This window comes from Melozone crissalis, unplaced genomic scaffold (genome assembly GCF_028551555.1).
Source record: "Melozone crissalis strain CALT ecotype California unplaced genomic scaffold, PUWL_Pcris_2 ptg000406l_1, whole genome shotgun sequence".
Lineage (NCBI taxonomy): Eukaryota > Metazoa > Chordata > Aves > Passeriformes > Passerellidae > Melozone > Melozone crissalis.
This window is the reverse complement of record NW_026536140.1, coordinates 1-52,450: the sequence shown is the minus strand read 5'-3', so window position 1 is coordinate 52,450 and position 52,450 is coordinate 1. Positions and strand designations below refer to the sequence as shown.

Genomic DNA, 52,450 nt, shown 5'->3' with positions numbered 1-52,450 from the left:
ACGGGGATATTTTGGGACACAAACGGGGATTTTTTGGGACACAAACGGAGATTTTTGGGACACAAATGGAGATTTTTGGGACACAAACGGGGATTTTTGGGACAGAGCTCCCGGCTCCCACCTTGCTCGGGGTCCATGTCGGGGCCCGGGGGGGCCCTGGCGTCGCCCCCGGCCGGGTTCGGGTTGGGGTTCGGGGCCGGGGTCCCCCCCTGGCAGCTCCTCCTGGGCGCGGCGGCGCCGCCGCGGCTCTTCTTGGACGGGGACGGCTTCACTGGGAAACGGGGAAAATTCCATGAAAAATTGGGAATATCCCGAAATTCCAGGGGGTTTGGGGCAGGGAGGAGGGGAGGAGGAGGAGGAAAAGGGGAAATCCTCGAGGAAAGCAATTTCCAGGGAGAATAAAGCGGGTTTCAGGCAGGATTTTAGGGAAAGAGGAGTGCGAGAAGGAAAAGGTTGGAAAAGGGGGGGAAAAAGCCCTAAAAAAAAAGAAAAGCGCTTTTTCAACTTTTCCAGGGAATTTTTATGTCAAGGAAAGAAAAAACAAGCTGGAAAAAATAGGAAAAAAGCAGGAAAACCCGGAAAAGGGGGAAAAAAACCATTAAAAAATTACTTTTCCAGCTTTTTTAGGGGACAGAGAAGGAGAAAAGCTGAAGAAAACCCAGGAAAAAGCTGGAAAAGTCTGGGAAAAAAGGGGGAAAAAAGGCGGGGAAAGGGGGGAAAAAAGGGGGCCAAAAGGGGGGAAAAAAGGGGAAAAAGGGGGAAAAAAGGGAAAAACGAGGAGTGGGGCTGAGATGTGGGAATTGCAGAGGGAAAAGCGGGAATTTCGCGGGCACTCACGTGGGATCCTGTGGAACACCGTGTGGCACATGAAGCGTTGGAAGCGCTCGGCGTAGAAGCTGGGCCGGTGCACGGACACCGTGTCCTGGAGCCCGGGAGAAACGGGAGTGAGCCCCAAAATCCCGGAATTCCGGGCGGGATGGGGAGCCCCGGGGGGCTCGGGGGGGGATTACAGGGATTTGGGAATAAATCCCAGGGATTCGGGTGGAAATTCCAGGATTTTGGGAATAAATCCCAAGAATTCGGGTGGAAATTCCAGAATTTCGGGTGAAAATCCCAGGATTTTGGGAGTAAATCCCAGGAATTCAGGTGGAAATCTCAGGAATTCGGGGGGGGAAATTTCAGGAATTCAAGGGGGTGGAAAATCTCAAATTTTTGGGAGCTCCCTTAAAAGCTGGGGATTTTCCATAGAAATTGGGAGTTTTCCTTAAAAATTGGGGGTTTTCCCTAAGAAAGGGTCATTTTTCCTTAAAAAGGCCGTTTTCCTTTCAAAAAGTTCTGCTTTTCCACAAAAATCCCCATTTTTCCCATTAAAAATCCCCTTTTTTCATAAAAATTCCAGTTTTTTCATAAAAATTCCTGTTTTTCCATAAAAATTCCCATTTTTCCACAGAAAATTCCCATTTCCCACTCACCCCGTCGTGCACCAGCGCCTTCCAGGAGTGCTCGAGCTTCTTCACGAACCTGCGGGGAGGGAATGGAGCAGGAATTCCCAGAAATTCCCAGAAATTCCCGGGGTTTGAAGCCCACGGTGGAAACTCTCGGTCTCGGGGGCATCCCAAGGCTGAGGAAACGTGGGTTTAATTACCGGGTAATTAATTAATAATGACTGACTGACCTATAGGACTGCAGGACGTCGATGATGCCGATGTAGAGCAGCAGCCGCTCCCCCCGGGAATTCCGGGCGGGAATTCCGCCCATCCTGGGAAAGGGGAATGAGAATGGGGAATGGGAATGGGGTCAGGAATGGGAACGGGGAATGGGAATGGGGAATGGGGAATGGGAATGGGGAATGGGGATCAAGGAACGGATCCCAGCAAACCCCAGAAATTCCCAGTCAATCCCAGCGACTCCCAATCAATCAATAACCAATCAATCTCACTGATCATCGGTCTCCATGGTGCCCCCTCGCCGTGCCTCGCCCTGGATGGACTCCATGGCCGTGGAGTAGAGCGCTCTGCGCCGCGGGGGTCCCGGTCCCCGTTAACCCCAATCAATAACCAATCAATAATCAATAACCAATCAATCTCACTGATCATCGGTCTCCATGGTGCCTCCCCGCCGCGCCTCGCCCTGGATGGACTCCATGGCCGTGGAGTAGAGCGCTCTCTGCGCCGTGGGGGTCCCGGTCCCCGTTAACCCCAATCAATAACCAATCAATAATCAATAACCAATCAATCTCACTGATCATCGGTCTCCATGGTGCCTCCCCGCCGCGCCTCGCCCTGGATGGACTCCATGGCCGTGGAGTAGAGCGCTCTCTGCGCCGCGGGGGTCCCGGTCCCCGTTAACCCCAATCAATAACCAATCAATAATCAATAACCAATCAATCTCACTGATCATCGGTCTCCATGGTGCCCCCTCGCCGTGCCTCGCCCTGGATGGACTCCATGGCCGTGGAGTAGAGCGCTCTCTGCGCCGCGGGGGTCCCGGTCCCCGTTAACCCCAATCAATAACCAATCAATAATCAATAACCAATCAATCTCACTGATCATCGGTCTCCATGGTGCCTCCCCGCCGCGCCTCGCCCTGGATGGACTCCATGGCCGTGGAGTAGAGCGCTCTCTGCGCCGCGGGGGTCCCGGTCCCCGTTAACCCCAATCAATAACCAATCAATAATCAATAACCAATCAATCTCACTGATCATCGGTCTCCATGGTGCCTCCCCGCCGCGCCTCGCCCTGGATGGACTCCATGGCCGTGGAGTAGAGCGCTCTCTGCGCCGCGGGGGTCCCGGTCCCCGTTAACCCCAATCAATAACCAATCAATAATCAATAACCAATCAATCTCACTGATCATCGGTCTCCATGGTGCCTCCCCGCCGCGCCTCGCCCTGGATGGACTCCATGGCCGTGGAGTAGAGCGCTCTCTGCGCCGCGGGGGTCCCGGTCCCCGTTAACCCCAATCAATAACCAATCAATAATCAATAACCAATCAATCTCACTGATCATCGGTCTCCATGGTGCCTCCCCGCCGCGCCTCGCCCTGGATGGACTCCATGGCCGTGGAGTAGAGCGCTCTCTGCGCCGCCGGCCGCCCGCGGGGGTCCCGGTCCCCGTCCCCGTCCCGGGGCGCTCCGGCGGCCGCGCGCTCGCGCTGCGCCTGGTCCAGGCTGTGGATGGCCACCAGCAGGCTGTAATCCATGATCTTGAAACTCTGCAGCACCTGCAAACGGGAAATGGGGAATTTGGGGATGGAACGGGGGCTTTTCCAATTGGGAATGGGCAAAAACAGGGCTGGATCACAGGTCGGGATCTTCCGGAAAAATGCTCCATTAGAAACCCACAGAAACAGGGAAAAGGGTGGAACAAGCACAAGTCTTCCATGAGAAAAATGCCAGAAATATGGAGAAAGGGTTGAACAACCCTGATTCCCCACAAAAACCAAGAGAAGAGGCAGAGGACCCTGGATTTTCCCCCAAAAATCAGGAAAAACCCCAGAACACCCCCAATTTTCCCCCAAAACCAGGAGAAAAGACAGAACACCATGAATTTACCCAAAAAACCGGGAAAAAGCACAGAACACTTCTGACTCCCCTGAAACCAAGAGAAAAGGCAGAGCACCTTCGATTTTCCCCAAAAACCAGGAAAAAAAGCAGAACACCCCCAATTTTCCTCCAAAAACCCAGTAAAAAAAGGCAGAACACCCCTGATTTTCCCCAGAAAAAATCAGGAAAAAAGGTAGACCACCCCCAATTTCCCAAAACAAAAAAAAAAAAAAAAACCCGGAAAAAATGCAGAACACCTGTGATTTTCTCAAAACCGAGAGAAAACGCAAAGCACCCTAGATATTCCTCAAACAAACCAGGAAAAAGACAGAACACCTCTGATTTCCCTAAAAAACCTGGAAAAATGCAGAACACCCCCGATTCTCCCCCAAAACCAGGAAAAAATGCAAAACCGCTCCTGATTTCCAAAAAAGAACCAGGAAAAAATGCAGAACACCCCCGATTCTCCCCAAAAACCAGGAGAAAGTGCAGAACACCCCTGATTTCCCAAAAAAAAACAGGAAAAAATGCAGAACACCCCCAATTCCCCCCCAAAAAACCCCATCCCGGCCCGATCCCGCCGCGTCTGACCAGGCAGTCCCTCTGCAGCGTCTTGCAGAGCGCGTTGTACATGTCGGCGTCCAGGAAGAGCCCGTCGGGCAGGTCCTGCATGAAGTCCAGGTCCTTGAAGGTGGGGAAGGCCTTGTCGCGCTCCTTGGGCGAGGCGCGGCGCTTGTAGGTGGAGCCCTTGAGGTCGTACTTGAGGTGCATGCGCACGGAGCGCGGCAGCAGGTTGTTCATCACCACGATGCGGATGTTCTTGCCGCCCGCCTGCACGCAGTACAGCCCGTAGAACTTGGGCAGCAGCGTGCGCGGGTTCTGGTTCAGGTTCTGGAGGTGGGGAGAGAAATGGGCAGTGAGCTGCAGAGGCACAGGGGTTTGGGGGGTTTTAGACTGGTTTTGGGGGGTTTTTTTGGGGGGTTTTTTGGGGGGTTTTTGGCAGTACCGCCCGCAGAACTCGGGCAGCAGCGTGCACGGGTTCTGCTTCAGGTTCTGCACAGGAGGGAAATGGGGAGGGGGCGGCAGAGGCACAGGGGTTTGGGGGACGTTATGGGGGGGTTTTGGGGTTAGGATGTGTCAAAATTGCAGACAAAACGTGGGAAGAGCATCCAGACCCCTCTGGTTTGGGGGTGTTCTATGGATTGTTGGGGTTTCCATGGATCTTTGGGCTTTTGGGGTTGGGGATGTGTCAAAATCGCAGCTAAAACGTGGCGAGAGCATCCAGATCGCTCAGGTTTGGAGGGCTTTGTACGAATTGCTGGGGTTTTCCGTGGATTTTGGGCGTTCAGGGTTTGGAAGGGGCTCAAGCCCGGGGGATGCGAGCCCAGCCCCGCTGTCTCCAATGATCCAGGCACTATGCTAGGATTTCCCAGGGCTGGAATTCCCAGGGATTCCCAGGGAACTCCCACCATGCAGTACCTGGGCAGGAATTCCCAGGGAATTCCCAGGGAACTCTCACCATGCAGTATCTGGGATGAATTCCCAGGGAATTCCCGGAATTCCCGGCTCTCTCACCATGTAGTATCCGGGCAGCAGCTTCTGCAGGAACTCGGCCTCCTTGTGCTGCACGGTTTTGATGATGAACTCGTCGTCGCTGCTGACGTAGAACAGCGAGCCGCTGGCGCCCGAGTTGGAGAGCTCGATCAGGGGCTCGCTGCACAGCGAGTACTGTGGGGAAAACAAGGCATTGGGATTGGAATGGGAATATTGGGGATTGGGCATTGGGATTGGAATGGGAATACTGGGGATTGGGCATTGGGATTGGAATGGGAATATTGGGGATTGGGCATTGGGATTGGAATGGGAATATAGGGGATTGGGGATTGGGATTGGAATGGGAATATTGGGCATTGGGATTGGAATGGGAATATTGGGGATTGGGGATTGGGATTGGAATGGGAATATTGGGGATTGGGGATTGGGATTGGAATGGGAATATTGGGGATTGGGCATTGGGATTGGAATGGGAATATTGGGCATTGGGATTGGAATGGGAATATTGGGGATTGGGGATTGGGATTGGAATGGGAATATTGGGGATTGGGATTGGAATGGGAATATTGGGGATTGGGGATTGGGATTGGAATGGGAATATTGGGGATTGGGCATTGGGATTGGAATGGGAATATTGGGGATTGGGCATTGGGATTGGAATGGGAATATTGGGGATTGGGCATTGGGATTGGAATGGGAATATTGGGGATTGGGCATTGGGATGGGAATATTGGGGATTGGGGATTGGGCATTGGAATGGGAATATTGGGGATTGGGCATTGGGATTGGAATGGGAATACTGGGGATTGGGCATTGAGATTGGAATGGGAATATTGGGGATTGGGCATTGGGATTGGAATGGGAATATTGGGGATTGGGGATTGGGCATTGGAATGGGAATATTGGGGATTGGGCATTGGGATTGGAATGGGAATATTGGGGATTGGGCATTGGGATTGGAATGGGAATATTGGGGATTGGGATTGGAATGGGAATATTGGGGATTGGGGATTGGGCATTGGAATGGGAATATTGGGGATTGGGCATTGGGATTGGAATGGGAATACTGGGGATTGGGCATTGAGATTGGAATGGGAATATTGGGGATTGGGCATTGGGATTGGAATGGGAATATTGGGGATTGGGCATTGGGATTGGAATGGGAACAGCGAGCCGCTGGCGCCCGAGTTGGAGAGCTCGATCAGGGGCTCGCTGCACAGCGAGTACTGTGGGGAAAACAAGGCATTGGGATTGGAATGGGAATATTGGGGATTGGGCATTGGGATTGGAATGGGAATATTGGGGATTGGGGATTGGGATTGGAATGGGAATATTGGGGATTGGGGATTGGGATTGGAATGGGAATATTGGGGATTGGGCATTGGGATTGGAATGGGAATATTGGGCATTGGGATTGGAATGGGAATATTGGGGATTGGGGATTGGGATTGGAATGGGAATATTGGGGATTGGGCATTGGGATTGGAATGGGAATATTGGGGATTGGGGATTGGGATTGGAATGGGAATACTGGGGATTGGGCATTGGGATTGGAATGGGAATATTGGGGATTGGGCATTGGGATTGGAATGGGAACAGCGAGCCGCTGGCGCCCGAGTTGGAGAGCTCGATCAGGGGCTCGCTGCACAGCGAGTACTGTGGGGGGACACAGTGGGATTGGGGAATCTGGGATTGAGGTTTTTCTGGGAATAGCAGAGGGATTGGGGTTTTCCTGCTCAAAACGAGCAGGGAAGGGCAGCCAGGAGTGGTTTGGGTGGCAGCACGAGGGGAAATGTGGGGAGGAAAAGGGGGAAAGGAATCCTAAAATATGAAGGGAGAAAAATGGCAAAAAAGGGGGGAAAGGGGGAAAAAACAGGGGCAACAGGAAGAGAAAAGAAGAAGGGAAGAGAAAAGAAGAAGGGAATAGAAAAGAAAAAAACTGAGAAGGAAAGGGAAGAGAAAGGGAAGGGAAATAGAAACGAAAGACAGAAAGGAGAAAGGAGAAAAGGAGAAAGGAGAAAGCAGAAAAAGAAAAGGAAAGGGGGGAAAAAAAAAGAAAGGAAAAAAAAGGGAATGGGAAGAAAAATAGAAAGTGGAAAAAAAAAGGAAAGGGGGGGGAAAAAGGGAACAGGAAGAAGAAAGGGAAGGGGAAAAAAGGAAACAGGGAAAAGGTAATTCCAGGGAATTCCAGGGAAGGAAAAGGGAAAAGAGAAAAGGGAAAGGGGAAAGGAATTCCAGGCAATTCCAGGGAAGACAAAAGGGAAGGAAAAGGCCCAGGGGTCCCGTTCCCAGCTGACCAGGTAGTCGTCGGGGCGGATGCCGAAGAGCTCCCGGAAGTAGCGGAAGGCCACGGGCGCGTAGGTCTTGAAGCGGAAATCATTGTAGTGGTGGGCAGGCGTCAGGTTGCTGCCCTCGCTGCGGGGGGGGGGGACACGGAACGTTCCGGAATGGGATTGACTGGGGGGTCCCACGGGGAACGGGGGGATCCCACGGGGAACGTTCCAGAATGGGATTGATTGGGGGGTCCCACCACAGGGATTGGGGGATCCCACGGGGAACGGGGTATCCCACACGGAACGGGGGGTCCCACGGGGAACGGGGGGTCCCCGAACCCCTCTGGGTGCCGACCTGGGGAAGAAGATGCTCTCCACGACGTAGAAGTCCTGCATGAGCACGTCGCGCTCGGGCTTGGTGCTCAGGCTGCCCACGGTGTGCGTGATGCCCAGCTGGATGGCGCCCTTCAGCGCCGACGACGTCGTCTGGGGAAACGGGGGGGAACGGGGAAAACGGGGTTACAGCGGGGATGGGAACGGGGGAACGGGGTTAGAGTGGGGACGGGAACGGGAATTACAGCTGGAATGGGAACGGGGGTTACAGCGGGAATGGGAACAGGGAGCGGGGGAATAGGGGAAATGGGGGTTCCAGAGGGGATGGGAATGGGGGAATGGGAACGGGAATGGGAATTACAGAGGTAACGGCAACAGGAATTACAGCAGGAATGGGAATTACAGTGGGAAAGGGAATTGCACCTGGGAATGGGAGTGGGAATTACAGTGACAACAGGAATGGGAATTACAGCTGGGAATGGGAACAGGAATTACAGCTGGGAACGGGGAAACAGGGTGGGTACAGAGGGAATGGGGTGGGAATTACAGCTGGAATGGGAATGGGAATTACAGTGGGAATGGGAATGGGGCTGGGAATTACAATGGGAATGGCAATGGGAATGGGAATTACAGTGGGAATGGGAATGGAGATGGGAATTACAGTGGGAATGGGGCTGGGAATGGCTGGAGCGCAGAGGGAATGGGAGGGATTTGGTGGAAAAGGCAATGGGAGTTCAATGGGAGTGAGAATTCAATGGGAGTGGGAACTCAGTGGGAATGGGAACAAAAATCCAATTGGAATGGGAGAGATTCAATGGGAACAGATGGAATTCAACAGAAATAGGAATTGCAAGAATTCAGTGGGAATGAGAGAAATTCAACGGGAATAGAAATTCAGCAGGAACAGGGATTGCATGACAATTAAAATGGGGAAAATAAACCCAAAAATTCCCTTTTTCCTTCATTTCCATGGAACCTCCTCCCATTCCCACAGCGATCCCGGGCAAAACTCCTCGGGAAAAGGGAAAAAAAGTGGGAATTCACCTTTTTGTAGGTGGTTTCCCCCGTGGAATCCACTCCTCTGTGGCCTTTCCGGATGGTCTGGGATCCTCCCGGCATCTTGGGAAAAGAGAAAAAACGGGAAAAGAGAGAAAAAATTGGAAAATTCGACTTTTTACAGCGTTTTTCCCACCCAAAACCACCTGAGAAACTTTGGCAGGAAAATCTGAAATTTGGGATTTTTCCAGCCTAGAACTCACCTCAGGAGTCAGGGACTTTTTGAAGGTGTTGGATCCTGCCAGAAAAAGGAAAATCCACACTCAGAAAGAATCAATCCCACAAAAGCAATGGAAGACCCCAGAAAAACAGGAAAAATCCCACAAAAACAGGGCAAAATCCTACAAAACACAAAAGCTGAATTATCCCACCCACACACGCTGCTCTCCTGGGGTTTCTGGCCCCAAATTCCAAAAAAGTCCCACGGATAAAGAGTCAGAAAATCAGGGATCAGGCCTCAAACCCTTTCAGGGAAAAGCAAGGACCAAGGAGCTCCTTCCCAACTGGAATTTTTATGGATAAAAACCCAAAATTTAAGGTGGAAAAGTCAATTTGGAGCTGAAAAAAGCGGGATAAAGAGCTGAATTCTCCCAGCAATCCTGCCAGCTTCAGGAAAAGCCAGGAAAATGAAAAATCCCGGTGCTAAAAGCCCCGAAATCGCTGGTTTTCTCCCCAAAAAAGTGTCAGAGATGGCAATTCCCGATTTTCCAGCCCTTTCCCCGGCTCCCGTTCCCGCTGGTCCAAACAAATCCCGGGGCTTTGCTGCTCTGGGATTTTTCTTGGATTTTGGGAGGCTTTGCTGCCCGATCCCGGGCTCATTTTGTGATTATTTTGTGATTTTTCTGGGGTTTTTCTGGGATTTTTCTGTGTTTTTTTGGGATTTTTCTGTGATTTTGGGATCCCGCGAGCCGGTCCCACCCCCGTGAGTCACCGCACGGGAACGGGAATCGGATTTCCCTGGCACCGACACGCTGCTCCCTCCCCGCCCCGTTCCCCACCTTCTTTATTTTTTATTTTTGGGAGTTTTGGGGCCTCTCGGGTCCCCCCCGTGCGCTCCCAGGTGTTTTGTAGAAAAAGGAAAACTCGGAACTCGGTTTTTCCAGGGAAAAGTTGGGGCTGGGCTCCCCCCATGGCACCTCAGACACCCCCGGGAAGCTCCAAGTGCCCCAAAACTCCCCCAGAAAGCCCAAAATCCCCTCCCCAAAAGAGTCCCACACCCCTCCAAAATACCCCATAAAGACCCCAAAACCCCCACTCAGCCCCAGAGTTCTACACCCCCCAAAAAAGACCCCAAAAATCCCCATCATCCCTAAAGTTCTATACCCCAAAAAAACCTTCCAAACCCCTGAGTCTCCCAGTCCTAAACTCATCCAAAACCCCCAAAGACCCCCCAAAAAACCCCTCAGAGCCCCCTCACGCCCCCAGACCCCGCATAACCCCCCAAATCCCCCTTATAATCACCAAATCCCCCTCACAGCCCCATAATTCCTCTCATAACCCCCCAGATCCCCCTCATAACCCCCATCATCTCTCTCATAACCCCCTAAATCCCCCTAATAACCCCCAAATAAGCCCCTAGATCCCCCCAAGATCGCCCCATTCCCCTCACGCCCCAGAGCCCCCTCACCCTCACGCTGCCCCCTCACGCCCCCAGACCCTTCATAACCCCTATAATCCTCCTCATATCCCCCAAATCCCCCTCATAACCCCTACAATCCTCCTCATAACCCCCCGAACCCCACTCATAATCCCCAAGATCCCCCTCATAACCCCTATAATCCTCCTCATAAGTCCCGAATCCCCCTCATAACCCCCAAATCCCCCTCATAACCCCCCAAATCCCCCCCGGATCCTCCCATTCCCCTCACGCCCCCATTCCCCCCTCAGCCCCTCACGCCCTCAGCCCCCCCCGGCCCTTCCCTCGCCCCCAGCCGCGCCCCCCGGGCCGTTCCCGGCCGGTACCGCCGAGGCCGCCGCTGCTGCCGCTGCTGCCGCCGGACTCGGGCCCCGCCGCCGCCGCCGCCATCTTGGAGCGCGCGCTGCGCCCCCCCACCCTCAGCCCGCCCCCCGCCCGCCACGCCCGGCCACGCCCCCGCCCACACGGCCACGCCCCTTTCGAGACAAACCACGCCCACTCCGCGTACTGACGCTGCCTATGCGGGCAAAGACACGCCCACCCGCGGTTCAGCCCCGCCTTTTTATGTGCGGCTCCACCCCCCTCGCGGCTAAGCCACGCCTCTTCACATTCCACTCCGCCCCCTCCATGCTGAGCGTCACCAATCGCGCGTGGCCACGCCCCATTCTGTGCCAGACCACGCCCTTCCCGCGCTCAGCCCCGCCCCTCCCGGCGCGCCCCACGCGGCCGTGGGCGATGGGGGCAGCGGGGGCCACGCGGGCGGGCCCGCACGGCGCATGCGCGGCCCCGACAGCGGTTCCGCCTTCCCCGGCTCGTATTGGGCCCAGCGGCGTCACGTGACGGGCGGAGGGTGGGGCGGAGTGACGTCACACTGAGCTCATTGAGCACAACATTAAATGACGTCACCCTCATGCACTCCGAATCAGTGACGTCATGGGAGCACATGCATCCTCATCCTGTGATGTCACAGAGCACACACACACACACACGCATGTCGATCCTGTGATGTCACACTGCTTACTTATGCATCGATGTGCCTACCCTATGACGTCACAGAGCCACAACCCTGCCCTGACATCCCGTGATGTCACAGAGTGCCCACACTCCATCACATGAAGTCACAGCTGTCACACCCACCCCATGACGTCACCCCACACACTGGCAACCTCTCCAAAAAAACCCCAGAAAATCCCCTAAAAATCCCCATTTTTGGCTATAAAATCCCAATTTTTTCCCCTAAATAACCCCATTTGTTTTTCCCAAAATCCCGGTTATTTCACCCAAACCAAAAATCCCCCCCAAAACACCGCCAAAAGTCCCCCGTGACTTCACTCACATAATGACGTCACCTCAATCGCAATGCCGTCACCCCAAACACAATGACGTAACCCCAAACACAATGCCGTTACCTCAAAGGCACTGACGTCATCCCGATCGCGATGACGTCGCCCGCAGTTCCCCCTCTCCCCGCGCGGTGTCGCTGTGTCCGTCCCCGCCCATCGATCGCTCGGCGCTCGCCGTGCCGGGCCGCGCGGCGGCGGCAGGCGGGCGGGCGGAGCGCCGAGATGAGCCTGGCGGAGGGCCGCGCCCCGCGGCGCACGGCCGGCAATCGCCTCTCGGGGCTGCTGCAGGCCGAGGAGGAGGACGAGTTCTACCAGACCACCTACGGCGGCTTCAACGAGGCGAGCCCGGCCCCGGGGGGCGCGGCGGGGGCGCGGCGGGAGCGGGCCCGGCGCTCCGAGCGGGGCGGCGGGAGGCGGGAAGCGTGAGGGGAGCGGGGGATGTCCGGGGAACGGGGATGTGCGAGCAATGGGGGATGTCCGGGGCATGGAGCGGTGTCCCGGGATGAGCGTTCGGGGACCCCCGGGTGCTGCATCCCTGTGGGGCTCCGGGACAACGGGATAAATCCCAGGACAACGGGTCCCAGGCGGATCCATCCCGTGTCCCACCGGAGTTTGGGCACAACGAGCACTGCGGGGATCCCTGCGTGGGATTCCGCAGTTCCCGTTCCCAACATTCCCAATATTCCCAACAACATTGCCCATCCCAGGACTCAGTGGGATCCCATGGCCCCCAATCCCAACATTCCCATATTCCCAACATTCCCATATTCCTGTTATCCCAGGAGTCCAGGGATAATGAGAACTCAGTGGATCCCATGGCTCCCACTCCCAACATTCCCATATTCCCAACATTCCCCATCCCAGGACTCAGTAGGATCCCATGGTTCCCAATCCCCGTATTTCCACGCTCCCATTATTCCGACAGTTCCCCATCCCAGGAGCCCAGGGACAACGAGTCCCATGGGGATCCCTGGGTGGGATTTCATGGCTCCCTATCCCATATGCCCAACATTCCCATATTGCCGTCATTCCCCGTGTTTCTGATATCCCAGGAGTCCGGCGATGACGAGTACCGCGGGGATCACTTGGGGATCACTCTGTGGGATCCCACGGTTCCCATTCCCAACATTCCCAATGTTTCTGTTACCCCAGGAGTCCGGCGATGACGAGTACCGCGGCGATCACTTGGGGATCACTCTGTGGGATCCCACAGTTCTCATTCCCAACATTCCCAACATTCCCAATGTTTCTGATATCCCAGGAGTCCGGCGATGACGAGTACCGCGGCGATCACTTGGGGATCACTCTGTGGGATCCCACAGTTCTCATTCCCAACATTCCCAACATTCCCCGTGTTTCTGATATCCCAGGAGTCCGGCGATGACGAGTACCGCGGCGATCACTTGGGGATCACTCTGTGGGATCCCACAGTTCCCATTCCCAACATTCCCAACATTCCCAATGTTTCTGATATCCCAGGAGTCCGGCGATGACGAGTACCGCGGGGATCACTTGGGGATCGCTCTGTGGGATCCCACGGTTCCCATTCCCAACATTCCCAACATTCCCCGTGTTTCTGATATCCCAGGAGTCCGGCGATGACGAGTACCGCGGGGATCACTTGGGGATCACTCTGTGGGATCCCACAGTTCCCATTCCCAACATTCCCAACATTCCCAATGTTTCTGATATCCCAGGAGTCCGGCGATGACGAGTACCGCGGGGATCACTTGGGGATCACTCTGTGGGATCCCACAGTTCTCATTCCCAACATTCCCAACATTCCCAATGTTTCTGTTACCCCAGGAGTCCGGCGATGACGAGTACCGCGGGGATCACTCCGACAGCGATGACGAGGTCGACTCTGACTTCGACATCGACGAGGGCGACGAGCCGGGCTCGGAGCAGGACGAGGCCGAGCCCCGACGGCGGCGCCGCGTGCTCACCAAGGCCTACCGGGTACCGAGCCCTTACCGGGGCTTCTCCAGGGAAATTCTCCTGATCCTGGGGCTGCTCCGGGTACCGAGCCCTTACCGGGGCTGCTCCAGAGAAATCCTCCCGATCCTGAGCCCTTACCAGGGGTACTGAGCTATTCTGGGGGTACCGAGCCCTTACCGGGGCTTTTCCGGGGAAATTCCCCAATCCCGAGCCCTTCCTGGGGGTACCGAGCTGTTCTGGGGGTACCGAGCCCTTCTCGAGGCTTTTCCGGGGAAATCCCTCCAATCCCGGTGCTCCGGGGCTCCTCCGGGGAAATCCCCCCCCGATCCCGGCGCTTTTCGGGGGAAATTCTCCCGATCCCGAGCTGTTCCCGGCCCTCATCCCGTCCCGTTTGTGCCCTCCCTCCGTCCGTCCATCCCTGCAGGAGCCGCTCAAGAGCCTGCGGGCCAAGAAGGCCGAGGGGCCGCGGGGAGGCGCCCAGCGGGGCCGGGAGGTGAAAGCCGCGCCCCTGGAGCTGCAGGAGGACGGGGGAGACAGTGAGTGAGGGCGGGATGGGTGGGGATGGGGTGGGAGCGGGGCCGTGGTGATCCCAGCTGGAAGTGGGATCCTCTGGGGGAGCTCCTGGTTCTCCAGGGGTTGGGATGGGGATCCCGGGGATCTCTGGGTGATCCAGGCCGGGAGCAGATCCCGTGGCTGATGCAGGCAGGAAGCACATGCGCCAGTCCACCACGGAGCATGACAGACGTTCCCTGGCAATGGGATCCCAAGGGAGAACTGCTGGTTCCCCAGGGGGTGGGAATGGGATCCCGGGGATCTCTGGGTGATCCAGGAGCTGGGGTGGGATCTCTGGGTGATCCATGGATCTGTGTTTGTTCTCCAGGCAGGAAGCACATGCGCCAGTCCACCACGGAGCATGACAGACGTTCCCTGGCAATGGGATCCCAAGGGAGAACTGCTGGTTCCCCAGGGGGTGGGAATGGGATCCCGGGGATCTCTGGGTGATCCATGGATCTGTGTTTGTTCTCCAGGCAGGAAGCACATGCGGCAGTCCACCACGGAGCACACCCGGCAGACGTTCCTGCGGCTCCAGGAGCGCCAGGTGCAGTCCAAGAGGAAGAAGGGAGGGACGAGCTACGAGCGGCCCCTGACGCAGGAGGAGCTGCTGGAGGAGGCCAAGATCACCGAGGAGATCAACCTGCGCTCCCTGGGTGAGGAACGGGGTACTGGGAATGGGATTGGGGTACTGGGAATGGGATTGGGGCTGGGACAGGGCCAAGATCACCGAGGAGATCAACCTGCGCTCCCTGGGTGAGGAACGGGGTACTGGGAATGGGATTGGGGTACTGGGAATGGGAATGGGATAGAGCCAAGATCACCGAGGAGATCAACCTGCGCTCCCTGGCTGAGGAACGGGGTACTGGGAATGGGATTGGGGTACTGGGAATGGGAATGGGGCTGGGACAGGGCCAAGATCACCGAGGAGATCAACCTGTGCTCCCTGGGTGAGGAATGGGATAATGGGATACTATGGGAATGGGAATGGGAGTGGGGTACTGGGACAGGGCCAAGATCACCGAGGAGATCAACCTGTGCTCCCTGGGTGAGGGAACAGGGTTGGGATTGGGAATGGGGCTGGGATACCGGGACAGGAACTCTGGGAATGGCACAGGGATCCCAGGGTCAGACCTGGCAGCGCTGCCATGTCCCTGTGCTGGGCTGAGCTGTTCCTGCCCCGATTCCTGATCCCATTCCTGATCCCATTCCCGCCCCCAGAGAACTACGAGCGGCTGGAGGCGGACAAGAAGAAGCAGGTGCAGAAGAAGAGGAAGATCGTGGGCCCCGTGATCCGCTACTGGTCGCTGACCATGCCCCTGCTGCCCGAGCCCGGCCGCGATGACCCCGTGGACGTCGAGGGGTGAGTGCCCCCGAACCCCAAATCCAGCCTGGGGCTGCCCCACACGGGCTGGGCAGCGCCCCAGAGCTCCCACCCAGATCCCAACGTCCCAGTTCTGGGGGGGGATTTGGGCACTGGATCCCAGCCTGGGGCTGCCACCCTGGAACCCCCTCATCCCATGGGAAAAGCAGGTTTTGAGCCCCAAATCCTATGGGAAAAACAGGTTTTGAGCTGCACCTTGATGAACTCAAATCCCCCGTTGGAGCTGCACCTCTTGAGGCCCCAAATCCCATGGGATTTTCAATTTCCTGTGATCCCAAGTCCTCCATTGAAGTCACAGTTTTTGAGATCCCAAATCCCATGGGATTCACAGTTTCTAAGCACCACCGTGGCGATCCCAAATTCCCCACTGAACCCTCACCTTTGAGCCCCCAAATCCCTTAGGAATCCCCCCTTTTGGGTCCCCTCCGAGGGCCACCCAAGTCCCCCACTGGACCCTCACCCTTTGAGCCCCCAGACCCCTCAGGACCCCCCTTTTGGCCGCCCCAAATCCCCCATTGGAGCTGCACTTTCCGAGCCCCCGGGCCCCTCAGGACCCCCCTTTTGGGATCCCCAGCCCCGTCCCCACCGCGTCCCCTCGGTTCCAGGCTGGACCCCGAGGCGCAGCCGCCGTCGCCGGCCAAGTGCTCGCGCACGTTCATCTCCTTCAGCGACGACGCCACCTTCGAGCGCTGCTTCCCCCGGGCGCGGGCGCCGCGGCTGCCGGTGCGGGAGCTGTGCCCGGTGACGCACAAGCCCGCGCTCTACCGCGACCCCATCACCGACATCCCCTACGCCAACGCCCGCGCCTTCCGCATCATCCGCGAGGCCTACCGCAAGTACGTGACGGCGCACGGGCTGCCCAGCGCCGCCGCCGCCGCCGTGGGCACGGCCGGAGGGGCCGCGGATGGCACCGGGGCACGGCCCGGGCGGCAGAAAATCGTCATCAAACAGAGCGTGCCCAGTGCTTGACAGCACAGATTGGGATTTGGGGTTTGGGGTTTGGGGTTTGGGAGAGTCCTTTCCAGAACAGCAGAAAATCGTCGTCAAACAGAGCCAGTGCCTGATCTGTCCTGATACCGTAGATTTGGGATTTTGGGGTATTGGGGTGTTGGGGTGTTCTTTCTATAACGGCAGAAAATCATCGTCAAACAGAGCGCCCCCAGTGCTCGACACCACGGATATGGGGTTTGGGGTATGGGGGTTTGGGAATGTTCCTAAAACAGCAGAAAATCGTCATCAAACAGAGCGTGCCCAGTGCCTGAGAGATGGGGTTTGAGGTTTGAATGTTCTTCCTAAAACGGCAGAAAATCGTCACCAAACAGAGCGTGCCCAGTGCCTGACACCACGGATATGGGGTTTGGGGTATGGGGGTTTGGGAATGTTCCTAAAACAGCAGAAAATCGTCACCAAACAGAGCGTGCCCAGTGCCTGACACCACGGATATGGGGTTTGGGGTTTGGGGTGTTCTTAAAATGGCAGAAAATCGTCACCAAACAGAGCGTGCCCAGTGCCCGAGATCCCGGATTTGGGATTTGGGGTGTTGGGATACTGGGACTGACAGCTGTCATGGCTTTGTTGAGGGGCTCCTTTCCAAGTGTCGGCGGTGCCTGAAATCCCAGGATTTGGGATTTGGGGATTTGGGGTCACCCATCTGAGTGATTTTTTTGGGGGGTCGTTGTTCACCAGGGGTGTCGGATGAGGGAATAAAGTTGGTTTGGGGGTTGGTCTGTGTGGGGTGGTGGGAGCCCCTTTTTCCAGGAGTTCCTACAATAAATAAAGAGGTTTGCAGAACCCTTTTCCAGAAATCCTACAAAAAAATACGGGGCGGGAGCCGTTTTTCCAAGAAATCCTGCAACAAACGAGGTTCGTGAACCCATCGTTTTCCAGAAAACACTACAATAAACAAAATGTTTATGGGATTCATTTCTCCAGAAAAGCCTAAAATAAAGTTTATAGGATTCGTTTTTTCCAGAAGAACCCACAAAACATTCCCAGCTCCCCCAAACCGCATTTTTGGGGGGGGTCCAAACCCCCTTCACCCCCCGAATTTGGGGCTCGTGGGGCCAAACCCGCCTCGAGCTTTGCGGGGTTTATAGGGCTGGGGAAGGATCTGCTCTCCCTTTTTCCCCAGCGGTTTTTGGGGTCGGATCTTTTTGGGGTTTGTGGGATTTGGGAAGGATCCGCTCTCCCTTTTCCCCCGGCGGTTTTGGGGCCGGATCTTTTCGGGGTTTATGGGATCGGGGACGGATCCGCTCTCCCGTTTCCCCCGGCCGTGTTTGGGGTCGCGGGGCCCCGCGGGGCCGGGGCGGGGCCCCCCCGTTCCCGATAAGGGCCGGGACGCGGATCCGCCCCTCCGGGCCCGAATAAAGCGCTGATCTCATGCCCCGCGCGGCCCCAGCGCTCCGCGATCGGCCCCGGCGCTCGGGATCGCCTTCGGGATCGCCTTCGGGATCGCCTTTGGGATCCGCCCCGGCGCTCGGGATCGCCTTCGGGATCGCCTTTGGGATCCGCCCCGGGGCTTTAGCACCGGCCGCGGGTTCAGCCCCAGGTACGGCCGCGCTGTCCCCGCGCTGTCCCCGCCGTGTCACCTCCCCCTCCCCCGCCCGCCGCCGGGATTCGGGATTTGGGGATCCCGGAGCCGCTTCCCGAGGAATTCCCACGCTGCGAGGGCGGCGGGGCGCGGCAGGTGCGTCCCCACCCCCGCCATGGGGACAGCGGGGACAGCGCGGAGAGAGCGACATTCGGGGGCCGCGACATTCGGGGACAGCGCGGAGAGAGCGGCGCCCGTGGGGTCGCGACATTTGGGGACTCGCGGTTTGTCCCTCCCGTCACCCCCGGCGGGGCCGCAATTGGGGGGTGAGGCAGGAGCGGGATGTGACCCTGGGAGGTGACAAAGGTTGGGGACAGCTCCTGGGGTGTGCTCGGAGTCCCCAAGCGCTGTCGCCACAGAGGTGGCACGGCCAGGTCCCGCCGTGTCCCCTCGTGTCCCACGGTGTCCCCAGAGCCCGGCAGGGCTGGCACGAACGGGGTCCCCCCGTGTCCCCGCCTGTCCCCACCGGTGCCACCCCGCTGTCCCCCCGTGTCCCCACGGCTGTCCCCGCTGTCCCCAGGTGCCCGCGGCCATGACGCCGTACCGGCAGGAGTTGGAGAAGTACCGCGACATCGACGAGGACAAGATCCTGCAGGAGCTGTCCCCGGAGGAGCTGGCGCAGCTGGACGCGGAGCTGGCCGAGATGGACCCCGAGGTGGGCGCGGGGACACGGGCGGTGACACTGGCGGCGGTGACACTGCCGATGGTGACACGGGCCGTGGTGACACGGGCCGTGGTGACACCGGCGCTGTCCCCAGAACGTGCTGCTGCCCGCGGGGCTGCGCCAGCGCGATCAGACCCACAAGAGCCCCACGGGCCCGCTGGACCGGGACGCGCTCCTGCAGCACCTGGAGCGGCAGGCGCTGGAGGCCGAGGAGCGCCAGGACCTGGTGCCCTTCACCGGCGAGAAAAAAGGTCTGGGGACAGCGGGGGGGACAGCGGGGGGACAGCGGGGGGACGGGCTGGGGACACGGAGGGGACACGGAGGGGAGCGGGCCCCCAGGCTCGGGGATATTTTATATTTAGCTCGGCCTCGCCAGCGGCTCGGGTGTCCTGGGCGAGCTGGGCCCCCGCCAGCCCCGGGCACGGCCACCAGCCCTGGCAGTGTCACCTCCTGTGTCACCCCCTGTGTGACAGCAGTGCCAGCCCCGGGATGGTCACAACCCTGTGACAGCAGCGCCAGCCTCAATGAGGCCACCCTGACGATGCCACCTGAAGCCATTTGTCCCATGCCCCTGTCTCCAGGGAGGCCATTTGTCCCCATGTCCCTGTGACCCTGTCCCCATGTCCCCAGGGAAGCCGTTTGTCCCCATGTCCCTGTGACCCTGTCCCCATGTCCCCAGGGAAGCTGTTTGTCCCCATGTCCCCATGTCCCCAGTCAATGTCCCCTGTCCCCAGGGAAGCCGTTTGTCCCCATGTCCCCATGTCCGCAGTCAATGTCCCCTGTCCCCAGGGAAGCCGTTTGTGCCCAAGGCGGCGGCGCCGGCGCTGCCGCGGGAGGAGCAGGTGACGCTGGAGCCGGAGCTGGAGGAGGCGCTGGCCAACGCCACCGACGCCGAGATGTGCGACATCGCCGGTGAGAGGGGACACGGGGACACAGGGGACAGAGGGGACAGAGGGGACACATGGAACACTGGGATATGGGGACAGAGGGAATGGGATTGGGAATGGGATTGGGAATGAGGCCGAGATGTGCGACATCGCCGGTGAGAGGGGACACAGGGGACAGAGGGGACAGAGGGGACAGAGGGGACACAGGGACACTGGGATATGGGGACAGAGGGAATGGGATTGGGAACGGGATTGGGAATGAGGCCGAGATGTGCGACATCGCCGGTGAGAGGGGACACAGGGGACAGAGGGGACAGAGGGGACACAGGGACACAGGGGACACGGGGACAGCGGGAATGGGATTGGGAATGAGGCCGAGATGTGCGACATCGCCGGTGCGGGGGCACACAGGGGACAGCGGGATTGGGAGTGGGATTGGGATGGGGGCACGGATGGGGTTGGAACGGGGTGGGTTTGTATAAAGGCTGGGATGGGGGGGGGGGATTCCCGTGGGGTTGGGATGTGGCGGGGCTGGGGGGGATTCCCACGGGATTCCCACGGGATTCCCCAGCCCGGGCTCTGCGCAGGCCGGGACCCCCGCGGGGCCGGGAGCCGCGCCAGGACGGGCCTCGGCCGAGGGTAACGCTGTCCCCAAGGGCTGCGTCACCGTGTCACCGTGTCACCGCCACACACCTGAGTGTCACCGTGTCACTGTCACACACCTGAGTGTCACCGTGTCACCGCCACACACCTGAGTGTCACTGTGTCACCGTGTCACTGCCACACACCTGAGTGTCACTGTGTCACCGTGTCACCGCCACACACCTGAGTGTCACCGTGTCACCGCCACACACCTGAGTGTCACTGTGTCACCGTGTCACTGCCACACACCTGAGTGTCACTGTGTCACCGTGTCACCGCCACACACCTGAGTGTCACCGTGTCACCGCCACACACCTGAGTGTCACTGTGTCACCGTGTCACTGCCACACACCTGAGTGTCACTGTGTGACCGTGTCACTGTCACACACCTGAGTGTCACCGTGTCACCGTGTCACTGCCACACACCTGAGTGTCACTGTGTCACTGCCACACACCTGAGTGTCACTGTGTCACCGTGTCACTGTCACACACCTGAGTGTCACTGTGTGACCGTGTCACTGCCACACACCTGAGTGTCACCGTGTCACTGTCACACACCTGAGTGTCACTGTGTGACCGTGTCACTGCCACACACCTGAGTGTCACTGTGTCACTGCCACACACCTGAGTGTCACCGTGTCACTGTCACACACCTGAGTGTCACTGTGTCACCGTGTCACCGCCACACACCTGAGTGTCACCGTGTCACTGCCACACACCTGAGTGTCACTGTGTGACCGTGTCACTGTCACACACCTGAGTGTCACACGTGTCACCGTGTCACCGCCACACACCTGAGTGTCACTGTGTGACCGTGTCACTGTCACACACCTGAGTGTCACCGTGTCACCGTGTCACTGTCACACACCTGAGTGTCACTGTGTCACTGCCACACACCTGAGTGTCACACGTGTCACCGTGTCACTGCCACACACCTGAGTGTCACCGTGTCACCGCCACACACCTGAGTGTCACTGTGTGACCGTGTCACTGTCACACACCTGAGTGTCACCGTGTCACCGCCACACACCTGAGTGTCACTGTGTGACCGTGTCACTGTCACACACCTGAGTGTCACCGTGTCACCGCCACACACCTGAGTGTCACTGTGTGACCGTGTCACTGTCACACACCTGAGTGTCACCGTGTCACTGTCACACACCTGAGTGTCACTGTGTCACCGTGTCACCGCCACACACCTGAGTGTCACCGTGTCACCGTGTCACTGCCACACACCTGAGTGTCACTGTGTCACCGCCACACACCTGAGTGTCACTGTGTCACCGTGTCACCGCCACACACCTGAGTGTCACCGTGTCACCGCCACACACCTGAGTGTCACTGTGTCACCGTGTCACCGCCACACACCTGAGTGTCACCGTGTCACTGCCACACACCTGAGTGTCACTGTGTGACTGTGTCACTGTCACACACCTGAGTGTCACTGTGTCACTGCCACACACCTGAGTGTCACCGTGTCACCGTGTCACTGCCACACACCTGAGTGTCACCGTGTCACTGTCACACACCTGAGTGTCACTGTGTCACTGCCACACACCTGAGTGTCACCGTGTCACCGCCACACACCTGAGTGTCACTGTGTCACCGTGTCACTGCCACACACCTGAGTGTCACCGTGTCACTGTCACACACCTGAGTGTCACTGTGTGACTGCCACACACCTGAGTGTCACTGTGTCACCGTGTCACCGCCACACACCTGAGTGTCACTGTGTCACTGCCACACACCTGAGTGTCACTGTGTGACTGCCACACACCTGAGTGTCACACATGTCACAGTGTCGCCTGGGGAGGGACACCGAGCATGACACCAGCACGGCACACCTGTCCTTGTGTCACACACACCTGAGTGTCACACACATTGTCCCACAGCGTCACGCTCTGTCCCCTCTCCCTGTCAGTGTCCCCTCAGTTAAAGCAGCTCCGACCCCACCTTTGGCTCCCGGTGCCACCTCCCTGGGAGGACAGGGGGGCCCTGTGTCCCCTCCCTGTGTCCCCCCGGTGTCCCCAGTGTCACCGTGTCCCCGCAGCCATCCTGGGCATGTACACGCTGATGAGTAACAAGCAGTACTACGACGCCATCTGCAGCGGGAACATCTGCAACACCGAGGGCATCAACAGTGAGTGACAATGGGGACAGGGATGGGGACAGGGACATGGGGACAGGGACAGAGCATCAACAGTGAGTGACAATGGGGACAGGGATGGGGACATGGGGACAGGGACAGGGCATCAACAGTGAGTGACAATGGGGACAGGGACGGGGACATAGGGACAGGGACAGGGCATCAACAGTGAGTGACAATGGGGACAGGAACGGGGACAGGGACATGGGGACAGGGACAGGGCATCAACAGTGAGTGACAATGGGGACAGGGACGGGGACAGGGGACATGGACAGGGCATCAACAGTGAGTGACAGCGGGGACAGGGATGGGGACAGGGGACAGGGACAGGGCATCAACAGTGAGTGACAGCGGGGACAGGGATGGGGACAGGGACAGGGGACAGAGCATCAACAGTGAGTGACAGAGGGGACAGGGACAGGGGACAGGGACAGGGCATCAACAGTGAGTGACAGCGGGGACAGGGACATGGGACAGGGACAGGGCATCAACAGTGAGTGACAGAGGGGACAAGGGACAGGGATGGGGACAGGGGACAAGCGCCTCTACAGGGTGGTTGGGGCAGCATTTGGGGACCAAACTCGTGTGTCCCTGAGCGCTGTCCCCTCGCTGTCCCCACGTCCCCGCGCTGTCCCCGCGCTGTCCCAGGCGTGGTGCAGCCGGACCGGTACCGCCCGGTGCCGGACGAGCCCCCGAACCCCACGGACGTGGCCGAGACGCTGCGGCGGCTGCAGGACAACGACCCCGAGCTGCAGGACGTCAACCTCAACAACATCAAGGTGACACAGTGGTGGCACCGTCCCCAACGAGTCCCCAGCGTGTCCCCGGGGGGGCCTGGGCAGCCCTCAACTTGGGTCCCCAAGGTGCCAGGTCCCACCCCAGCCCCGTGTGACCCCGAGCGTCCCCGGCTGTCCCCAGGACATCCCTGTCCCCACGCTCGAGGCCATCTGCGGGGCCATCAAGACCAACACGCACGTGCGCAGCCTCAGCCTGGTGGCCACGCGCAGCAACGACCTGGTGGCCAACGTGAGTCCCCAAAGTGTCCCCGAGTGTCCCTGCACGGGTCCACCCTGTGCCTGTCCACCCATCCCGGGGACACCAAGGGCGGCGTCCCCATGGTGCCACCTTGGTGCCACTGTGGTGCCATTTGGTGCCACCCTGGTGCCATTTGGTGCCACCCTGGTGCCCTTTTGGTGCCACCGGGGTGTCCCCAGGCGGTGGCCGAGATGCTGGAGCAGAACCAGAGCCTGCAGAGCCTCAACCTCGAGTCCAACTTCATCACCAGCGCGGGGATGCTGCGGCTGCTGGGGGCGCTGGGGCGCTGCCACAGCCTGAGCGAGATCCGCCTCGACAACCAGGTGACAACGGGGACAGGGGGGACAGGGGGACAGTGGGGACAGTGGGGACAGAGACACTGTCCTGGCAGCCCTGGGGCAGTGCCACAGCCTGAGCGAGATCCGCCTCGACAACCAGGTGACAATGGGGACAATGGGGACAATGGGGACAGTGGGGACAGAGACACTGTCCTGGCAGCCATCAGGCGCTGCCACAGCCTGAGCGAGATCCGCCTCGACAACCAGGTGACAATGGGGACAGGGGGACAGTGGGGACAGTGGGGACAGTGGGGACAGAGACACTGTCCTGGCAGCCCTGGGGCAGTGCCACAGCCTGAGCGAGATCCGCCTCGACAACCAGGTGACAATGGGGACAATGGGGACAATGGGGACAGGGGGACAGTGACAGCAGGGACGGCGGGACAGCGAGGACAGCAGGGACAGGGACAGCAGGGGAGGTGACAGTGACCTGTCTCCAACCCCGCAGTGCCAGCGCCTCGGGGACACCGTGCAGATGGGGCTGTGACAGTGCCACTGACCGTGTCCCCCATGTCCCCGCAGTGCCAGCGCCTCGGGGACACGGTGGAGATGGCCATGGCAGCCACCCTGGAGCAGTGTGACAGTGCCACTGACCGTGTCCCCCATGTCCCCGCAGTGCCAGCGCCTCGGGGACACGGTGGAGATGGCCATGGCAGCCACCCTGGAGCAGTGTGGCAGTGCCACTGACCGTGTCCCCCATGTCCCCGCAGTGCCAGCGCCTCGGGGACACGGTGGAGATGGCCATGGCAGCCACCCTGGAGCAGTGTCCCTCCCTGCTGAGGTTCGGCTACACCTTCACCCTGCAGGGCCCGCGGGCGCGCGCCGCCGCCGCCCTCACCCGCAACAACGAGCTCCGTGAGTGCCACCGGCGTCCCCAGTGTCCCCGAGGGTCACCCGGGGGTCCCAGGGCTCCGTGAGTGCCACCGGCGTCCCCAGTGTCCCCGAGGGTCACCCGGGGGTCCCAGGGCTCCGTGAGTGCCACCGGCGTCCCCAGTGTCCCCGAGGGTCACCCGGGGGTCCCAGGGCTCCGTGAGTGTCCCCAAGTGTCGCCTGGGGTGGATTTGGGGTGTCCCAGAGCTCCTGAATGTCCCCAAGGGTCCCAGAGCTCCCTGAGTGTCCCCAAGGGTCACCTGGGGGTCTCAGAGCTCCGTGAGTGTCCCCAAGTGCCACCAAGGGTGGGTTTGGGGTATCCCAGAGCTCTGTGAGTGTCACCAAGGGTCATCCGCGGGTCCCAGAGCAGATCCCACCTCAGAGCGAGTTCCTCAATGTCCCCAGGTGTCCCCAGGTGTCCCCAAGGGTCCCAGAGCTGAGCCCACCTCAGAGGGGGCTCCTCAATGTCCCCAAGTGTCCCCTGACCCCCCTTTTCTCTCCCCCCAGGTCGCCAACAGAAGAAATCCTAAACCCCCCCCCGAGCTCAGGAACCGCTGGGAATAAAGTGGAAAAAATGGTGCAAAAACGTCCCAAAAATTTCCTGCTTTATTCCCGGGGCTCTGGGGACACCTGGGGACACCTGGGGACACCTGGGGACACCTGGGGACACCTGGGGGCGTCAGGCTGGCGGCAGCGGTGGCGGCTCCTCCTCGTCGGAGTCAAACTCGGCGTTGCCGTCCTTGACCCAGTTCCCAGCGGGATCCTGGAGCCAGCCCCGGCTGGGACACAGGGAGAGGGAGTTGGGGATTTTCAGGGATTTTGGGGAATTTTGGGGATTTTTCTGGAGTTTTTGGGATTTTTGGGGGCTTTTTTGGGGGTTATTTGGGGATTTTTTTGGGATTTTTTTTTTATTTTTTGGGGGGATTTTTGTGGAGATTTTTTGTGGAACATTTTTGGGATTTTTCGAGGATTTTTTGGGGGGTTTTTTTGGCTTTTTTTTTTGGATTCTTGGGGTTATTTTTGGGGATATTTTGGGGGATTTTTGCGGCCATTTTTTTGTGGGACATTTTCGGGATTTTTTCCCCCATAACCCCCCGCTCCCGACCCACCTGCGCAGGTGCAGGTGGTGCCGCAGGATCCGCAGCCGCTCGGGGCTCGGCCCCTCTTTGGGACTTTGGGAATTCCCTTTCCTTCCCCGCCTGCCGTCCCTGGCGGCGCCTGCGGGAGGAGGGAGCGGCTGCCGGGAATGCCGGGACCGGGAATTCCCGGGGATCCCCCGGAGCGGGCGGGCGGGCTCTGCTCACCCTCTCCGTGCGCGGGGCTTTCGGCACTCCCGGGGTTCCCGGGGTTCTGTGACGGCTCCGGCGGCGTCCGGGAATTCTTTGGGCTCATCCCGGGGATCCCGGCCCGGGCGCTGCTGCCCTTGGTCCTGGGAGAGGGAAACGAGAGGGGGTGAATCCCAAAACATTCCAGAACTTTCCCCGCTGTCCCTGGCTTCCTTTCCCAGCCTTTCCCCTTTGTTCCCAGGTTTTCCTGGTGTCCCTGAGCTCCGTTCCCATCTGCTCCTGTTTTTTCCCCGTTTTCTTCCCACATTTCCCCATCTTTTCCCATTTTCCCCCTGCTTCTCTATTTCCCCCACCTACCCCATTTTCCCCTGTATTTCCCTCCATTTTCCCTCCATTTCCCCCCACGGCCTCATTTCCCCCCCGTTTTTCCCCCACTCCCCATTTTCTCCCATTTTCCCCCCATTTCCCTCACGTGTCTTCCCCTGGTTTTCCCCCATTTTGCCCCATTTCCCCGTTTTTCCTCAATTTCCCCATTTCCTCACCTGTCCCTCCTGCAGCAGCTGCTGTACAGGGCCCTTGTCAGCATTTCCCCGTTTTTGCCCGTTTTTACCCCATTTCCTCACCTGTCCCTCCTGCAGCAGCTGTTATAGGGGGCTATTGTCAGCATTTCCCCGTTTTTGCCCGTTTTTACCCCATTTCCTCACCTGTCCCTCCTGCAGCAGCTGTTATAGGGGGCTATTGTCAGCATTTCCCCGTTTTTGCCCGTTTTTACCCCATTTCCTCACCTGTCCCTCCTGCAGCAGCTGTTATATGGGGCCGTTGTCAGCAGAGCGCTCCGGGCCAGGCGGCGCGTCCGGGCCAGCAGCGGGGCCTGCAGGACACGCCCACTGAGCCACACCCACCGCAGGCCACACCCACCACGACCACCCCCCCCACACATCCAGGCCACGCTAACTTAGGACGTGCCCAGAGGCCACGCCCCCATGGAAACCACGCCCACCCAGAGCACGCACATAGGCCACGCCCACTTGGGAGACAGCATGGGGCCCCACCCACTTGGAGACCACCCCCACAGAGACCACGCCCACTTGGTGTCACACCCCTGGGGCCACGCCCAGCCAGGCCACACCCACCTGCACACCTGGGGCCTCCTGCGGGGTCACCTGGGGTCCCTCCGGGGTCACCTGGGGACAGCGCGGCCGCCCGAAGGAACGGAGCAGGTCTGGGACAGGGAGGGGACAGTGAGGGGACAGGGCACAGGGACACTGTGAGGGGACAGGGACAGTGAGGGGACAGGGAACAGGGACATGGGGACAGGGATGGGGTGAGAGGACAGCACAGGTGACAGCACAGGGGACACAGGTGACACAGCACAGGTGACACAGGCCACCCCCACTCACTGTCCAGGTGCTTCCTGCCCGCGCGGTGCAGCAGCAGCATCTGCAGGGTGTCACACACGGGCCGCTGGGGACACAGCGAGCACGCCAGCCTGGGGACAGTGCAGGGACACTCAGGGACGCTGGGGACACCGAGGGACACCGGGGACACCGGGGACATCACAGACCCTCACCTGCCATCGCGCAGCAGCAGCGCCTCGTCCTCGGGGATGGCGCTGGCCAGCAGCTCGGCCACGCGGCGCCTCTGGGGACACGGGGCCACCACGGTCACCCCCGGCACCAGACTGTGCCCAAACTGTCCCTAAACTGTCCCCAAACCAGCCTAAACTGTCCCCAAACCAGCCCCAGACTGTCCCCAAACTGTGCCCAAACCGGACAGCCCTGGGAAGGGCTGAAGGGACAAAGTGGGGCCGGGGAAGGGCCTGGGGGACCTCGAGGGGACTGAGGGGACACAGAGGGATCCAGGGAAGGGTTGGGGGTCCCGGGGGTTCAGGAAAGGGTTGGGGACACCGCGGGGAGGGTGAGGGGACACAAAGGGACCGAGAAAAGGGTTGGGGACCTCGAGGGGACAAAGAGGACCCAGGGAAGGCCTCGGGGGGGACCCAGGGAAGGCCTCGGGGGGAACCGAGGGAAAGCCTCAGAGGTTCCCAGAGAAGGCCTCAGGGGGACCCGCGGGGTTCAGGCCGCGGCCCGGGGGTGAGGCCGGGGCTGGGCTCGGCGGTGCCGGGGGTGCCCGGGGGGTGTCCGGGCAGGGGTCCCGGGGGTGCCAGTCCCACCTGCAGCGCCCCGAGCGGCCCCGGGTCGCTCTCGTCGCGCTTAAAGGACATGGCGGGCCCCGCTAGGCCGCGGTCTCCATGGCAACCGCCACAGCCGCTTCCGGGTAGCGCTTCCCAGCGGACAGCCGGCGCGGGGAACCGCCAATCAGCGAGCGCTCGGCTCGGACCCCGCGAGGTGATGGGAGTTGTAGTTCGAGCGCGGGGAGCTTCCGTGGGAATGGCGGCGGAGACAGCCCGGGCGGAACTACAACTCCCAGGAGGGGTCGCGAGGCCGCGCCGGTTCGGCGGGGCCCGGGGCCGAGCGCTCCCCGTGAGCGGCGGGGCCGGGCCGGGAGCCCCGGGCGGGACCCCCGGGCCGGGAGCCCCGGGCGGGCCATGGCGGGGAGCGGCGGAGCCGGGGCGGCCCCGCGGGAGCACCGCCTGCAGCCCGGGGACACCCTGCAGGGGCTGGCGCTGCGCTACGGGGTGACGGTGAGCGGCCCGGGGACACCGGGGGGACACCGGGGGCACGGAAGGCCATGGGGGTCCCCAGGGGTCATCTCGGGCCGGTCGTGACCCGCTCGGTTCTGCCCGTCCTGGTCCGTGTCCTTATCCCTCTCCCCATCCCTGTCCCTGTGCTGGTCCCGTTCCATCCCTGTCCCCGTTCTGTCCCGTTCTGTCCCGGTGCCATCCCGGTCCCGTCCCGCAGATGGAGCAGATCCAGCGCGCCAACCGCCTCTACTCCTCGGACAGCATCTTCCTGCGAGCCACGCTGCTCATCCCGGGACAGCGCCACAGCCCCGGGGACACCGGCGGGGACAGCCCCGGGGACACCGGCGGGGACAGCCCCGGGGACATTCCCGGGGACATTCCCGGGGACAGCCCCGGTGACAGCCCCGGCCCCGGCCCCGGCCGCTCCCGGCGCGACCTCTCGGCCTCGGATTTCCTGCGGCGCTTGGACGCCGAGATCGGGCGCTGCAAGGAGGCGGCGGCGCTGCGGCTGCAGGGCCCGGGCTCCAGGTGCGAACTGGGGGGAAACGGGGGAAATTCGGGAAAATCCGGGGCACACTGGGGGGGAAAGTCTGGGGGAAATCTGGGAAAAATCCGGGGCACTGGGGGGGAAAATCTGGGAAAAACCTGGGGCAAACCGGGGGGCAAAATCTGGGGGAAATCTGGGAAAAATCCGGTGCAAACTGGGGAGAACTGGGTGGGGAAAATCTGTAAAAAATCTGGGGCAAAATCAGGAAAAAATATGGAAAAAAAATGGGGAAAAAAACTGGGGTGAAACTGGGAAAAAAATTGTTGAAAATTTGGGGGGAAAATTTGGGAAAAATCTGGGGGAAACTGGGATAAAATTAAGGGGAAAATTGGGGTGAAAATGAGAGAAAATCTGGGGTAAAATTGGGGTGAAAATGAGAGAAAATTTGGGGTAAAATTGGGCTGAAACTGGGAGAAGAGATTGTTGAAAATCTGGGGGAAAAATTTGGGAAAAATCTGGGGGAAACTGGGATAAAATTAGGGGGGAAATTGGGGTGAAACCGGGAGAAGCTTGGGGTGCAACAGAGGTGGCGCCGGGCGGTGGCAGCGCCATCCCCCGTGTCCCCCGTGTCACCGACTGTCACCGTCTGTCCCCGCAGCCCCGGGCCAGCCAGGGGTGGCCCCGCGTCCCCCCGGGTGTCACCGACCGTCCCCGCGTCCCCCCGGGGGGCCCGGCTGGGACCCCGACCCCTCACCAGGACCCCGCGGGCGGCCGCGCTCAGGGACAGCGAGGACGAGATCTTCACATTGTGACAGCGTGGGGACATTGGGGACACTGGGGACACTGCAATGGGACCCTGGGGACACCCAGGACGAGATCTTCACCTTGTGACACTGGGGACATTGGGGACATTGGGGACATTGCAATGGGACATTGCAATGGGACACCCAGGACGAGATCTTCACCTGGGGACATTTGGGACACCGAGAACCCGATCCTGGGGACGCCCGGGATGTGGCACCGAAGACGCCCGGGATGTGACACCGGGATGTGACACCGGGATGTGCCACCAGAGTGACCTCGGAGGTGCCACCAGGAGGTGCCACCGCTCCTCGCTGCCATGGACCCCGAGGGGACACTTTGGTGTCCTGGTGTCCCCTCGCTGTCCCCGTTTGGGGCCGCAGGGACAGCTGGGAGCCCTGGGGACAGGGACGGTGACAGTGACAGTGCCACCTCCCCTGCCAGCTTGTAAATAAACCGGAGCATTGTCACCGCGGGGCTGTGACACCCCTGGGGGCAGGGCCACACACCCTGGGGACACTGGGACACACCCTGGGGACAGTGTGACACCCTTTGGGGACATTATCACACCCTGGGGACATTATCACACACTTTGGGGACATTATCACACCCTGGGGACATTTTCACACACTTTGGGACACTGTCACACCCCTTTGGGGACATTATCACACCCTTTGGGGACACTATCACACACTTTGGGACACTGTGACACGCCCAGGACATTGTCACATCCGCCCTCCCGGGACAATTTGGGGACATTTTGGGGACATGGCGGCCCCTGGAACGGGGCTGGATCCCGAAATTCCCAGACCCCATTTCCAAACCTCATTCCCAAATCCCCAAATCCCCACCCCGGGATTGGGGACCCCTCCCACATGTAAAAAGAACCCCCAAATCCTATTAAAAAACCCAAATCCCATTTTAAAAAAACCCAAATCCCATTAAAAAACCCAAATCCCACAAAAACCCCAAACCCCCCAAAAACCCCAAACCCCCCAAAAACCCCAAACCCCACAAAAACGACTCCAGGCCTGGGCCGTGCCCAGCTCGCAGCCCCCCGGGCTCTGTATTTATAATATTTATATGGGGCCCGGGTTTGGGGGCAAAACCCGGGATCTGGGGCAACCCCGGGGGCACCCCCCGATTGTCACCGTGTGCCCCCGATTGTCACCCGGGGGTATTTACAGCGTGGGGGGGTGTACGTACATATTTATAGGGGATTTGGGGCAAAAAGGGGCGATTCCCAACAAAGTGCATCTGTCCGTCTGTCCGGTGTCCGTCCGGTGTCCGGTGTCCGTCCGGCGGGGTTGGGGGGGCGGGGGAGGGGAGGGAAATTCCAGCCCATCCCCCCCCACCGGGTTAGAGGTGGGCGGGGCCGTCGGAGCCTGCAAGAGAAGGGGGGAAATAATGGGGGGAAAAATGGGGGAAATGGGAAAATTAACGGGGGGAGTAATGGGGAAATAATGGGGGGAAAATGGGAAAATAATGGGGGGAGTAATGGGGGAAATGGGAAAATTAATGGGGGAAATAATGGGGGAAAAATGGGGGAAATGGGAAAATTAACGGGGGGAGTAATGGGGAATTAATGGGGGAAAAATGGGGAAAATGGGAAAATTAACGGGGGGAGTAATGGGGAAATAATGGGGAATTAATGGGGGAAAAATGGGGGAAATGGGAAAATTAACGGGGGGAGTAATGGGGAAATGGGAAAATAATGGGGGGAAACGTGGGGGAAATGGGAAAATAAATAGGGGGAGTAATGGGGGAAATGGGAAATTAATGGGGGAAATAATGGGGGAAATGGGAAAATTAATGGGGGGAAATAATGGGGAAATAATGGGAAAATAATGGGGGAAATAATGGGGAAAATGGGAAAATTAACGGGGAAAATGGGAAATTAATGGGGGAATAATGGGGAACAATGGGGAATTAACAGGGGAAATAATGGGGGAGTAATGGGGGAAATGGGAAATTAACGGGGCAATAATGGGGTATGGGCAGGGTGACACGGAGGGGACATTGCGGGTGCCCCGCGGGCTCTCACCTGCGCCGGGGGCGGCAGCGCCACCGTGTCCCCCGTGTCCCCCGTGTGCCCCCTGTCCCCCGTGTCCCCCGTGTGCCCGCGGGGCCTGCGGCGAGCGCCGGGGGCTGGGGGGCGGCGGGGCCCGCCGGGGGACACTGGGGACGGTGTTGGGGACACTGGGGACGGTGTTGGGGACATTGGGGACGGTGCTGGGGACGGTGGCGTCGCCCCAGCCCAGCGAGCGCAGCAGCTGCCGGTGAGCGGCTTCCATGGCCTGGGGGGACACGGGGACAGCTGGGGACAGGCTGGGGACAGCTCAGTGTCCCCCCATCCCCTCAGTGTCACCCCATCCCCTTAACGTCCCCACCTCCCCATCCATGTCCCCAGTGATGTCACCCTGTCCCCGTTAACGTCCCCAATCTCACCCTGAGGCTCAGCAGTTTCCCATTGCTGTCCCCGTGTCCCCAATGCTGTCCCCGTGTCCCCACGGTGTCACTCACCCTCAGGCTCAGCAGTTTCCCATTGCTGTCCCCGTGTCCCCAATGCTGTCCCCATGTCCCCACGGTGTCACTCACCCTCAGGCTCAGCAGTTTCTACTGATGTCCCCAATGATGTCCCCAATGTCCCCAATGCTGTCCCCAGTGTCCCCATGCTGTCACTCACCCTGAGGCTCAGCAGTTTCCCATTGCTGTCCCCGTGTCCCCAATGCTGTCCCCGTGTCCCCACGGTGTCACTCACCCTCAGGCTCAGCAGTTTCCCATTGCTGTCCCCGTGTCCCCATTGCTGTCCCCATGTCCCCACGGTGTCACTCACCCTCAGGCTCAGCAGTTTCCCATTGCTGTCCCCGTGTCCCCATTGCTGTCCCCGTGTCCCCACGGTGTCACTCACCCTCAGGCTCAGCAGTTTCCCCCGCAGCTCCTCCAGGGTCCCCAGGATCAGCTCTGCATCCCCAGGGGTGTCTCCAGGAGTGTCCTCCATGTCCCCCCCGGTGTCCCCGCTGTCCCCAGCGCTGTCCCCGGTGTCCCCAGGGCTGTCCCTGGTGTCCCCTCCCGGCCGGGGGGGTCCCGTGGGGAGGCTCAGGTAGAAGAAATTCCCTGCACGAGGGACAGGGGACGTCAGGGACCCCACAGAGGCTCCTGGTGGCCCCTCTGGAGCTTTTGGTGTCCCCAGAGGAACATTTGGTGGCCCCAGAGGATTTTTGGTGGCCCCAGAGAACTTTTGGTGGCCCCTTTTGAGTTTCTGGTGGCTCCTGAGGATTTCTGATGGCCCCTGGTAGGGATTTTGGTGACCCTTTTTGAGTTTTTGGTGACCCTTTTTGAGTTTTTGGTGACCCTTTTTGGGTTTTTGGTGGCCCCAGAGGATTTTTTGTGGCCCCGGGGATATTTTTGGTGCCCCCAAAGAGTTTTTGGTGGCCCCTTTTGGGTTTCTGGTGGCACATTTGGGTTGTTGGTGGCCGTTTTTGCGTTTTCGGTGGCCCTTTTGTGATTCTGGTGGCCCTTGATGGGTTTTTGGTGGCCCTTTCGGGTTTTTTGTGGTCTTTTTGGGTTTTTGGTGGCCCTTTTGCAATTCTGGTGGCCCTTTATGGTTTTTCGTGGCCCTTTTGGGTTTTTGTGGCCATTTTTGGATTTTTGGGGCCCTTTTGGGTTTTTGTGGCCATTTTTGGATTTTTGGGGCCCTTTCGGGGTTTTTGGGGGTGGGGGGAGGGGCCGGTTACCCTCGGCGCTGGCTCCGCCTCCTTCCCGCAGCTCGGGCTCTGATTGGCTGCAGCCGCGCGGGGGCGTGGCCTCATCCGGCCCCTCCTCCTGGGCTGGGCCCCCAAAAAAGGGGGGGGGGGTGGGGAGGGGGGGGGCAGCCCCGCCACCGGAATGCGGTAATTAGCACCCAATTAGTTAATTGGCACCCAATTAGTTAATTAGCACCCCCATTAGCTCATTAGCACCCCAATTAGTTCATTAGCACCCCCAATTAGCACCCGAAATTAATTGGCACCCGAAATCAGCACCCCGAAGTTAATTAGCACCCCTAATTAGCACCCAGCACCCCGAAACTGGCAGCCGAGGTTAATTAGCACCCAGAATTAGCAACCCAAATTAATTAGCGCCCAGCACCAAAAAGAAGCGACCCAAAATACCAAAATTAGCGTTCAGAACTCCAAATTAGAACCTCAAATTCATTAATTAGCACCTCAAAATCAGTGCCCAAAACTGATCAGCACCCAGAACCCCAAATCAGCACCCAAAATTAATTAACACTCAAAATTAATTAGCACCCAGCACCCAAAGCTGGGACCCAAAAGCAGCACCCAAAAGCAGCACCCCAAAATTGGCACCAGCACCAAGACCCGAATCAGAACCCCAAAATCAGAACCCAGAATCAAAACCCCAAAATCAAATCCTAAAATCAACATCCCAAAATCAAAATCCCCAAATCAGAACCCAAAATCAGAACCCAAAATCAAAACCCCAAAATCAAAACCCCAAAATCAAAATCCCCAAATCAGAACCCCAAAATCAGAACCCCAAATTTAAAATCCCAAAATCAGAACCCCAAAATCAGAACCCCAAAATCATCACCCAAAATCAAATTCCCAAAATCAGCGCCCCAAATGAACACCCTGAAATCGACACCCAAAAATCAGCACCGAACCCCAGAACCCAAAATCACGAACCCGAAATCGGCACCCAGGGAATGGGACCCCAAATTGGGGAAAAGGGCTGGGAGTGGAATGAGACCCCAAACCCCAAAAATGAGCAGGGAACAAAACCCCAAACCCCAAAAATGAGCAGGGAACGAGACCCCAAATCCTGGGAATGAGCCCCCAAATCCCAGCAGGGATCCCGTCAGGCACTGCAGAGAATTCCTATTGATTCCCCCACAAATCCCACCCCAAATATCCCAAAATTCTCCCAATCCTGCCCCAAATCCACCCCAAATTCCTGCCCCAAATCCACCCCAAATCCCCCCAAATTCCTGCCCCAAATCCTGCCCCCCATCCTCCCAAATCCCCCAAATTCCTGCCCCAATTTCCCCCAAATTCCTGCTCCAAATTCCTGCCCAAATCCACCCCAAATCCCCCCAATTCTCACCCCAAATCCCTCCAAATTCCTGCCCCAATCCCCTGAAATTCCTGCCCCAAATCCCACACAAATTCCTGCCCCAAATTCCCCAAAATCCACCCCAAATCCCCCCAGATCCCCCTTTACCTTTCCGGTTGATTCGGATCCCGTTTTGCTCCGGCCCCTCCGGCCCTTCCTGGCTGGACACCGTGAATTCCCGGCCGGACATCCCGGAATCCTGGCTGGACACCGGGAATTCCCGGCCGGACGTGGCCGAGTCCTGGCTGGACACCGGGAATTCCTGGCTGGACATCACCAAGTCCTGGCTGGACGTTGGGAATTCCCGGCCGGACCCTGAGAATTCCCAGCTGGACGTCCCGGAGTCCTGGCTGGACATTGGGAATTCCCGGCCGGACATGCCGGAATCCTGGCTGGACATCACCGAGTCCTGGCTGGACACCGGGAATTCCCGGCCGGACATTGGGAATTCCCGGCCGGACATTGGGAATTCCCGGCCGGACATCACCGAATCTTGGCCAGACGCTGGGATTTCCTGGCCGGACGCTGGGAATTCCCGACTGGACACTGGGAATTCCCGACTGGACACCATGGAATCCTGGCCGGACGCTGGGAATTCCCGGCCGGCCGCGGGAGGGTCACTGCCCCGTCCGGCCGCTCCGGCCGCGGGCGTCTGTCCGTCCTCGGGGTCGGGGTCGGGGTCCCGGCCCGGCCGGAGCCTCCGGACAATCAGGAGCCGCAGGGTCTCCACTGGGAGCGGGGAGGGAAAAACGGGATTTGGGGTTTTCCCAAGAAAGGGAAAATGTCTCGGGATGGGGAAGAGAGGGAGGAAGAAAGGGGGATTTGGGGTTTTCCCCAGGAAACAGAGGAATGACAATTGGGGAATTTGGGATTTCCCAGGAAACAGAGGAATGACAATTGGGGGATTTGGGATTTCCCAAGGGAACAGAGGAATGACAATTGGGGAATTTGGGATTTCCCAAGGGAACAGAGGAATGATAATTGGGGAATTTGGGATTTCCCAAGGGAACAGAGGAATGACAATTGGGGAATTTGGGATTTCCCAGGGGAACAGAGGAATGACAATTGGGGAATTTGGGGTTTCCCAGGAAACAGAGGAATGACAATTGGGGGATTTGGGATTTCCCAGGGGAACAGAGGAATGACAATTGTGGAATTTGGGGTTTTTGGATTTCTCACCGTCCTCCAGCGCTGCCTCGACCAGTCCGGTGCTCCCTGGGCATTTGGGGGTGCCCGGGCTGGGGTCGGGACCCTCCGCGATGGGGTCGGGGTCCCCCAGCTCGGGGTCGGGGTCCCCCAGCTCGGGGTCCCCCAGCTCGGGGTCCCCGGCCCCGCGTGGCTCCTCCAGCAGCTCCTGCAGCGGCCGCGCCCGGCCCGGGGGCTCGGGGTCACTGCCGGCTGTGGGACAGGGACACCGTGGGGACACCGTGGGGACACCGTGGGGACAGCAGGGACAGGGACAGGGACAGGGACAGGGACAGGGACACACTGGGGTCACTGCCGGCTGTGGGACAGGGTCAGGGACATGGTGGAGACACTGTGACAGCAGGGACAGGGACAGGGAGGGCACAGAAGGGCACAGGGACAGGGACAGGGACAGTGACAGGACAACCCCAGCAGTACCTGAGGAGCAATCCTCGGGACAGGGACAGGAGGGGACAGCAGGGACAGGGACAGGGACAGGGACAGGGACAGTGACAGGACAACCCCAGCAGTACCTGAGGAGCAATCCTCGGGACAGGGACAGGAGGGGACAGCAGGGACAGGGACAGGGACAGGGACAGGGACAGGGACAGCCCCAGCAGTACCTGAGGAGCAATCCTCGGGACAGGGACAGGAGGGGACAGCAGGGACAGGGACAGGGACAGGGACAGGACAACCCCAGCAGTACCTGAGGAGCAATCCTCGGGACAGGGACAGGAGGGGACAGCAGGGACAGGGACAGGGACAGGGACAGGGACAGGGACAGCCCCAGCAGTACCTGAGGAGCAATCCTCGGGACAGGGACAGGAGGGGACAGCAGGGACAGGGACAGTGACAGGGACAGGGACAGGGACAGCCCCAGCAGTACCTGAGGAGCAATCCTCGGGACAGGGACAGGAGGGGACAGCAGGGACAGGGACAGTGACAGTGACAATGACAAGGACAGCCCCAGCAGTACCTGAGGAGCAATCCTCGGGCTCGGTGTCTCGGGCCAGCTCCGGGGACACGGCGGGGTCCGGCAGCAGCAGGCTGGGAACGGGAACAGGAATGGGAACGGGAACGGGAATGGGAATGGGAACGGGAATGGGAACGGGAACGGGAATGGGAACGGGAACGGGAACGGGAATGGGAATGGGAACAGGAACGGGAACAGGAATGGGAACGGGAACGGGAACGGGAACGGGAATGGGAATGGGAACAGGAACGGGAACAGGAATGGGAACGGGAACGGGAATGGGAACGGGAATGGGAACGGGAATGGGAACGGGAACGGGAATGGGAACGGGAACAGGAATGGGAACGGGAACGGGAACAGGAATGGGAACGGGAACGGGAATGGGAACGGGAACGGGAACGGGAATGGGAACGGGAATGGGAATGGGAATGGGAATGGGAGCGGGAATGGGAATGGGAATGGGAACGGGAACGGGAACAGGAATGGGAACGGGAACGGGAACAGGAACGGGAATGGGAATGGGAACGGGAACGGGAACGGGAACGGGAATGGGAACGGGAACGGGAATGGGAACGGGAATGGGAACGGGAACGGGAACGGGAACAGGAATGGGAATGGGAACGGGAACGGGAACAGGAACGGGAACGGGAACAGGAATGGGAACGGGAATGGGAACGGGACAGGGAGGGACAGCCCCGAGTCCCCAGCCCAGGGACCCTCTGGGGACACCAGGAACCTCCTGAGCCCCATCCCATTGCCATTCCCATTGCCATTCCCATTCCCATCCCCATCCCATCCCACTCCCATCCCCATTCCCATTCCCATCCCATTCCCATCCCATTCCCATTCCCATTCCCATCCCATTCCCATCCCATTCCCATTCCCATTCCCATCCCATTCCCATCCCCATCCCCATCCCACTCCCATCCCCATTCCCATTCCCATTCCCATCCCCATTCCCACTGCCGTTCCCATTATTCCCATTGCCATTATTCCCATTCTGATCCCCATCATTCCCACCGTTCCTGCCGTTCCCACCTGGCGTTCCCGCTGCCCTCGCTCTGTCCCTGCTTTGGTGGCCCCGGGAGGCTCCTGGTGGCTCCTTGCACGGCCTGCTCCAGCAGCTGCATCCACCTGCAATTAATTACAGCAGGAATTAATTAATTACTCATTCATTACAGGCTCCTTGCACGGCCTGCTCCAGCAGCTGCATCCACCTGCAATTAATTACAGCAGGAATTAATTAATTACTCATTCATTACAGGCTCCTTGCACGGCCTGCTCCAGCAGCTGCATCCACCTGCAATTACAGCAGGAATTAATTAATTACTCATTCATTACAGGCTCCTTGCACGGCCTGCTCCAGCAGCTGCATCCACCTGCAATTACAGCAGGAATTAATTAATTACTCATTCATTACAGGCTCCTTGCACGGCCTGCTCCAGCAGCTGCATCCACCTGCAATTACAGCAGGAATTAATTAATTACTCATTCATTACAGGCTCCTTGCACGGCCTGCTCCAGCAGCTGCATCCACCTGCAATTACAGCAGGAATTAATTAATTACTCGTTCATTACAGGCTCCTTGCACGGCCTGCTCCAGCAGCTGCATCCACCTGCAATTACAGCAGGAATTAATTAATTCCTCATTCATTACATGCTCCTTGCACGGCCTGCTCCAGCAGCTGCATCCACCTGCAATTACAGCAGGAATTAATTAATTACTCGTTCATTACAGGCTCCTTGCACGGCCTGCTCCAGCAGCTGCATCCACCTGCAATTACAGCAGGAATTAATTAATTACTCATTCATTACAGGCTCCTTGCACGGCCTGCTCCAGCAGCTGCATCCACCTGCAATTACAGCAGGAATTCATTAATTACTCATTCATTACAGGCTCCTTGCACGGCCTGCTCCAGCAGCTGCATCCACCTGCAATTACAGCAGGAATTAATTAATTACTCATTCATTACAGGCTCCTTGCACGGCCTGCTCCAGCAGCTGCATCCACCTGCAATTACAGCAGGAATTAATTAATTACTCATTCATTACAGGCTCCTTGCACGGCCTGCTCCAGCAGCTGCATCCACCTGCAATTACAGCAGGAATTAATTAATTACTCATTCATTACAGGCTCCTTGCACGGCCTGCTCCAGCAGCTGCATCCACCTGCAATTACAGCAGGAATTAATTAATTACTCATTCATTACAGGCTCCTTGCACGGCCTGCTCCAGCAGCTGCATCCACCTGCAATTACAGCAGGAATTAATTAATTACTCATTAATTACAGGCTCCTTGCATGGCCTGCTCCAGCAGCTGCATCCACCTGCAATTACAGCAGGAATTAATTAATTACTCATTCATTACAGGCTCCTTGCACGGCCTGCTCCAGCAGCTGCATCCACCTGCAATTACAGCAGGAATTAATTAATTACTCATTAATTACAGGCTCCTTGCATGGCCTGCTCCAGCATCTGCATCCACCTGCAATAATTACACACGGCAATTAATTACACAAGAGAATTAATTACACACGGGAATTACACACGGGAATTAATCACACACGGGAATTAATCACTCACGGGAATTAATTACACACGGGAATTGCACACGGGGACCCCAGCCCATCCCGGGAATTTTCCAGCCCATCCCGGGAGTTTTCCAGGATTTCTGCTCACGTGTTTTTCTCCGAGGACGTCAGAGCCACCAGCTCGTAGATTTGGGGTCCCAGCTCCGAGGTGCAGATGATGAACAGGGCGCGCTTGTCTGGGGAGGGGGGACACAGAATTCCCAAAATTCCTCACGTTCCCGGCCCCAAAATCCCCCAAATCCCTCCCATTACCAGCCCCAGAATTCCCAAAATTCCCCATGTTCCCAGCCCCACAATTCCCAAAATTCCTGGAGTTCCAGGATTTCTTGCTCCCACCTGTGGCCACGGAGCGCACGAGCAGCGAGCTCGGCTTGAGCACGGGGCTGAACCCCCATTCACCCCATGAAAACCCCCATTTTTTACACAAAAACCCCATTTTTTACACAAAAACCCCATTTTTTCCCCCCAAACCCCCATTTTTTCCCCCCAAACCCCCATTTCCCCCCATTTCGCTCACCTGTGGCCACGGAGCGCACGAGCAGCGAGCTGAGCTTGAGCACGGGGCTGAAGCTCTGCTTGGTGTCGGGGGTGACGCCCAGGCCGCCCCGGCTGTGACACTTCAGCAGCCACCGCTCGTCCTGGCGCTGCAGCAGCACCAGCAGCTCCTCCAGCAGCAGCACGTGCAGCTCTGCCAACCACAGGGCGTTGGGGAATTTGGGGGGATATTTTGGATTTTTTTGGGAGTTTTTGGGGAGTTTTGGGGGATTTTTTTGGGGATTTTTTGGGATTTTTTTTGATTTTTTGGGGGATTTTTTTTTTTTTGTGATTTATTTTGTGATTTTTGGGGATTTTTTGTGATTTTTTGGGAGAATTTTTGTGATTTTTTTGTGATTTTTTTGTGATTTTTTGGGGGATTTTTTTGGGATTTTTTTGGAGTTTTTAGTGATTTTTTTCCAGTTTTTGGGGGATTTTTTAATTATTTTTGGGGATTTTTTTGGGGGGAATTTTTTGTGATTTTTTTTTTTCATTTTTTGGGGCTTTTTTATTTTGGGGGATTTTTTTGGGGAATTTTTTTATTTTTGGGGAATTTTTGGGGATTTTTTAGTGATTTTTTTCAGGTTTTGGTGGGATATTTTTGGGGATTTTTGGATCCCAGTCCCCCCAGTCCGTACCCACGCTCTTGTCCTTGCCCACTCTCCAGGACAGGGGTCCCTCGTGGATCATCCGGTGCGAGGTCAGGTCCAGGTTCTGAGGGACCAAAACCCATGGGAAACACCCCAAAATCCATGAAAACACCCAAAATTCATGGGAAACACCCAAAAACCGATGGAAAACACCCCAAAATCCAGGGGAAGTATCCCAAAAATTGAGGTTTTCCCATGTCATTTTTCCAGTGGGGCGGGGATTAATGGGAAAAGGGGAAAAGTGGGGAATTCCAATGGAAAAAATGGGAGATTTCCATGGAAAACCAAGGGATTCCCATAAAACCCATGGATTCCCAGGGAAAGCCAGGCTGCAGAAATGGGGATTTTAAAGAAAACCAAGGGATTCCATGGAAAATTGGGGTATTCCCAAGGAAAACCGAGGGATTCCCAAGGTAAACCGGGGGATCCCCGTGCAATCCCGGCCAGCGGCAGCAGCCCCAGGGCTGCGGGAGCTCCCTTTTCCCAGAAACGCCGGAAATTCACCCGGAACTCGGCGGCCAGGGGGTTGCTGGTCCTCTCCAGCGCCGACGTGTCCAGGCGCCGCTGGTGCTCCTGCAGGCGCTGCCGGTTCTCGGCGCGGCGCACGGCCTCGTTCACGGCGCGCAGCACGTCCCGGCTCTGGTCACGGGCGCGGAGCAGCTTCTGCTGCTCTGCCGAGCCCCCTGGAACCCAGAAAATCCATGGGATAATGGGAAAAATGGGGAAAATCCAGGGGAAAATGGATTGATCCCCCACCCACAGCACGTCCCGGCTCTGGTCACGGGCGCGGAGCAGCTTCTGCTGCTCTGCCGAGCCCCCTGGGAATGGGGAAATACAGGGATAATGGGGAAAAATGGGAGAAATCCAGGGGAAAATGGGATTGAGATCACTGATCCCACACCCGGAGCAGGTTCTGCTGCTCTGCTGAGCCTCCTGGGCATGGGGAAATACAAGGGAAATCCATGGGATAATCCAGGGGAAGATCCAGGGGAAAATGGGGAAAAGCCAGAGGAAAGTCCAGAGGACAATCCAGGGGAAAATGGGGAAAATCCAGGGGAAAATGGGATCTGGGTCACTGATCCTGGGCCCAGAGCAGCCTCTGCTGCTCCAGGGAGCCAGCTGGGAATGGGATAATCCTAGGAAAAACCCATGGGATAACGGGAAATACCCATGGAAAGATCCAGGGAAAAAATGGGGAGAAAAAACGGGAAAATCCAGGGAAGAACCCATGGGAAAAACCCATGGAAAGATCCAGGGAAAAATGGGGAGAAAAAATGGGGAAATCCGGGGAAAAACCCATGGGATAATGAGAAAAATCCCATGGAAAGATCCAGGGAAAAATGCAGGAAAAAATGCAGGGAAAAATGCAGGAAAAACCCATGGGATAACAGGAAAAGCCATGGGAAGATCCAGGGAAAAATGGAGGGAAAAATCGGGGAAAATTCACGGAAGAGCCCATGGGATAATGGGAAAAACCATGGGAAGATCCAGGGAAAATGGTGAGAAAAATGGGGAAAAACAGGAAAACCCATGGAAAGATCCAGGGAAAAATGGGGGAAAATGGTGAAAATCCAGGGAAAACCAAGGAACTAACAGGTAAAACGGTGTGAGAGCAGGGAAGGGAAGGGGCCCGGTCCCCCCAGGCCAGCGCAGGGAATCTGGGGCGCTCTGTCCCTACCCGGGGTGCACTTGATGACGTTCTCCAGCAGCAGCGGGTACTTGGTCAGGCGCTGCATCTCGGCGATGAGCAAATCCTTCAGCTGCAGCCGCCGGCACTGCGGGTTGCTCTCGGCTCCTGCAGGAGAGGACGGGCCCGAATCAGGGGGTTCTGAATCCTCTGGGTCCCAAAATCCCGGAATCCCAAAGCTCCTGACCCCTCTGGTACCCAAATCGGGGGGTTCCGAACCCCTTTGGTTCCCAAAATCCCGGAATCCCAAAGCTCCTGACCCTCTGGTACCCAAATCGGGGGGTTCCGAACCCCTTTGGTTCCCAAAATCCGGAATCCCAAAGCTCCTGACCCCTCTGGTACCCAAATCGGGGGGTTCCGAACCCCTTTGGTTCCCAAAATCCCGGAGTCCCAAAGCTCCTGACCCCTCTGGTACCCAAATCGGGGGGTTCCGAACCCCTCTGGTGCCAAAATCCCGGAGTCCCAAAGCTCCTGACCCCTCTGGTACCCAAATCGGGGGGTTCTGAACCCCTTTGGTTCCCAAAATCCCGGAATCCCAAAGCTCCTGACCCCTCTGGTACCCAAATCGGGGGATTCCGAACCCCCTTTGGTTCCCAAAATCCCGGAGTCCCAAAGCTCCTGACCCCTCTGGTACCCAAATCGGGGGGTTCCGAACCCCTTTGGTTCCCAAAATCCCGGAATCCCAAAGCTCCTGACCCCTCTGGTACCCAAATCGGGGGGTTCCGAACCCCTTTGGTTCCCAAAATCCCGGAATCCCAAAGCTCCTGACCCCTCTGGTACCCAAATCGGGGGGTTCCGAACCCCTTTGGTTCCCAAAATCCCGGAGTCCCAAAGCTCCTGACCCCTCTGGTACCCAAATCGGGGGTTCCGAACCCCTCTGGGTGCCAAAATCCCGGAGTCCCAAAGCTCCTGACCCCTCTGGTACCCAAATCGGGGGGTTCCGAACCCCTTTGGTTCCCAAAATCCCGGAGTCCCAAAGCTCCTGACCCCTCTGGTACCAAATCGGGGGGTTCGGAACCCCTCTGGGTCCCAAAATCCCGAGTTCCTGACCCCACTGCTTCCCCAAATCCTGGAATCCCGAAATTCCTCGCCCCACTGGCTCCCGGAATCCCAGAGTTCCTGATCCCACTGCTTTTCCACATCCCGGAATTCCTCACCCCACTGGTTCCCTAAAATCATGGAATTCCTGACGCCGCTGCTTCCCCAAATCCAAAATCCCTGGTCCCACCAGTTCCCCGAATCCCAAAACCCTCAGTGAGCCCGAAACCCCAAAATCCCAAAGCACTGAAACCCCAAATCCCAAATTCCTGACCCCGCTGCAGGGAAATAAGGGGAAAAACACGAGGGGGGGAAAATCAGGGGAGGAAAAAATGGAAACAAAAGGTGGAAATAAAGGTATAAAAGGGGGGAAAAAGGTAAAAAATGCAGGAATTCCCTGCTGCAGACCTGCATGAAGAGCTGGAAGCGGGGAACAAATGATGGAAATAAAGGTACAAAAGGTACAAAAGGTGGAAATAAAGGCACAAAAGGACCCCGGACCTGCATGAAGAGCTGGAAGCGGGAACAAATGATGAAATAAAGGTACAAAAGGTACAAAAGGTGGAAATAAAGGCACAAAAGGACCCCGGACCTGCATGAAGAGCTGGAAGCGGCTCTCCTTGCGCTGCTTGGTGCGGATCAGCTCCAGCGCGATGGACTGCGAGGAGCAGAAGGCGGCGGCCACGCGCTGGAACTCGTCCTTGGCGGCGCCCTCGAACTGGGACAGAAACACCGGGATGGGACAGGCGCTCCCGAACGGCCCAAAATCCCCGAATCCCCTCTGCCTGTCGGTCTGTCTGCCTGTCTGCCTGTCTGCCTGTCTGTCTGCCTGTCTGCCTGTCTGTCTGCCTGTCTGTCTGTCTGCCTGTCTGCCTGTCTGCCTGTCTGCCTGTCGGTCTGTCTGCCTGTCCTGTCTGTCTGCTGTCAGCCTGCCTGTCTGCCTGTCTGTCTGCCTGTCTGTCTGTCTGTCTGTCTGCCTGTCTGCCTGTCTGTCTGTCTGTCTGCCTGTCTGTCTGCCTGTCAGCCTGTCTGCCTGTCTGTCTGTCTGCCTGTCTGTCTGTCTGTCTGTCTGTCGGTCTGTCTGCCTGTCTGTCTGTCTGCCTGTCTGTCTGCCTGTCTGTCTGTCTGCCTGTCAGCCTGCCTGTCTGCCTGTCTGTCTGCCTGTCTGTCTGTCTGTCTGTCTGCCTGTCTGCCTGTCTGCCTGTCTGTCTGCCTGTCTGCCTGTCTGTCTGTCTGTCTGCCTGTCTGCCTGTCTGCCTGTCTGTCTGCCTGTCTGCCTGTCTGCCTGTCTGTCTGTCTGCCTGTCTGCCTGTCTGTCTGTCTGTCGGTCTGTCTGCCTGTCTGTCTGTCTGCCTGTCTGTCTGCCTGTCAGTCTGTCTGTCTGCCTGTCTGTCTGCCTGTCTGTCTGCCTGTCTGTCTGTCTGTCTGCCTGCCTGTCTGCCTGTCTGTCTGCCTGCCTGTCTGTCTGCCTGCCTGTCTGCCTGTCTGTCTGCTGCCTGTCTGCCTGTCTGTCTGTCTGCCTGTCTGTCTGCCTGCCTGTCTGTCAGCCTGTCTGTCTGTCTGTCTGTCTGTCTGCCTGCCTGTCTGTCTGTCAGCCTGTCTGCCTGTCTGTCTGTCTGTCTGCCTGTCTGTCTGTCTGCCTGTCTGTCTGTCTGTCTGCCTGTCTGTCTGCCTGTCTGTCTGCCTGTCTGTCTGTCTGTCTGTCTGCCTGCCTGTCTGCCTGTCCTGTCTGCCTGCCTGTCTGTCTGCCTGCCTGTCTGCCTGTCTGTCTGCCTGCCTGTCTGCCTGTCTGTCTGTCTGCCTGTCTGTCTGCCTGCCTGTCTGTCAGCCTGTCTGTCTGTCTGTCTGTCTGTCTGCCTGCCTGTCTGTCTGTCAGCCTGTCTGCCTGTCTGTCTGTCTGTCTGCCTGTCTGTCTGTCTGCCTGTCTGTCTGCCTGTCAGTCTGTCTGTCTGTCTGTCTGCCTGTCTGCCTGTCTGTCTGCCTGTCTGTCTGTCTGTCTGTCTGTCAGCTGTCTGCCTGTCTGTCAGCCTGTCTGTCTGTCTGTCAGCCTGTCTGTCTGCCTGTCTGTCTGTCTGTCTGTCTGCCTGTCTGCCTGTCTGTCTGTCTGTCTGTCTGTCTACCTGTCTGTCTGCCTGACTGTCTGCCTGTCTGTCTGTCTGTCTGTCTGTCTGCCTGTCTGTCAGCCTGTCTGTCTGTCTGTCTGTCTGTCTACCTGTCTGTCTGTCTGTCTGTCTGCCTGTCTGTCAGCCTGTCTGTCTGTCTGCCTGTCTGCCTGCCTGTCTGTCTGTCTGTCTGTCTGCCTGCCTGTCTGCCTGTCTGTCTGCCTGTCTGTCTGTCTGCCTGTCTGTCTGTCTGTCTGCCTGCCTGTCTGCCTGTCTGTCAGCCTGTCTGTCTGTCTGTCTGTCCTGTCTGCCTGTCTGTCAGCCTGTCAGTCTGTCTGTCTGTCTGTCTGTCTGCCTGCTGTCTGCCTGCCTGTCTGTCTGTCTGTCTGCCTGTCTGTCTGCCTGCCTGTCTGTCTGTCAGCCTGTCTGTCTGCCTGCCTGTCTGTCAGCCTGTCTGTCTGTCTGTCTGTCTGCCTGTCTGTCAGCCTGTCTGTCTGTCTGCCTGTCTGTCTGCCTGTCTGCCTGCCTGTCTGCCTGTCTGTCAGCCTGTCTGTCTGTCTGTCTGTCTGTCTGCCTGTCTGTCAGCCTGTCAGTCTGTCTGTCTGTCTGTCTGCCTGCCTGTCTGCCTGCCTGTCTGTCTGTCTGTCTGTCTGCCTGCCTGTCTGCCTGTCTGCCTGCCTGTCTGTCTGTCTGCCTGTCTGTCTGCCTGCCTGTCTGCCTGCCTGTCTGTCTGCCTGTCCTGTCTGTCTGCCTGTCTGTCTGCCTGCCTGTCTGCCTGTCAGCCTGTCTGTCTGTCTGCTTGTCTGCCTGTCTGTCTGTCAGCCTGTCTGCCTGTCTGTCTGTCTGTCTGCCTGTCTGCCTGTCTGTCTGTCTGTCTGTCTGTCTGTCTGCCTGTCTGTCTGTCTGCCTGTCTGCCTGCCTGTCTGCTGTCAGCCTGTCTGTCTGTCTGCTTGTCTGCCTGTCTGTCTGTCAGCCTGTCTGCCTGTCTGTCTGTCTGTCTGTCTGCCTGTCTGTCTGTCTGTCTGTCTGTCTGCCTGTCTGTCAGCCTGTCAGTCTGTCTGTCTGTCTGTCTGTCTGCCTGCCTGTCTGCCTGCCTGTCTGTCTGTCTGTCTGTCTGCCTGTCTGTCAGCCTGTCAGTCCGTCTGTCTGTCTGTCTGCCTGCCTGTCTGCCTGTCTGCCTGCCTGTCTGCCTGTCTGTCTGCCTGCCTGTCTGTCTGTCAGCCTGTCTGTCTGTCTGCCTGCCTGTCTGTCTGCCTGTCTGTCTGTCTGTCTGTCTGCTGCCTGCCTGTCTGTCTGTCTGCCTGTTGGTCTGTCTGTCTGTCCTGCCTGTCTGTCTGCCTGTCTGCCCTGCCTGCCTGTCTGTCCTACCCGGGCCAGCATCAGGTCCCCGATGTCGCCGATGATGGGGCCCTGCTCCTCCCGCAGCCGCCGCATCGAGTCCCACAGAGAACCTGTAATGGGGAAAAATGGGGGAAATGGGGGAAAAGGGAGGGGGACAAAGGGAGGCAAAGGAGGGGAAAAAAGAGGGAAAGGAATGGGAAAAGGGAGGCAAAAAATAGGGGGGGGAAAATGGGGGAAAAAAGGGGAGAAAAAGGGGGAAAAAGAGGAAAGAAATGGGAAAAGGGAGGCAAAAAATAGGGGGGAAACCGGGAGAAAAAAGTGGGGGAAAGGAGGAAAGGAATGGAAAAAGGGAGGAGGGGAAAGGGGAAAAAAAGAGGAAAAGAGTGGGGAAAAGGAGGGGGGAAAAATGGGGGGGAATGGGGGAAAAGGGTAAAAGGGGGGGAAAAGGGGAAAAGAGGGGAAAAGAGGGAAAAAGAGTGATAAAGGAATGGAAAAAGGTAGGGGAGAGAAGGGGAAAAAGAGAGAAAGGAATGGGACAAGGAGTGGGGAAAAAAAGGGGGAAAAGTGGGAAAGGAATGGGAAAAGGGAGGCAAAAAAGAGGGGGAAAAGGGAGGCAATTTGGGATTTCAAGATTTTGGAGATTTGGGATTTCAGAGATTTGGGATTTCGGGGATTTGGGGTTTCAGGATTTTGGGATTTCAGGATTTCAGGAATTTGGGGTTTTTGTCCACTGTGCACGTCGATGAGGTAGGGCAGGTTGGGGAAGAGCAGGATCCCAGTGGGATTTGGGAACCGATGGGGTCAGGAACGCTGGGATTTCAGGGATTTGGGGTTTCAGGATTTCAGGGATTTGGGGTTTCAGGATTTCAGGGATTTGGGGTTTCAGGATTTCGGGGATTTGGGGGTTCAGGATTTCAGGGATTTGGGGTTTCAGGATTTCAGGGATTTGGGGTTTCAGGATTTCGGGGATTTGGGGTTTCAGGATTTCGGGGATTTGGGGGTTCAGGATTTCAGGGATTGGGGTTTCAGGATTTCGGGGATTTGGGGGTTCAGGATTTCGGGGGATTTGGGGTTTCAGGATTTCAGGGATTTGGGGTTCAGGATTTCGGGGATTTGGGGGTTTCAGGATTTCGGGGATTTGGGTTTCAGGATTTCAGGGATTTCGGGGTTCAGGATTTCGGGGATTTGGGGTTTCAGGATTTCGGGGATTTGGGGGTTCAGGATTTCGGGGATTTTTGGGTTTTTGTCTCACTGTGCACGTCGATGAGGTCGGCAGGTTGGGGAAGAGCAGCCCCAGCTCCTCCCGGCTCAGGAGCCTGCTCCCGGCGCAGGCGTTGGAAGAAAAGCAAATCCAGAACGCGCAGGATGCGCAGGTGGGACAGCTCGGTGACAAACAGCTCTGGGGACACATTGGGGACATTGGGGACATTGGGGACATTGGGGACAGCTCGGTGACAAACAGCTCTGGGGACACAGGGGACACATTGGGGACATTGGGGACATTGGGGACATTGGGACAGCTCGGTGACAAACAGCTCTGGGGACACAGGGGACACATTGGGGGACACATTGGGGACATTGGGGACAGCTCGGTGACAAACAGCTCTGGGGACACATTGGGGACATTGGGGGACATTGGGGACAGCTCGGTGACAAACAGCTCTGGGGGACACATTGGGGACACATTGGGGACATTGGGGACACTGGGGACAGCTCGGTGACAAACAGCTCTGGGGACACATTGGGGACACATTGGGGACACTGGGGACATTTGGGACAGCTCGTGACAAACAGCTCTGGGACACTGGGGACACATTGGGGACACTGGGGACACTGGGGACAGCTCGGTGACAAACAGCTCTGGGGGGACACTGGGGACAGTGGAGAGCAGCACCCGACACCCTGAACCAGCCCCAGCACCCCAAATCCTGGGGAGAGAACGGGAATGAGCCCCCCGATCCCGGGGAATGATCGATCCCCAAACCGCAGGAATGCTCCCCCAGAAGCTCTCCCCCCCCAGATTCCCCGTAATTCCCGGCATTTCTGTAATTCCCAGATTCCCCGCAATTCCCACATTTCCATAATTCCCGGCATTCCCAGATTTCCCGTAATTCCCGGATTTCCGTAATTCCGTCATTCCCGTAACTCCCGGCATCCCATAATTCCCGTCATTCAGATTTCCAGATTTCCCCTAATTCTCGCAATTCCAGATTTCCAGGTTCCCCGCAATTCCCGTGGTTCCCGATCTCCTCACCGTTTGATGACCTCCTGCCGATCCACCTCGCGCTGGCACAGGCTGGCCAGCAGCTCCCGGCTCACCGAGTGCTGCCAGCTCTGGGAATTGCTCTGGAGCTCCGCTGCTGCCAGCCCTGGGAGGCTCTGGAATTGCTCTGGGAGCTCCGCTGCTGCCAGCCCTGGGAGCTGGGGGCACTTTGGGGGTTCGGGGCGTTCGGGGGCGCTCTGCGATTCGGGGTCCGGCTCCAGGTCGGGGCCGGGGCCCTGCTCGTCCTCCAGCAGGTGCGGGAGGAAAGCGTCGGCTCCGAGGCCCAGGCTGGGAGAGTCCATGCTCCTGAAACGGGGGAAAAACGGGAAATTGGGGGGGAAAATGGGGGGGAAAATGGGGGGGAAAATTGGGGGGGAAATTGGGGGAAATATGGGGGGAAATGGGGAAAGAAGGGGGAAAAATGGGGGGGAAAAATGGGGGAAATACAGGGGGGAAATTTGGGGGGAAAATGGGGGGGGAAAGGGGGGAAATTGAAGGGGAAAAGGGGGGAAATTTGGGGGAAATATGGGGGGGAAATTTGGGGGGAAAAATGGGGAAAGAAGGGGGAAAAATGGGGGGGAAAAATGGGGGAAATTTGGGGGGAAAATGGGGGGGGGGAAGGGGGGAAATTGAAGGGGAAAAGGGGGGAAATTTGGGGGAAATATGGGGGGGAAATTTGGGGGGGAAATGGGGAAAGAAGGGGAAAAACGGGGCGGAAAAATGGGGGAAAAAAATTGGGGGAAATTAATGTGGAAAAGGGGGGAAAATTTGGGGGAAATATGGGGGAAAATTGGGGGAAGTTTTGGAGGAAATTTTCAGGGGGAAATTGGGGGGGGAAAAGGGGGAGAAAAAAGGGGGGAAATCGGGGGAAATTTGGGGGCAAAACGGGGGAGGAAATGGGGAAAGAAGGGGGGAAAATGGTGGAAATTTCAGGGGAAAATTAGGGGGAAAGTTGGGGGGAACATGGGGGGAAATTGGGATGAAAAGCAGGGAAAATTGGGGGAAGTTTTGGAGGAAATTTCAGGGAGAAATTGGGGAAAAATTGGGGGGGGAAAGGGGGAAGAATGGGGAAAGAAGGGGGGAAATGGGGGAAATTTTGGGGGAAATTGGAAGTCAAATTGGGGGGAAAAAGGGGGAGAAAAATGGGGAAAGAATGAGGGAAAAAATGGGGAAAAAAAGGAGGGGAAAATGGGGAAAGAATGAGGGGAAAAATGGGGAAAAAAGAGGGAAAAGTGGGCCAAGTGTGGACTGGGAATTCCAGGGGGGTCTCTCACCTGCGCCCCATCTTTGGCGTGAAGGGGGGGGTGGGGTTTTCCAGGGATCTGGGAAAAGAACGGAAAATCCCCCTGGGGTCACCCAAAATCCCAAATTTCCCCAATCCTGGTGAGCTCGGCCTCGAAATCCAGGGATTCAACCCCAAGCCCCGTTCATTCCATGGATTTTCCCATGGATTTTTTCCATGGGTTCTGCAGGAATTTTGGGACCTGAAGGAATAAAAATCCCTCCCTCCCTCCGACCTCCTTAATCCCATTCCCAAAAACCCCAAATCCCAAACTCCCCCTGATCCCAACCTCCCCTCCTTTCCCACATTTCCATCCCAAACCCCAAAACCTGGGATCAGAATTCTGGGAATTCTCACCTGTTGGAGAGGCTGGAGGTGCGAGAACTCCCAAAAAACCCCAAAAATCCCAAATTCCCCCAATCCCAATGCTCTGACCTTCCCGGATTTTGTTCCAACACCCCCATTATCCCAAACCCGGGAATTCAGGATTTCCATTGATTTCTCACCTGTTGGAGAGGCTGGAAGTGCGAGAACTCCCAAAATAACCCCAAATCCCAAACTTCCCCCGATCCCAATTTCCCTTCTTTTCCAAGAGTTCCAACCCACACCCCAAAATCTGGGTCTGGGCCCCCCAGAATTCCAAGAATTCTGGGATTTCTGGGATTCCCCACCTGTTGGAGAGTCTGGAGGTGCGAGAATCTCCAAACAAACTCCAAATCCCAAATTCCCCCGATCCCAACCCTCCCACCTCCCCATATTTCATTCCCACACCCCCGTTACCCCAAACCCCGTGTCGGTGCCCCCCGGAATTCCGGGATTCCCATGGAATTCCATGGGTTCCCCACCCGTTGGAGAGTCCTAGAGGCATGAGAATTGCCCCCAAAATCCCAAATTCCCCCCATCCTGACGCTCCCACCTCCCCATATTTGATTCCCAGAGCCCCGTTACCCCAAACCCCGTGTCGGTGCCCCCCGGAATTCCGGGATTCCCATGGAATTCCATGGGTTCCCCACCTGTTGGAGAGGCTGGAGGCGGAGGAGGAGGCCGAGTGCAGCCGGGGCGTGTCGCTGCCCGTGTCCATGTCCACGTCGCTGCGCGAGCGCGGCACCAGCTCCGAGCGCCGCGAGCGCCGCAGCTCCTCCCGGCCCTTGAGCGACTCCGAGCGGCCCAGGCGCACCTCGCACCGCGAGCTGCTGCGAACGGGGCAGAAAAGGGGGGAATTGGGGCAAGAATCATGGGATTCGGGGAAAAAAATCCTGGGATATATGGCAAAAAAATCCCAGGAATTAGGGCAAAAAATCCCGGGATTCACGGGACAAATGAGGCGCACCTCGCACCGCGAGCTGCTGCGAACGGGGCAGAAAAGGGGGATTCTGGTAAATCCCATTGAAATCGGGCGCACCTCGCACCGCGAGCTGCTGCGAACGGGGGCAGAAAAGGGGGAATTGGGGCAAGAATCATGGGATTCGGGGAAAAAAATCCTGGGATATATGGCAAAAAAATCCCGGGATTCACGGACAAATCAGGCGCACCTTGCAACGGGAGCTGCTGCAGAACGGGGCAAAAAACGGGGAATTAGGGGAAAAATTCATGGATTCGGGGGTAAAAAATCCCCAGGAATTACAGCAAAAAAATCCTGGGATTCGCGGCAAAAAATCCCGGGATTTATGGGAAAAAATCCCG

The 52,450-nt window shown here is 57.8% G+C and overlaps 6 protein-coding genes and 1 long non-coding RNA gene across 8 annotated transcripts; 3 read left to right on the top strand and 4 right to left on the bottom strand.

Annotated features, from left to right (window-relative positions):
- Positions 1-121: 121 nt before the first annotated feature.
- On the bottom strand, positions 122-10,800 carry PIP5K1A (phosphatidylinositol-4-phosphate 5-kinase type 1 alpha; the record flags this gene model as incomplete). The annotated part of the gene is made up of 12 exons (XM_054294954.1): positions 10,723-10,800; positions 8,964-8,998; positions 8,749-8,823; positions 7,727-7,857; positions 7,396-7,513; positions 5,120-5,272; positions 4,136-4,435; positions 3,002-3,222; positions 1,676-1,759; positions 1,473-1,521; positions 838-922; positions 122-271 (listed from the first exon to the last, which is right to left on the bottom strand). Coding segments are annotated over exons 1-12 (1,465 nt in total), but the record flags the coding sequence as incomplete, so codon positions are not given.
- Positions 10,801-11,945: 1,145 nt separating this feature from the next.
- Positions 11,946-16,597, top strand: VPS72 (vacuolar protein sorting 72 homolog). The gene is made up of 6 exons (XM_054294952.1): positions 11,946-12,078; positions 13,546-13,698; positions 14,102-14,213; positions 14,706-14,885; positions 15,451-15,592; positions 16,219-16,597. The coding sequence occupies exons 1-6, from the start codon at positions 11,962-11,964 to the stop codon at positions 16,580-16,582; spliced, it is 1,068 nt and encodes a 355-aa protein (XP_054150927.1). The 5' UTR covers positions 11,946-11,961; the 3' UTR covers positions 16,583-16,597.
- Positions 16,598-18,111: 1,514 nt separating this feature from the next.
- Positions 18,112-25,359, top strand: TMOD4 (tropomodulin 4). The gene is made up of 10 exons (XM_054294951.1): positions 18,112-18,161; positions 18,724-18,858; positions 18,962-19,118; positions 19,657-19,779; positions 22,447-22,536; positions 23,191-23,321; positions 23,461-23,568; positions 23,757-23,900; positions 24,626-24,770; positions 25,293-25,359. The coding sequence occupies exons 2-10, from the start codon at positions 18,736-18,738 to the stop codon at positions 25,313-25,315; spliced, it is 1,044 nt and encodes a 347-aa protein (XP_054150926.1). The 5' UTR covers positions 18,112-18,161; positions 18,724-18,735; the 3' UTR covers positions 25,316-25,359.
- Positions 25,360-25,383: 24 nt separating this feature from the next.
- SCNM1 (sodium channel modifier 1) lies at positions 25,384-28,330 on the bottom strand. Its single transcript, XM_054294950.1, has 8 exons — positions 28,245-28,330; positions 27,642-27,712; positions 27,472-27,560; positions 27,205-27,293; positions 26,857-26,942; positions 26,090-26,214; positions 25,895-26,003; positions 25,384-25,564 (listed from the first exon to the last, which is right to left on the bottom strand). Exons 1-8 carry the CDS (start codon positions 28,293-28,295, stop codon positions 25,465-25,467), a joined length of 720 nt encoding a protein of 239 aa, XP_054150925.1. The 5' UTR covers positions 28,296-28,330; the 3' UTR covers positions 25,384-25,464.
- Positions 28,331-28,614: 284 nt separating this feature from the next.
- LYSMD1 (LysM domain containing 1) lies at positions 28,615-30,014 on the top strand. The gene is made up of 3 exons (XM_054294953.1): positions 28,615-28,715; positions 28,933-29,243; positions 29,861-30,014. Exons 1-3 carry the CDS (start codon positions 28,620-28,622, stop codon positions 30,012-30,014), a joined length of 561 nt encoding a protein of 186 aa, XP_054150928.1. The 5' UTR covers positions 28,615-28,619.
- A 14,362-nt stretch (positions 30,015-44,376) lies between these two features.
- LOC128950078 (uncharacterized) lies at positions 44,377-48,616 on the bottom strand. 2 transcript variants are annotated; one of them, XR_008484307.1, is made up of 3 exons: positions 48,475-48,616; positions 47,250-47,332; positions 44,377-44,497 (listed from the first exon to the last, which is right to left on the bottom strand). It is a non-coding gene; the product is annotated as an uncharacterized LOC128950078 (long non-coding RNA). The 2 variants fall into 2 exon arrangements; XR_008484308.1 differs by lacking the exon at positions 48,475-48,616 and adding an exon at positions 47,954-47,993.
- Positions 48,617-49,472: 856 nt separating this feature from the next.
- On the bottom strand, positions 49,473-51,960 carry LOC128950071 (rho guanine nucleotide exchange factor 11-like; the record flags this gene model as incomplete). The annotated part of the gene is made up of 3 exons (XM_054294949.1): positions 49,473-49,791; positions 50,760-50,807; positions 51,781-51,960. Coding segments are annotated over 3 exons (547 nt in total), but the record flags the coding sequence as incomplete, so codon positions are not given.
- Between the last annotated feature and the right edge of the window lie 490 nt (positions 51,961-52,450).

Coding starts and splice junctions, on each gene's coding strand:
- VPS72 (XM_054294952.1), top strand. CDS start 11,962: ATGAGCCTGGCGGAGGGCCGCGCCCCGCGGCGCACGGCCGGCAATCGC. Junction 12,079..13,545: donor CCTACGGCGGCTTCAACGAG/GCGAGCCCGGCC, acceptor CTGTTACCCCAG/GAGTCCGGCGATGACGAGTA. Junction 14,214..14,705: donor GCAGGAGGACGGGGGAGACA/GTGAGTGAGGGC, acceptor TTTGTTCTCCAG/GCAGGAAGCACATGCGGCAG.
- TMOD4 (XM_054294951.1), top strand. CDS start 18,736: ATGACGCCGTACCGGCAGGAGTTGGAGAAGTACCGCGACATCGACGAG. Junction 23,901..24,625: donor AGATCCGCCTCGACAACCAG/GTGACAACGGGG, acceptor ATGTCCCCGCAG/TGCCAGCGCCTCGGGGACAC. Junction 24,771..25,292: donor CACCCGCAACAACGAGCTCC/GTGAGTGCCACC, acceptor CTCTCCCCCCAG/GTCGCCAACAGAAGAAATCC.
- SCNM1 (XM_054294950.1), bottom strand. CDS start 28,295: ATGTCCTTTAAGCGCGACGAGAGCGACCCGGGGCCGCTCGGGGCGCTG. Junction 27,561..27,641: donor CTGCTGCTGCGCGATGGCAG/GTGAGGGTCTGT, acceptor CACTGTCCCCAG/GCTGGCGTGCTCGCTGTGTC. Junction 25,565..25,894: donor CACCACCTGCACCTGCGCAG/GTGGGTCGGGAG, acceptor CCTGTGTCCCAG/CCGGGGCTGGCTCCAGGATC.
- LYSMD1 (XM_054294953.1), top strand. CDS start 28,620: ATGGCGGGGAGCGGCGGAGCCGGGGCGGCCCCGCGGGAGCACCGCCTG. Junction 28,716..28,932: donor CGCTGCGCTACGGGGTGACG/GTGAGCGGCCCG, acceptor CCCGTCCCGCAG/ATGGAGCAGATCCAGCGCGC. Junction 29,244..29,860: donor CTGCAGGGCCCGGGCTCCAG/GTGCGAACTGGG, acceptor CTGTCCCCGCAG/CCCCGGGCCAGCCAGGGGTG.